Raw genomic sequence first — 53,383 nt, forward strand, 5'->3', positions numbered from 1 at the left:
CATGTCTCTGTCTAAATCTTGTGTGACCCAGTCCCACTGTCCACACCCACAACACCAGAGGGAGTGCAACAAACCATGTACAACCCAGATTCGGCACAAACAAGGGACTAAATTCTTGTCGCTCCTATGCCACCAAAATGTGGAACGCCCTACCAACAGTCATTAAGACATGTGAGATGTGAATCTCTTGACTCCTTCAAAACCGCTCTCAAAGGGCACCTACGGACGGCTGCGATTCGAAACTGGCCCCCGTAAAATCTGACTACTTTCTGGCCTTGACAACCCAATGAACCCATGCATCCAAACAGAAAAGTCCTGTCTGATTGCATTAAACAACGTTAAACAATGTTAAACTCACTTTGCATGTGGCTTTGCCACTCGATGTGCCACTCACTTTAAGCATGCACATATACCCTCTACTAAGACTTAACATCAACAGAGGGGAGTGGTAAAGACAGAGGAAGGATTATATGTACGTCAAAAGAAAGCGTTCGCCTTTGCCTCACCTTTAGCTCGTTGTCTCATCCTGTTAAACTGGAAATCGAAGAAAACCCCCCCCCTTTAAACAATGGATCAAGGAAGTTAGAAAAGGTCAGATACTCTGTTACCGGAGCCTGCGAGAAATGCGACACAACCTATAATTAAATAATTAAACAGACTCTTAAAACACATTAAGTTGGGTCACACTCTCCTGGCGGTGCCACACCTCCGTTGATTTACTCAACATTGGGGCTAATATTAGTCAGCCCCAGAGCCTATATAGAAGGCTCTGCTCAGACCTCTCTGGCCCTGTGAGTTGCACTGGCTTTTGACCAATGACAGCTCCTCTGCGGTGGATGAATTTTAAATTAATTAATGAAGTTTATTATTTACTTTCAGATCCGTTTTCTCCATGTCCGTTGACGAAAACATGAAGTTAAGAGATTGGGGCATATCATCCAATCGATTAAAATAACGAAAGGAAAGAGACAAATATACGTTTTGTGGGTTTGAAATTCTCTTTTCTTTTTGGGGCAGAGACAGACCGACACGGCTCGGACCCATAAAGATATAAGACACAAAGATACTTAAGATATAAGGTTGGTGAGGGGTGCGTTAAGACTACCGGATTAAGGTTAGGTTTAGGTGTGCTGTCCCCGGACATGCTTGACTGCGTGTGCGACTGTGCGTGCATTTGTTTTGATTTGGGAGATCTCTTGTCACAGTACTATGGGTACTGTGTACACATAACAAAACCATGATGCTTCTATGCAACGATTGGTACGAGATTGTCTACGAATTTTTCCACCTGTTTTCAGTAAGGTGCCCTACAGTAAGTAAACTGAAGGTGTGTCTATTCCTTAGTCAAAGTATAACCATGTGTGAACAACAGTCAATGGGTCTTTTTTCCCTACTCAGAAAAGAGGGTCCAAGGCAGCTCTGTCCAGTTCAAGTAGAAAAATGATGATGTAAAGTCATGTGATCTAACGAGATGCTGATTACTGGCACTACTTAATGACGTTTCAAACAGTCATCCTGTGTTCTTCTGAATACAATTAATGTTCTTCTGCCAGTGCCTTGTGTCTGAGGTACTCCTCCAGACATTGGATGGCAATGACATCTATGTCTACATCAAACTTATTGGCGAAAAGGTGGTGCTGCTCAATTAACCACTTCAGATCACCAGCACCATATATGCATATTTGCCTAACATGTATGCCATGGCACATTGGGTACACAGCCCCCTGTTGACCCTCTGACCCCTCATCGGGCTCCCACTTCACTAGCCGTGCAATAGCGCTGACATCGGTCATGTCGTACTTGGCGTTTGGCCAGACTGATCCAGGAACATTAGGGATGCGCTGAATGGTGGCCCAGAGAAACTCATCGGGACTGTAGGTGTCTTCAAACCATTTCTTCAGTTCCTGTACACGGATGTCCTCCAACACATTGTTTACATAGCCCCGGCTAACCACGATGTAGGCGCTTCCTGTGAAGATGGGCAGATTGAAGGGTGGTGGGTCCTTAGCCTGCGCCGTTTCTGCATATTGCTCCTCCAAAAGAGAATGAAAGGCAAAGAACCAATGTCAACAATAAAATCAAAAACACAATATGGAACACAACTTGAAAAACAAACAAGAAAATAAATAAAACAAACATGCACACGTGACATGAATGATTACCTCGATCTCTCCATTTACTATTTGATGAACTTTCTGCCACCTCTGCTTCTTCCAGTCAGGACCGTGAACAGACTCCAAGCTGTTTCTACCCTTCAGTGCCTGCAGGCTCCTCACAATTTCAAGGTTGGTTTTCAGGGGGAAGTCTTGACCACACAGGTTGATAAAATACTTCCAGGTTGTGCCAACGTTGTAGAGATCGGCCATGCAGTTGAGATCGGCCTGTACACGTGACCAGCCAGCGTAGACCACACTCACAGGCTGGCTGACCATGAAGACATTATGGAAACAAGAAGAGATACCCGAGACAGCAGCATGGACTGAAGCCTCTGCCTTCTTGTCCACATGGATGCAGTAAACATTCTGAGGGACGTAGATGGCTCGCAACAGGCGCTCAAAGTTCTGCACCTACAGTATATGAGAAAGGGGGAATTTAATTTAATTCTATTGGCTACCAATATTCACAATTTGTAAATAGGGTGACTATCATTTCAACTGAATTTAATTGATAGCAATATAGTCTTGAAAAGTGCACTCTTAGCCATTCGGAAATGGAACAAGACAAACCTGACACTGCACATCTTGATCACATGATTCCAGAGATCTGTACCAATTTGTGTGAGTATTAGCATAAACTATCAATTATTTTGACTCTGACGAAATGGAACTATAATCGTGTTTGCTGAATAAATCGATCTATAAATGCACCAAGTCTCTGTGTGTACAGTACGTACATACGTGTGTACGTCTGTATTCCACGTAACTCAAGAACCATTTGCCGCACCGACCTCTCTAGTATTTTAGGTCCCTGTGCTCCGGTAGCTTTCCCAGTGGCAATATAAATACATATTTCGAAAAATATACTGTAGATATTATATGTTTGGAAAGAGTATAATTTTGTATACCTGATGATGGACAACAATAGAAAAGGCTAGGGGGAAGTCCTCCTCTTCCTGGCTTAGAGGGAACGTCAAATACTTCCTTCTAAGCTTGAACATCCTGAAATGAACACATTAAATATCATTGGTGAAAGATGGGGGTTACATGGTACTTATTATCGATAATTAAAAATCCATAAATGCGGTTACATTTCAATGTTGTAATAGTAATCAAATATTGAAATATAGATAAGTTTGGTTTACAAAACGATACCTGCAGTCCTGGGTGGCATTAATATAATACTCATCAGGGATCTGGACAGTCCTCTTGAAGTCTTTAGTGATTAACAATAGCTCGGCCTTCTGCAGTGTCTCGGTGTCTCCTTCCAGGATTGAGGAGCATTTAACGTCATCTTCAGGGCTCCCATCAGCAGCTGTGTATTCCAACCAGTCAGACCTGCGTTTGCTAGCATTCCAGCTCATCTCTGAGACGTTATGCATTAAAAGCAGCCACGCCATCATCGGGATGACAGTCAAAAGCCCGCAGATATGCAGCAAAGAATAACGTGGCCTTCTAGTGTATGCCATCTATGGAAAGAATTTCACTTGCAACAATTAAAATGTTAAGACCTCAGATTTACACTGTTCAGTGAGTGAGTCATAATCAATAACATAACAATCCATGTGTTCTCTCGTCATATATGCCATATCTGTTGAGGATGTTTCATCTTAAGGTCCACAAATGCAGGTGGCTGGTCTCTTATGTCAGAAGTTTTAGTCCTGAAAGTAAGAAAGAAAATGCAATAAATACATTCAAATACAAATCCTTGCTACAGATAACATTGTCATTCATAGCTGGGTGATAGGTGAACTCGTAAGAAATCACCACAATTTGGTTTTTGGTGACTCGTTTTTGAATTTTGGCGGGTATACGGTTTTCAAAAAGCTGTGCAAATATTAGATACGTATAGCTATAGGTTGTAAACCAATATAGTTGATCAAATAGATTTTCAATGGATTGTTTTCAGAGTTTTCTGGTTGAAGCCATCCGAAGGGGCTAGTGACAGGGGTCTTAGGGGTAGAGTGACCGGATGGACACCGAAAGGTTCCCAGTTCGAACCCGGGCTCCCCCAGAGTTAGTGTCGAAGTGTCCTTGAGCAAGACACTGAACCCCTAATTGCTCCTGGTGTGCAGGTTGGTGCCTTGCATGGTTTCCCCCGGCATCGGTGTGAACGTGCGAATGAATGGGTGAATGTAATGCACAATCTATGTAAAGCACCTTGGATAAAGGCGCTATATAAATGCACCATTTACCATTTGTGACAGGCAGCACACAATGTCATTACTTGTGTTCGTCTAATGTCTTGTATTTTTTTAGTCCTACAAGCTGACAACAGGTATATATATATATATATATATATATATATATATATATATATTCACTCACTGAATATAACTGCTGAATATAAATGCAAACATTATTTCACAGCTCCTCTCACTACAGATACAGACTGCATTATAAATATATACTCCTTGAACATATAATATATATCTACACATCATGTACATTGAAATATATAAAGTAAACAGTGCAACAGTTTCTTTAACTGCTACTACAGCAGAGCTCAGCAGACTGGAAATATGTACATAAGTAAAGTATGTAGGCCTATGTATGTGCAAGTGAAGTATTTATATATGTGCGAATGCAGTATGTATAGCCTACGTACAAGTGAAGTATGTATTTATGTGCAAGTTAAGTACCTAAATGTATGTATGTGCATGTGAAGTATGCATGTATGTGTATGTGAGATATGCATGTATGTGCAAGTGAAGTACCAATATATATGTATGTGCAAGAGAAGTATACATGTATGTGCGAGTTGACTATGCATTTATGGCCTAAACGGCTTCCCATAATCGTGGCCTTTCTTTGTAAACAAATAAAGCCACTGGTTTGTCGGGGTGGTGTTGCAGTCTATTGTTGCTGTATTACTCGCGTCGCCTCTCTTCTTGATTCAAATACTCACGGAGACCGGCTTGTTTTGTCAGAACAAATCATATTTATTTCTCCTTCTCATAACATAAACGTTGTATTCAAATAAAACAAAAAGAGCCTGTGAGCGCGGTCAACAAACTGTGAGCTTCCCCGTCTGTCACATTCTCTCCCAGCAGGGAGTCACCTGTCTGTCATTGCGTGCCTAGCACCTACAAATCATTTCCCAAAAGGGGAGGGGAAACCTCCATTCAAGCCATCAAATTCATAGCGTGATTATAATAATTTAAATTACCACAAAATAAACAATACATATAGCAGGCAATAGATATCAGATTAAATGCAAATTATCATAAATAGAAAATGGCTCTAACAACTACAGTACCCAGAATGCATTGCACTCAAAATAACTGCGCAAATGCACACAGCTGACAGCACTGACACTCACTAACACTCGTGCCAGTCGGCGCGGTGCTTTAAACTATGGCACAGCCACAGAGTCCGTGTGTTAATATTGACTCTAGTCTTCATGGACGTATAAAACTCACAAAACATCACCATGCAACCTCATGGCCTACAGGACTCCTCCACCATTTACCACGCTACCGTCTGCTACGTTAGTTGACAGAGTATAACAGAGTACGGTAACTAGCTAGTAGCCAGGCTGCAGCAAATAATTAAAGCCCGGGGCGTTCTCACTGCACGCCACGCGTCGCTTAATAAGCATTCATTTCAGTATAAAATTCGGACACAACGTGATAAATGTTCACAATCACACTGACACAACTGCAAAAATACTTTTTACACTGCTAAACAGGCTGCATTAGTAACCAGTAGCTGCTGCTCATTGCAAACATTAAACATTTCCCAACAGATCTCCAAACCTGTTGTTTAGGGGAGTGGCTGGTTTGAGGTTTCAGTCCATTCAACCTCCTCTAGCCAGCCAGTTGGTGTGTGGGTGTGTGTGTGTGTGTGTGTATCCTTATTCTCATTTTACAGACAGACAGACAAGACAGAATGATGGAATGATGGGTGAAAAATGTATTGATTTAATTTAGCTTGTGTATTTCTTTTACTCATATCCATCATGTGTGTGATGACAGATTGTTCCACTGTGATATACGTACACAGTATACTCATACATACAGTAATTACAGTACATGCATCCCCAGAGGCTGAGGTCCTGTGAATACCAGTAATACCAGTAATGTACTGTCTCGATCGCAAGACAATCTTTTCATTCCTGCGACTCTTATACAATGGTGTGTGTGTGTGTGTGTGTGTGTGTGTGTGTGTGTGTGTGTGTGTGTGTGTGTGTGTGTTGAGATTGAGATTACAAGGAAAGACTGCATGTCTTCCTGCTGCGGACCATTCTGTCTCGCCATTGATGAGTGCATTGTTGTTTCTGCTAGACAGTAGAAAGTAGTAACTATCACTTATAGCTGTCAGCCTGTCACCAACACCCCTGTGACTGCACCCTTAAACCTTCTAGACTTGATCAACTGGACCTCAGTTGGTTCTGTACTTGGACTGATTAATTTTTTTACAGTCTACACTATAGGCCTGTCACAATGATTTGCTATTTTAACATGCATTATGTGCAAATTCAAAACAGGTGCTACGCAGGGCTGTTGAGTGATTAGTCAACGAGCGCTTCCAAACTGCCAATACTCCAATAGGTCCGAGAGTAAAAAGGTGTTCCCGTACTAAATTGGTTAAAACATCTTGGTTCAATAAATGTGGATGGCATACTACGAGTCTACGAGTCACATTTGAGAAGCACCGCACTGCACAGAAGAAAGTGGGAAAAAAAGACTCGATTGTCGCCGCAAGAGTGCCGAAATTTAGAAGCAAAGGCTATCGAAGGAGTGCCAAAACGCGCCGTTGAAGTGTCAGATTTCCTTGCTGCACCCGCCAACCCCCCCAGCCCCCCCCCCCCCCCCCCCCCCCCCCCACACGCCCCTCTGACAAAAACGGTCCCGGCCGGGAACTACACCAGAACGGGTCGTATATAGCACCGGGCACCACCACGAAGGGTTAATCGTCCCCTGCGCACACACACACACACACACACACACACACACACACACACACACACACACACACACACACACACACACACACACACACACAGAGCAACATGTTGTATTTGCATTGCATTTATTGTGTTCATGACTAGCAGCTGTTGTCTGATCTCACCCCTTCATTTGACTGGGAAATGTCATGTTGTATTTTATGTGCTGTGAATATAGTTACTGTACATGATGCACTTACTTGGTATTCCGTTTCTACTAATGCCATGTGAGTTAGCGTTACGGACGGTTAATGCTGAAATTCTCACCTTCCCTGCAGAGTTTCTGGGATGACAGTAAAGCCGCCTGTGAGGGTCAGGTCAGCGACCTAAAGGTGGCCCTTTTTTCGTTAAGTTTCGTTGAGAGAGGTGTGCATTCTCGAGGTCGGCTGTACCTTTGACTATAGCCTGGAAGAAGTATCAGCAGCTAGTGCAGACCATCTCACAGCTAGGCTACAGATATAAACTTTTAGTTTTTATCTTTGGCAGCCTAGGGCATGTGCATAAGTTGGTTGTGAGGGGCTTACAAATGGCCGGCCTTTCCAAAAGGAGAGCCAAGCAGTTAGTGAAGCCTTATAGGAAGCCGCTCAATTTGGAGGAGGCGTTGTTTCCTTTATCCATGATGTATGTCTGCTGCCCTGTGTCCGACATGTCAGCTGTACTGTATGTAACGATGCTTTGCCGTCCATGCACGTTGTAACTGGCTGCTCTCCCACTGTCAAACTGCACTGGCAGTGTTTATGTCCTTTGTACAAGGTATTCCTGTACTTCTCATTATGTGGACATAAATAAAGATTTCAAACGTGTGGCAGTCAGGCTATTCATCATGGTCATGGACAAATGGGGACTGCCCATAAGTTCGACCTCCCGTTAGTCCGACCTACGTGGACGGTTAAGAATGATGCGTGGCGGTTTAAGACTGAGGTTAGGGTTAGCGAACTACATGGCCGATTAAGACTGATTGTGTGGCCTTGCTCATTCTCTGATGGACTGATCGAGGGTAGCTACTGGGATGTAAATCGGGATTTGGCGCTCCCAATATGTTTGCACAGCTTTTTGAAATCATTATACCCATACCCAACACCACGCCAAAAATAAAAATAAAACTAGTCACCAAAAGCCAAATCTTTACAAGTGCGACCCCGGCTATCAATGATTAATTCTATGCATCGCACTGTGTCAATGTTTAAATATCGGCTACTTACTGTAAACTTCCAAGACCATTCTAGCGAAGCGACGTAATGTGCATGGTCCTGTTGGTTACAATATAGTAGATATAGGCATGTGCAGAAAGACACACACTGTAGGAGACAAGCAGTACCTGAGCATTTGCCTGCCGTAGGGGAATGGATGACAGAGACATTCCTTTATGCGAATAATATGTGGCTATTCCCACGCTGTCACGGCCCCATCCTCCACCCACTCATCAGTGGCTGATTGGTGGCAGTATAAGTTTCCTTTTCACGTACCGGTATGAGGTGCTAAGTTCATAGGCCCATCATATTTTTAACGATCATATCTCTCGCAAAAAACAGTTTCTTGCCAAACCAAAACAAAGCTTTTGTTTTACCCACAAATTAAGTCTAGTTGATGGCGAGAAACAAATAACAAGGAAACAAGTCTGCACCGTTTCTGAGACGTGGGTGTGAAGGTCATAGTTCCGGTCTAGTGAACAATCTATCATGCAGAATGACCTAAAATGATCAGAGCCGATTACTATGGGCGGATTAGGTTTAAGTATTTGAAAAGATAGATAAATTATTACTATAGAGGATTGGTTTAGCTCCCGTTTATGCATTTGAACTATTTAGTTCTTTAAACTGGATTTGCATCGTTTGTTTTGATGCCTGCTCCCTTGGCCAGGTCACTCTTGGAAAAGATATTTAGATTTTTAAAAGAGGGATATTGAAACAGACGAGAACAGTAAAATGTAGGCCCTACTGGTACTTTTGATTGGGTGGGCAGGATGAACGTTTACCCCCCCCCCCCCGCCCGTGATATTCTAAAAATCACACCCGTGTGAAGTGAGTGGTGCAACTCCGTATGGGTGTCCCCGGAAGTTCCAGATGTACTGTATGCTATGGGGATTAATGTGGTTGACACGCACTGTAGGAGGAGAAGATTAGGTCAGATATGTACCAGTACCACTGTCTGCTATTTGCCTGGACCGCTGAGCCACGGCCAAGGCCACCGCAAAGCATTTCTAATCAACATTTTATATCCAGTAATGAATTCAGATTGCAGACATTTCCACTGACTCACAATCCGAGGCTATGCGTTCTTTTGACCCATCTCGTTCAAGGCGCTTTGTACTTTGAAACCTAGGTCCAGCACTTGGGTATTGTTGCCTAGATAATGAAATGTTTGGTTAAGTCATTTCCAGTAAAATATTTTCAATGAAATACAATAATTACAATAGGACAGGAGTCTGCACAGGAGAGGTTTAACCACTTTTGTACTTTGCACGTCATAATTCCAATACTTTTGTAAAATGTGTACGTTTTCACCTATAATGATCTGCTCAAAATAAGGTTAAAATAAGTGGTTAATATGTAGCCTATGTTAAAGCTCACAAAGTAAGCTTGCTGTAGGCACAGCTTGACAGGTAGGTCATTCCATTGTCCTCAAACAGTGATATGTAGTCAAGAACGTTTCTCCATGAATGACTTAGATAAATAATAAAGCAGGCGTTGTCATGTTCTTTTGTTAGATTGTATAGTGATTCTATACTAACATTGCACAGTTAGTAGTTAGGTTTATAAGATACATTTTGTTAAGATAAATGATCAATATAGCAATGGAGTGTTTGTTCAGGGGTTTCAGATTTTCCTGCAAGACCTAAAGGGTCGAAAGGTTTGCATTTTTGCCATTAATAAAGTAAGTCTCTTTGGAGCTCTAGAAACTAGTGCGCGGATGTTTCTTCCTCTTCTGTGATGTCCTATAAACAGCTATAGAGTTTAATGTGTGTGTCGTCTACTCTGAACACACACATTAACCCATTCTGAGCTGAGATCAGATTCATACGAGGTTTCCACTGGACACACACTGGTCTGATTAACCTCATTCTGACCTGAGATCAGATTCTAAAAATGTCAGTCGTTCTTCGATTTTTCAAAAATGGCAGACCTACAAGCTCGTAAGCGCGCCACTCGGTGGCGCGCTATGAGCTTGTAGATCTGCTATTTTTCAATAGCTAAAGCATAACATGATGCTAACACGAAAATGGGTTCCCGTTCAGAATGGGTTAAATGTAGGGTTATCCCGATCGGATCAGGTGATCGGAAATCGGCTCAGATCTCATGGTTTTCAAAAGATCGGAGAGAAAATATCGGATTGTCTGATGTAAATCCAAAATGGCCAGTCTACAAGCTCACAACGTGTCAATGTAGATTGGCTCATTGAACTATTCAAAAATGTTTTTCAAAATATAAAAAAAGGCAAAGAAGTTTAGGGATGAGGGGTTTAGCGGTGACGAAAATGAAGCCCAAAATCTCATCAAATGGTGGTCCGTCCGTGGCTCAAATGCTGAAAAAATTATGGTTCTTGATATGAAAAAGGATTGGAAACCACTGCCGTAGAGAGAAGCAGCCTGTCAATGTCATTGCTACGGGTGCATTTGGTTCCATTTGTACTCAGAGTTATGGGGGGGTTCTTGAAATGTAAAGGTTTTGAGGATCACTAACCAAATACAGTATTTTTTTTGGGGGGGGGGGGGGGCTGATAAAAAGGCATTGTGATCTGATTCTGAATGACGTCACATCGTCAAAGAGTGAGTGTTTTTCTTGAGCTGAGACGTGACAGAAGCCCATGAGGCTTTGTGCCTGTAAAAGGCTGAGTCATACTGTATTCATACTGTATTACTATTCTGCATAATGACTCACAGACTGCTGTGACTGCCATGATTAATGCCCCTCTTGGATAGTTCTGACAAATTCACACCACAAATGCAGAGGTTTTCCAAAAATGCTTCCCCCCCCCCCAATAACAAAGTGCCTCCTGCTATCCACGGAAAGATTCCAGATTCAATGTGCAAGTGCAAGCAGGCCGGCTATATTAGCTCAAAGGTAAATGGTGCATTTACTGTATATAGCGCCTTAAACCATTCTGACCTGAGATCAGATTCATACGAGGTTTCCACTGGACACACACTGGTCTGATTAACCCATTCTGACCTGAGATCAGATTCTAAAAATGTCAGTCGTTCTTCGATTTTTCAAAAATAGCAGACCTACAAGCTCGTAGCGCGCCACTCGGTGGCGCGCTTTGAGCTTGTAGATCTGCTATTTTTCAATAGCTAAAGCATAACATGATGCTAACACGAAAATGGGTTCCCGTTCAGAATGGGTTAAATGTAGGGTTATCCCGATCGGATCAGGTGATCGGAAATCGGCTCAGATCTCATGGTTTTCAAAAGATCGGAGAGAAAATATCGGATTGTCTGATGTAAATCTCAAAGAAAGATGTATAAGCAACAGGAAATATGTCTACGTATTTTTCCACCTGTTTTCAGTAAGGCGCCCTACAGTAAGTAAACTAAAGGTGTGTAAAAGTATAACCATGTGTGAACAACAGTCAATGGGTCTTTGTTCCCTACTCAGAAAAGAGGGTCCAAGGCAGCTCTGTCCAGTTCAAGTAGAACAAATGTCATTAAAACTCTTTAGGTGCCACGGACGACAAGACGTCTTATTGCCGTCTTTGTAATGGATGCCACGGGCGTTAAGACGTCTCTCCCTTGGGATTTTTTTTTTTTTTCAACCATATTTTGAAAATTCCTCTAATCTGGTGTACAGGTGATGACATGCACATTACATGCATAATAGAATTACATTATTTCTTTCTTTATAATGGGAGAATTGGCACTCAGAGCCTAAACTGGTGACCACGACCAACGCGTTTGGGCCTACATGGGCCTTCATCAGGGTCAACTGAGGATGACTGTTTGACACATCATTAAGTAGTGCCAGTAATCAGCATCTCGTTAGATCACATGACTTCACATCATCATTTAGAATTATAGGAAAAACTTTTATAGGAAGGGAGAGAAGTTAATGATGACGTTGATTTCTCTCCCTTCCTGTAAAAGCTTTCATACTCACTACAGTGACTTCCCTCCATCCTCATACATAGTATAACATACCAACATTTATACTTTTTTTCTATTTATATACTGTATTACTTTATTTGATTATATTTATATATATATATATATATATATATATTTTTTTTTTTTTTGTGTATGTAAAGTTCACTATTGGTCTGTAATAGTCAGGTGTGCACACCCAGGTGTTTGTAGTATCTCTGCATCATTCTAAATGATGATGTAAAGTGTCAAACAGTCATCCTCAGTTGACCCTGATGAAGGCCCATGTAGGCCCTGTCTTCTTCTGAATACAATTAATGTTCTTCTGCCAGTGCCTTATATAAAATATAAATAACAATAATCATGCATTAGCATTACCAAAACTTAGAAAAGCCTAAATCTACTTCAAGCAACCAGCCTGGACCCTGGATTGCAGGCTACAACAAACCTGCTGTAAGTCACACACAGTTATATAGCTCTTTGCTGCCACCCAGTGGTCAATGTGATGGTCTAAATTACCCAACTCTTACCCTGCCAATCAACCCCCAATCCCTTCATCCTGCCCTATATACTGACACATCCTCTAGACCTACTTTTATTTACCACCTCTCATTCCATTTCCCTTCTTCCAGTCAACTTCTGAACTTCCGACACGCTATGGTTTCTTCCGAAAAGGCTTCCCAAGTTCCCAGCACTGGGGGTTGCTGCTTGCTGCAAGTCAGCAGTGTCCATGATTCTCTATGTTCATCATAGCGCAGTGATTCCAAATGTTTTTAGGTCGAGACCCAAAAGAGAAATTAGACGTTTGCCCGGGAAAATAGTAGTATCTACAAGCTCATCACCTGTTGATTTGCGCCACGTGAGCTTGTACATCTGGTATTTTCCGATTTGATTCAATTCATGAAATACTTTTGAATTTCTGGGGAATTGAATTGATGAAAAGTTGTGATTTTTTTTTAAGTCTTTTGAAATAAGATAATAAACAAACAAAAGGGAATATTTACTCGCAAACCCACAGAAATCACTCCGTGACCCACATGTGGGGCCCCACCCACTGCTTGGGAAACGGTGTCATGGCGTACCTCGAGGGCAGGGATCTCCACGGTGTCGTTGACAGCCAGCGAGCCCTGCAGGATGCAGGTTCCCGTCATCACCGTTCCCTGGCCACGGATGGAGAAGCAGTGGTCTACACTCTACAGCCATCAGCAAGGCACCCTTAGGGTCTCGCTGAGGAAGGTATGTCTGCCTCTTCAACAGCTGAGACGGACAGAAAAGTAGAAAGACGCATGCACGCCCACACACTGTTATCCACTGTCCTCACAATGCAAGGTCATTTGTCACTGCAGGCGTGAAAAGACATTTGAGGCATGCACAAATATACAACCTGGTGCTAAATGCTAATTATAACCATAATCTAGACAGCATTGAGTCAGCCTGTGCGTCCAGCGGCTCCATAAACACTGCCCGACTCCTATGGCCTCTAAATACTGCTCTGAACCTAGATGTCTAAGTCACACCACTGCTCTTCACACACCCAAGAAATAATTACTAACCACCACTGTTTTGAACAATATGTTTATTATATATTGTTTTTAGCTTACAATGACATACATAAGCTCCGACATACCTCTCCCTCCACCATCATCACCCCAACAGATTTGTAACATTATATTCAAGATTTGTAACATTCAAGAAGCTTGCAGTGTATGGCTGTAGGCTAGGGTAATGATCTCTGTTGCTGCACTACCTAAAGGTCAGTTGCCTGTCTGGGATATCTTAAGTTAAAGCTAAACTAGTTTTGTGTTTGTCAACGTAGCTTAAATAGTTGGTGACAGTTCATTAAGGTGTGTACTCTAGGTTGATGCAATGGAAACATACCTGAGATTCAAAACAGATAATTAAGTACTGTTTAAGGAATGTTTCACTGTTCTCTGTTTCACTGTGTTGTTGTGGAGCATTTGCTATAACAAAGTAGATAGACTAGACCCCATGCAGTAGTGTCATTGCTGTAACTTGGTATCTGTAATGTGTTCTGTTGCTGCAGGGTGAACTACTGTATGGGTAGCATTATAGTATAATCGATGCCTTACAGCCCCCGGCCACCGGAAAGCATTTCTAATCAACATTTTATATCCAGTAATGAATTCAGATTGCAGACATTTCCACTGACTCACAATCCGAGGCTATGCGTTCTTTTGACCCATCTCGTTCAAGGCGCTTTGTACTTTGAAACCATGGTAACAATAGCGTGACAGTCCAGCACTTGGGTATTGTTGCCTAGATGATGAAATGTTTGGTTAACAATAATTTCCAGAAAATATTTTCTGCACAGGTAAGGCACAGACGTTTAACCACTTTTGTACTTTGCACGTCATGTGATGTGATGTCATGTTTGTGGAAATAGGCTAATTCCAATACTTTTGTAAAATGTGTACGTTTTCACCTATAATGATCTGCTCAAAATAAGGTTAAAATAAGTGGTTAATATGTAGCCTATGTTAAAGCTCACAAAGTAAGCTTGCTGTAGGCGCAGCTTGACAGGTAGGTCATTCCATTGTCCTCAAACAGTGATATGTAGTCAAGAACGTTTCTCCATGAATGACTTAGATAAATAATAAAGCAGGCGTTGTCATGTTCTTTTGTTAGATTGTATAGTGATTCTATACTAACATTGCACAATAGTAGTTACAGTAGGTTTATAAGATACATTTTGTTAAAATAAATGATCAATATAGCAATGGAGTGTTTGTTCAGGGGTTTCAGATTTTCCTGTAAGACCTAAAGGGTCGAAACGTTTGCATTTTTGCCATTCATAAAGTAAGTCTCTTTGGAGGTCTACATCATCATTTAGAATTATAGGAAAAACGTTTATAGGAAGGGAGAGAAGTTAATGATGACGTCGATTTCTCTCCCTTCCTGTAAAAGTTTTCATACTCACTACAGTGACTTCTCTCCCTTTCCCTCCATCCTCATACATAGTATAACATACCAACATTTATACGTTTTTTCTATTTATATACTGTATTACTTTATTTGATTATATTTATATATATATATATATATATCTTTTGTGTATGTAAAGTTCACTATTGGTCTGTAATAGTCAGGTGTGCACACCCAGGTGTTTGTAGTATCTCTGCATCATTCTAAATGATGATGTAAAGTGTCAAACAGTCATCCTCAGTTGACCCTGACGAAGGCCCATGCAGGCCCTGTCTTCTTCTGAATACAATGAATGTTCTTCTGCCAGTGCCTTGTGTCTGAGGTACTCCTCCAGACATTGGATGGCAATGACATCCATGTCTACATCAAACTTATTGGCAAAAAGGTGGTGCTGCTCAATTAACCACTTCAGATCACCAGCAGCATATATGCATATTGTCCTAACATGTCTGCCATGGCACATTGGGTACACAGCCCCCAGTTGACCCTCTGATCCCTCATCGGACTCCCACTTGACTAGCCGTGCAATAGCGTTGACATCGGTCATGTCGTACTTGGCGTTTGGCCAGACTGATCCAGGAACATTAGGGATGCGCTGAATGGTGGCCCAGAGATGCTCATCGGGACTGTAGGTGTCTTCAAACCATTTCATCAGTTCCTGTACACGGTTGTCCTCCAACACACTGTTTACATAGCCCCGGCTAACCACGATGTAGGCGTTTCCTGAGAAGATGGTCAGATTGAAGGGTGGTGGGTCCTTAGCCTCCCCCGTCGCCTTAGATAAATGAGGGGATAAATTAATGACTATGGATCAATTTCTCCTCCAAAAGAGAATGAAAGGCAAAGAACCAATGTCAACGATAAAATCAAAAACACAATATGGAACACAACTTGAAAAACAAACAAGAAAATAAATAAAACAAACATCACACGTGACATGAATGATTACCTGGAGCTCTCCATCTACTATTTGATGAACTTTCTGCCACCTCCACTTCTTCCGGTCAGGAACGTGTTCAGACTCCAAGCTGTTTCTACCCTTCAGTACCTGCAGGCTCCTCACAATTTCTAGGTTGGTTTTCAGGGGGAAGTCTTGACCACACAGGTTGATAAAATACTTCCAGGTTGTGCTAACGTTGTAGAGATCGGCCATGCAGTTGAGATCGGCCTGTACACGTGACCAGCCAGCGTAGACCACACTCACAGGCTGGCTGACCATGAAGACATTATGGAAACAAGAAGAGATACCCGAGACAGCAGCATGGACTGAAGCCTCTGCCTTCTTGTCCACATGGATGCAGTAAACATTCTGAGGGACGTAGATGGCTCGCAACAGGCGCTCAAAGTTCTGCACCTACAGTATATGAGAAAGGGGGAATTTAATTTAATTCTATTGGCTACCAATATTCACAATTTGTAAATAGGGTGACTATCATTTCAACTGAATTTAATTGATAGCAATATAGTCTTGCAAAGTGCACTCTTAAGGTCATTACACACTGGTGAATTAGCGACGCGATGCGAATAAGCGTTCTGAAAATGCGAAATATTGCATGTTGCAGTTCGCCTGCGAATCTCTGCAAAATACGACACCAGAGCGAACAAATAAAGAGCGAAAACGGTCGCATTTTCGCACATTCGCCACTGATGTGGAAGCTTGCATGGACTTCAATTGGTTTTATTTTATTTATTTAACATATATGGGCATAAAAGGGACACAGGCATAATAATTGGGCGGGTCATTCATTTCCAACTTGCATCGTTCCAAGTAGGCCAGCGCCACCCTCTCTAGTATTTTAGGTCCCTGTGCTCCGGTAGCTTTCCCAGTGGCAATATAAATATAAATATATATAAATACATATTTCGAAAAATATTATACTGTAGATATTATAATATGTTTGGAAAGAGTATCATTTTGTATACCTTTTGATGGAGAACAATAGAAAAGGCTAGGGGGAAGTCCTCCTCTTCCTGGCTTAGAGGAAACGCCAAATACTTCCTTCTAAGCTTGAACATCCTGAAATGTGGTGAAAGATGGGGGTTACATGGTACGAACATGGTATATCAAATATTGAAATATAGATAAGTTTGGTTTACAAAACGATACCTGCAGTCCTGGGTGGCATTAATATAATACTCATCAGGGATCTGGACAGTCCTCTTGAAGTCTTTAGTGATTAACAATAGCTCGGCCTTCTGCAGTGTCTCCGTGTCTCCTTCCAGGATTGAGGAGCATTTAACGTCATCTTCAGGGCTCCCATCAGCAGCTGTGTATTCCAACCAGCTCATCTCTGAGACGTTATGCATTAAAAGCAGATACACCATCATCAGGATGACAGTGGAAATTAGCCCGCAGAGATACCTTCTAGTATATGCCATCTATGTGAAAGAATTTCACTTGCAACAATCAATATGTAAGACCTCGGATTTACACTGCTCAGTGAGTCATAATCAAGTTACAGTCCATCAAAATCAATAAAATAACAATCCATGTGTTCTCTCGTCATATATGCCATATCTGTTGAGGATGTTTCATCTTAAGGTCCACAAATACAGGTGGCTGGTCTCTTATGTCAGAAGTTATTAGTCCTGAAAGTAAGAAAGAAAATGCAATAAATACATTCATCCTTGCTACAGATAACATTGTCATTCATAGCTGGGGACGAACTCGTACGAAATCACCACGATTTGGCTTTTGGCGACTAGTTTTTGAATTTTGGCGTGGTGTTGGGTATGGGCATAAGGTTTTCAAAAAGCTGTGCAAATATTAGATACGTATAGCTATGGTTGTAAACCAATATAATTGATAAAATAGATATTCAATGGATTCTTTTCTGAGTTTTCTGGTTGAAACCATCCGAAGGGGCTAGTGACAGGGGGCTTAGGGGTAGAGTGACCGGATGGACACCGAAAGGTTCCCAGTTCGAACCCGGGCTCCCCCAGAGTTAGTGTCGAAGTGTCCTTGAGCAAGACACTGAACCCCTAATTGCTCCTGATGTGCAGGTTGGTGCCTTGCATGGTTTCCCCCGGCATCGGTGTGTGAACGTGCGAGTCAATGGGTGAATGTAATGCACAATCTATGTAAAGCACCTTGGATAAAGGCGCTATATAAATGCACCATTTACCATTTGTGACAGGCAGCACACAATGTCATTACTCGTGTTCGTCTAATGTCTTGTATTTTATTTAGTCCTACAAGCTACAAGACAACAGGTAATAAACCTGGAAACTAAGGAATAAACAGTATTGCAATTATTGCATTGTGTGTTCTTTTGAATACACAATGCAATAATTAACAGTACAATATGTTATTGCAATATACTTTTACAATATAACTGCTGAATATAAATGCAAACATTATTTCACAGCTCCTCTCACTACAGATACAGACTGCATGATAAATATATACTCCTTGAACATATAATATACATATATATATATATATATATATATATATCTACACATCATGTACATTGAATATATATAGAAAGTAAACAGTGCAACAGTTTCTTTAACTGCTACTACAGCAGAGCTCAGCAGACTGGAAATAACTAGCATTAACTACATTACCCAGAATGCATTGCACTCAAAATAACTAGCACTGTTTAACTACAGTGCCGGTTCTAGGAGTCAAGTGGCCTTATATGCAGGCACGGATTGGACGGTCTGCCAATTCTGCCCAGCCAGAAGGGGCGGGGCAGGGTGGGGCCGGCTGAGCGCCCAGAAATAAATAGATAAATAAAATCCCTCGCAAAAAACAAACAAACAAACAAACAAACAAACAAAAAACACATACCGGCCACCGGCTCTATCAGAGAATTGGGCCGGCCCGGTCCATAGGGGGGTTAAAGTGATTGTGCCATTGGTTGAAGGGAAGCTTTTTAGCAACAATTTTATTTTAATTACCGGTAAGTTTTTTTTTTTCTGTTCTTTTTTCAACTAAACGTCATCAGTGATGTTCATTGCAATGCCATTTCAATGCCATTGGTCATGATATTTGCATATAAACACCCCCCACAGAGGCTGAAATTCACACCAAAACCTAAGACTTTTGACCTTTACTCTAATAAAAGTAGGTAAAATAATTGTAATATATGTTTTTTTGTGATCATTAGAATGTCTAGAACATGTTTTATTCATTATTGTGAAAGATATCACCCAAATGTAAATTATTAATTTATTATATTATATAATTATTATAATTTTTTCATCAAACTTTATTTTTTTTATTCTTTTTAACATATTTTTTAGTCTTAGTCCTAGTACTACAAAGTAGTAGTAAGGTTGAAATCTATTTTTTTGCAAGTAGAAATTAATGCGGGTGTTAGAGGGTTAAGAATGATGCGTGGCGGTTTAAGACTGAGGTTAGGGTTAGCGAACTACATGGCCGGTTAAAGCCCACCACACACCGTCTGCGACCGTCTGCGGCGCGGCGCGTTGCTGTGCGGCGCCGCCTGGAAAATAGAACTGTGTTCTATCGGCGCGCCGGGCGGCGCGGCGCGACGGACGGAGCCGGTGTGCGTTAGGTTCATTGAAAACAATAGAGGCGGCCGTGTCCGCCGCGCGGCGCACGCAGCCGGTGTGTGGTGGGCTTAAGACTGATTGTGTGGCCTTGCTCATTCCCTGATGGACTGATCGAGGGTAGCTACTGGGATGTAAGTCGGGATGTGGCGCTCCTAATATGTTTTCACAGCTTTTTGAAATCATTATACCCATACCCAACACCACGCCAAAATAAAACAAAACTAGTCACCAAAAAGCCAAATCTTTACAAGTGCGACCCCGGCTATCAATGATTAATTTCAAATGCATCGCACTGTGTCAATGTTTAAATGTCGGCTATACTTACTGTAAACTTCCAAGACCATTCTTGCGAAGCGACGTAATGTGCATGGTCCTGTTCCAATATAGTAGATATAGGCATGTGCAGAAAGACACACACTGTAGGAGACAAGCAGTATGTGATGGAATGGATGGATGATAGAGACATTCCTTTATGCGAATAATATGTGGCAGGATGAGCCTGAGTTCCCACGCTGTCACGGCCCCATCCTCCGCCCACTCATCTGATTGGCTGATTGGTACTGGCAGTATAAGTTTCCTTTTCACGTACCTGAGGTGCCCAGTTCGGGGTCGTCCCTATGTTCCCTCAGCCCTATGTTGTCCCATTCCAAAACAGACCCTATGTTCCCTCAGCCCTATGTTGTCCCATTCCAAAACAGACCCTATGTTCCCTCAGCCCTATGTTGTCCCATTCCAAAACAGACCCTATGTTCCCTCAGCCCTATGTTGTCCCATTCCAAAACAGACCCTATGTTCCCTCAATCCTATAAGTGTAATAAATGTAATAGTGTAACTAGAAAATTGCCGTGTGGTTGCCGCAGTGGCTTACATAATCCCTCCCACTAATATTGCCAGCCTATTACAATTTCAAGTCACACCTTAGATCAGTGTTTCTCAACCTTTTTTGTCCCAGGGCACACTTTTCATAGCCTAAAAATCTCGGGGCACACCTAGATATACGGTGTGTGTATATACTGTATATATACACCGGTGTGTGTGTATATATATATATATATATGAACCCAATATACTTTTAAAAACACACATGACAGCACTCAAAAATAATTGATAAAAAGAAAAGTAAATATGTTTGACAAGTTCTGTCTTAGTGTGAACCTTGAGCTTGTTTTCCTGAACAAATAGTTTGTATCCTGGCTGGGATGCTGGACAAACAGACACGGAGCTCCTCATCAACTGCTCTCAGTCTCTCTCTGTGTTTGTTTTTTATGCAAGTCAGGCTTGAAAAGCTAAGCTCACACAGGTAGGTTGTGGAAAAGGGCAGCAGCACTGCCATTGCGCTGGCTGTGATGGCTGGATATTCTTTGCCAACAGCCAACCAAAACCTGTCCAGACTTAGTTAGTTCCTTGAATTTCTTTTTGCATTCATAGTCCCCCTGTATGTCCAATAACTGCTCTTGCTCCTGCATTGGGCTGTTCACGTTTTCCGCGTTCAATGGGTCACGGACCCAGTCAAAGTCTTCGGCGGAAACTGGGGGGAAATAAATTGCAAATTTGTCCTCAAGAGTTTCCAGATGCTCAGAAATGACCCCACACAATTCACGATTGTTTTTGTATCCAGCGTTGCTGCAAGGAAACATTTCTAGCTTGCCCGTGCCCACAGAACGCCGCCACATGGCGAGTTTGTTCCGAAATGTGTTCAGTTTTGCCGTGCTTGTAAGAATGTTCTCATTTCGGCCTTGCATTTTCCTGTTCAGTTCATTCAGATGGGTAAAAATATCCGCCATGTATGCTAGTCTTGCACACCAGTAGGCTACTCATTTGCAAACAGTTCGGCATATTTTGATTGCTCAGCGGACAGAAAGCACTTTAATTCCTGCCTCAGTTCATATACACGCGACAAAACTTTTCCTCTGGAAAGCCATCGAACCTCGGTGTGCAACAGCAGAGTTTTATGTTCCGCCTCCATTTCCCCGCACAGTGTGGCGAACATCCTGCTTTTCAGTGGTCTTGCTTTAATAAAGTTAACGACGCTTACTGCATTTTCCAACCCAACTAACGGGTCTTTTGGTAAAGTCTTTGCAACTAGCGCCTCACGGTGTAAAAAACAGTGTGTAGCCATGACGTCAGGATTAATCTCTAAAAACAGTGTGTAGCCATGACGTCAGGATTAATCTCTTTCACTCGGCTAACAAATCCCTTGTATCGCCCGGTCATATATCCCACACGGAAAGGACTTATATGTTACATATATGTTAGACATATATGTCTAACATATATGTAACATATATGTTAGACATATATGTTACATATATGTCTAACATATATGAAATTGGACCCCCTGAACATATATGTGCATATATGAACATATATGAACATATAAGTTTCATATAAGTCCTTTCCGTGTGGGATATAGCTGCTGCTCCATCAGTGCACACACTGACACAGTCTTCCCAGCTTAAATTCCATTTCTCCAAATATTCCGATGTCACCCGGAAAACTTCCTCTCCTGTTGTATTTCCAGGCAGTTGTTTGCAAAACAGGTAATTCTCTCTGATGAAGTCACCATCCGCGTCACACAATCAATGAATCTCACGTTTGCCAACAGCTGTGCGTGTCCACTTATATCTGTTGATTCATCCACTTGCAGTGCAAATTTACCACTCCTCATAATTTTGTGTATGACAAACACTCTCGATATCTGCAGACATGTCTTCAATGCGTCGGCCAATTGTGTCATTTGAGAGCGGCACATTTGCTAATTCCTTTACAATATCTGGTGGCAAAAAAGGCACGCTTGCTGTGCCGTCATCAGATGCAGGTGACACGGCGGCGCTTTCTGTGCTGCTGTCGGGTTCTGGTGGTGTCAAACTTGGGGTCCTTGAAATTAAAATGGTTGAGAATCACTGCTAGAGCCGTAACAATCTTCTCTTACGGGGGGTCCGCAGGCTCGTAAGTTTCAATGTGGGGGTCCTTGACTTGAGAACCACTGAGAAATACAGTGCGTTACAACAGTCATCCTTACCTGCTATAGCTATTGTGTGTGTCGTCTACTCTGAACACACACATTAAATGTAGGGTTGTCCCGATCGGATCGGGTGATCGGAAATCGGCTCAGATCTCATGATTTTCAAAAGATCGGAGAGAAAATATCGGATTGTCTGATGTAAATCTCAAAGAAAAGATGTATAAGCAACAGGAAATAATTTCTATACAAGACAATGACACAAGATTGTCTACGTATTTTTCCACCTGTTTTCAGTAAGGCGCCCTACAGTAAGTAAACTAAAGGTGTGTAAAAGTATAACCATGTGTGAACAACAGTCAATGGGTCTTTGTTCCCTACTCAGAAAAGAGGGTCCAAGGCAGCTCTGTCCAGTTCAAGTAGAACAAATGTCATTAAAACTCTTTAGGTGCCACGGACGACAAGACGTCTTATTGCCGTCTTTGTAATGGATGCCACGGGCGTTAAGACGTCTCTCCCTTGGGATTTTTTTTTTCCAACCATATTTTGAAAATTCCTCTAATCTGGTGTACAGGTGATGACATGCACATTACATGCATAATAGAATTACATTATTTCTTTCTTTATAATGGGAGAATTGGCACTCAGAGCCTAAACTGGTGACCACGACCAAGGCGTTTGGGCCTACATCAGGGTCAACTGAGGATGACTGTTTTACACTTCATTAAGTAGTGCCAGTAATCAGCATCTCGTTAGATCATGACTGTACATCATCATTTAGAATTATAGGAAAAACTTTTATAGTAAGGGAGAGAAGTTAATGATGACGTCGATTTCTCTCCCTTCCTGTAAAAGTTTTCATACTCACTACAGTGACTTCCCTCCATCCTCATACATAGTATAACATACCAACATTTATACTTTTTTTCTATTTATATACTGTATTACTTTATTTGATTATATATATATATATATATATATATATATATATATATATATATATATATATCTTTTGTGTATGTAAAGTTCACTATTGGTCTGTAATAGTCAGGTGTGCACACCCAGGTGTTTGTAGTATCTCTGCATCATTCTAAATGATGATGTATTGTAAAGTGTCGAACAGTCATCCTCAGTTGACCCTGATGAAGGCCCATGTAGGCCCTGTCTTCTTCTGAATACAATTAATGTTCTTCTGCCAGTGCCTTGTGTCTGAGGTACTCCTCCAGACATTGGACGGCAATGACATCCATGTCTACATCAAACTTATTGGCAAAAAGGTGGTGCTGCTCAATTAACCACTTCAGATCACCAGCACCATATATGCATATTTGCCTAACATGTTTGCCATGACACATTGGGTACACAGCCCCCTCATCGAACGCCCACTTCACTAGCCGTGCAATAGCGTTGACATCGGTCATGTCGTACTTGGCGTTTGGCCAGACTGATCCAGGAACATTAGGGATGCGCTGAATGGTGGCCCAGAGAAACTCATCAGGACTGTAGGTGTCTTCAAACCATTTCTTCAGTTCCTGTACACGGTTGTCCTCCAACACACTGTTTACATAGCCCCGGCTAACCACGATGTAGGCGCTTCCTGAGAAGATGGTCAGATTTAAGGGTGGTGGGTCCTTAGCCGGCGCAGATTCTGCATATTGCTCCTCCAAAAGAGAATGAAAAGCAAAGAACCAATGTCAACAATAAAATCAAAAACACAATATGGAACAACTTGAAAAACAAACAAGAAAATAAATAAAACAAACATGCACACGTGACATTAATGATTACCTGGATCTCTCCATTTACTATTTGATGAACTTTCTGCCACCTCAGCTTCTTCCAGTCAGGACTGTGATCAGACTCCAAGCTGTTTCTACCGTTCAGTGCCTGCAGGCTCCTCACAATTTCTAGGTTGGTTTTCAGGGGGAAGTCTTGACCACACAGGTTGATAAAATACTTCCAGGTTGTGCCAACGTTGTAGAGATCGGCCATGCAGTTGAGATCGGCCTGTACACGTGACCAGCTAGCGTAGACCACACTCACAGGCTGGCTGACCATGAAGACATTATCGAAACAAGAAGAGATACCCGAGACAGCAGCATGGACTGAAGCCTCTGCCTTCTTGTCCACATGGATGCAGTAAACATTCTGAGGGACGTAGATGGCTCGCAACAGGCGCTCAAAGTTCTGCACCTACAGTATATGAGAAAGGGGGAATTTAATGGAATTTAATTCAATTCTATTGGCTACCAATATTCACAATTTGTAAATAATGTGACTATCATTTCAACTGAATTTAATTGATAGCAATATAGTCTTGCAAAGTGCACTCTTAGCCATTCGGAAATGGAACAAGACAAACCTGCCACTGCACATCTTGATCACATGATTCCAAAGATCTGTACCAATTTGTGTGAGTATTAGCATAAACTATCAATTATTTTGACTCTGACTAAATGGAACTATAATCGTGTTTGCTGAATAAATCGATCTATAAATGCACCAAGTCTCTGTGTGTACAGTACGTACGTACGTACGTGTGTACGTCTGTATTCCACGTAACTCAAGAACCATTTGCCGCATCGACTTAAAATTCAAAAACATTTATGGGCATAAAAGGGACACAGGCATAATAATTGGGCGGGTCATTCATTTCCTAAATACATATTTCGAAAAATATTATACTGTAGATATTATAATATGTTTGGAAAGAGTATAATTTTGTATACCTTTTGATGGAGAACAATAGAAAAGGCTAGGGGGAAGTCCTCCTCTTCCTGGCTTAGAGGGAACGTCAAATACTTCCTTCTAAGCTTGAACATCCTGAAATGTGGTGAAAGATGGGGGTTACATGGTACAAACATGGTATATCAAATATTTAAATATAGATACGTTTGGTTCACAAAACGATACCTGCAGTCCTGGGTGGCATTAATATAATACTCATCAGGGATCTGGATAGTCCTCTTGAAGTCTTTAGTGATTAACAATAGCTTGGCCTTCTGCAGTGTCTCTGTGTCTCCTTCCAGGACTGAGGAGCATTTAACGTCATCTTCAGGGCTCCCATCAGCAGCTGTGTATTCCAACCAGTTAGAACTGCGGTTGCTAGCATTCCAGCTCTTCTCTGAGACGTTATGCATTAAAAGCAGATACACCATCATCAGGATGACAATGGAAATTAGCCCGCAGAGATACCTTCTAGTATATGCCATCTATGTGAAAGAATTTCACTTGCAACAATCAATATGTAAGACCTCAGATTTACACTGTTCAGTGAGTCATAATCAAGTTACAGTCCATCAAAATCAATAAAATAACAATCCATGTGTTCTCTCTTTCATTCAAGGTCCACAAATACAGGTGGCTGGTCTCTTGTGTCAGAAGTTATTAGTCCTGAAAGTAAGAAAGAAAATGCAATAAATACATTCATCCTTGCTACAGATAACATTGTCATTCATAGCTGGGGACGAACTCGTACGAAATCACCACGATTTGGCTTTTGGCGACTAGTTTTTGAATTTTGGCATGGTGTTGGGTATGGGTATAAGGTTTTCAAAAAGCTGTGCAAATATTAGATACGTATAGCTATGGTTGTAAACCAATAAAATTGATAAAATAGATATTCAGAGTTTTCTGGTTGAAACCATCCGAAGGGGCTAGTGACAGGGGGCTTAGGGGTAGAGTGACCGGATGGTCACCGAAAGGTTCCCAGTTCGAACCCGGGCTCCCCCAGAGTTAGTGTCGAAGTGTCCTTGAGCAAGACACTGAACCCCTAATTGCTCCTGATGTGCAGGTTGGTGCCTTGCATGGTTTCCCCCGGCATCGGTGTGTGAACGTGCGAGTCAATGGGTGAATGTAATGCACAATCTATGTAAAGCACCTTGGATAAAGGCGCTATATAAATGCACTATTTACCATTTGTGACAGGCAGCACACAATGTCATTACTCGTGTTCGTCTAATGTCTTGTATTTTATTTAGTCCTACAAGCTGACAACAGGTAATAAACCTGGAAACTAAGGAATAAACAGTATTGCAATTATTGCATTGTGTATTCTTTTGAATACACAATGCAATAATTAACAGTACATTATGTTATTGCAATATACTTTTACAATATAACTGCTGAATATAAATGCAAACATTATTTCACAGCTCCTCTCACTACAGATACAGACTGCATTATAAATATATACTCCTTGAACATGTAATATATATATCTACACATGATGTACATTGAAATATATATAAAGTAAACAGTGCAACAGTTTCTTTAACTGCTACTACAGCAGAGCTCAGCAGACTGGAAATAACTAGCATTAACTACATTACCCAGAATGCATTGCACTCAAAATAACTAGCACTGTTTAACTACAGTGCCGGTTCTAGGAGTCAAGTGGCCCTATGCAGGCACGGATTGGACGGTCTGCCAATTCTGCCCAGCCAGAAGGGGCGGGGCAGGGTGGGGCCGGCTGAGCGCCCAGAAATAAATAGATAAATAAAATCCCTCGCAAAAAACAAAACAAACAAAAAACACATACCGGCCACCGGCTCTATTATAGAATTGGGCCGGCCCGGTCCATAGGGGGGTTAAAGTGATTGTGCCATTGGTTGAAGGGAAGCAGACACCACCCCCCCCCCCCCCCCCCCGGCCGCTAATGTGGTAGTGGTTTGCTCCATCTGGGCCGTCTGACTGACGTAAGCCTTGTTCTAGTTCTACCAGTTCTACCGTATCAAACCAAAACTTTTTGGTTTGGTATGGTTACGGCAGGAAGCCGCTCAATTTGGAGGCGGCTTTGTTTCCTTTATCCATGATGTATGTCTGCTGGCCTGTGTCCAACATGTCAGCTGTACTGTATGTCAGTGATACTCAACCTCAGGCCCGCGGGCCACATCAGGCCCGCGGGACCATTATGACTGGCCCACCAATGAAAATCTAAAAAAAAGAAGAAAAGAAAATCTGGAAAATGAAATAAAAATAAATAAATCAGAATGAAGTTATCTTTAATTACATTATTATAAGTAATACTATTAGAGTTGTACTATTACTCGAACGAAAATAAAAGCTTGGGGGGGGGGGGGGGAGATGCAATGCAAATGAAAGACATATACTGTGTATCCCTATTCCCTGACATAATTTTATAGCTAAACGGACAGAATTCTATTTTATTTGAATGATGAAACCCAGCTGCCATTAATAGTTGGAAATGGAAATGGAAATTGCAATTGCGGAAATGCGGAAATGTAAATTGCGGAAATGGTGGAAATGGAAATTGCGGATATGGAAATTGAGGAAATTGCGGAAATGTAAATTGCGGAAATTGCGGAAATGGTAATTGCGGAAATTGCTCTTCACTTATAGCATCTATTTTCAGGTAGATTGTTTTATTTTACTCAGTCAGCCATATCACTACTCATTTTTTTTCATGAAAAAGGTCATAGCTGGGTAATCTATTTTCAGGCAAATTGTGTTTATTGTATTTTATTTTACTCAGCCATAACAATTTATTTTCTGTTAACCAACTTGCTGGCTGGCAGGCAGGCAGACAGCTACTCATAGACAGGCAGACAGACAGACAGCTACTCATGGAGAATTGGACAGGCAGGCAGTCAGACAGCTACTCATAGACAGGCAGACAGACAGCTACTCATGGAGAATTGGACAGGCAGGCAGACAGCTACTCATGGACAATTGGACAGGCAGGAAGGCAGACAGCTACTCATAGACAGACAGACAGCTACTCATGGACAATTGGACAGGCAGGAAGGCAGACAGCTACTCATAGACAGACAGACAGCTACTCATGGACAATTGGACAGGCAGGAAGGCAGACAGCTACTCATAGACAGACAGACAGCTACTCATGGACAATTGGACAGGCAGGAAGGCAGACAGCTACTCATAGACCGACAGACAGCTACTCATGGACAATTGGACAGGCAGGAAGGCAGACAGCTACTCATAGACAGGCAGACAGACAGCTACTCATGGACAATTAGGCAGGCAGGCAGACAGCTACTCATAGACAGGCAGACAGACAGCTACTCATGGACAATTGGACAGGCAGGCAGGCAGACAGACAGCTACTCATAGACAGGCAGGCAGACAGCTACTCATAGACAGGCAGACAGTAAGACAGCTACTCATTGACAGACAGACAAATAACTACTCATGGACGGACAGACAGGCAGGCAGGCAGGCAGGCAGGCAAAGAGCTACTCATGTTATGTTATTATGTTATTATAACAGCTACTCATGTTATGTGCAATAATTTGTGCAGTTATGGAAACAGCTCTTTGTGTTTATGCAAGAAAATGTAACACATTTATTTATTTACATATTGTGTGCATGCACATTGTACTTTGATACATTTTGCGAAAATAAAGCAATTGAAAGAGAGAAGTTATCAAGTATCATTAATGTCGTAATTTTATCTACTGGCCCCTGGCCCCTTGCCATTTTTGTAATGTGGCCCACAGGTAAATCTATTTGAGTATCCCTGCTGTATGTAACGATGCTTTGCCGTCCATGCACCGTCCTTGTAACTGGCTGCTCTCCCACTGTCAAACTGCACTGGCAGTGTTTATGTCCTTTGTACAAGGTATTCCTGTACTTCTCATTATGTGGACATAAATAAAGATTTCAAACGTGTGGCAGTCAGGCTATTCATCATGGTCATGGACAAATGGGCACTGCCCATAAGTTCGACCTGCCGTTAGTCCGACCTACGTGGACGGTTTTACCCTCTAAGACCCAGCGTTGCTTTTTAGAAACAATTTTATTTTAATTAATTATTTATTTATTTATTTTCTGTTCTTTTTTCAACTAAACGTCATCAGTGATGTTCATTGCAATGCCATTTCAATGCCATTGGTCATGATATTTGCATATAAACACCCCCCACAGAGGCTGAAATTCACACAAATAAAAAATGTTTGAACATTTTTTAACGTAAGACTTTTGACCTTTACCCTAATAAAAGTAAGTAAAATAATTGTAATATATGTTTTTTGTGATCATTAGAATGTCTAGAACATGTTTTATTCATTATTGTGAAAGATATCCCCCAAATGTAAATTATTAATTTATTATATTATTATATAATTATTATAATTCTTTCATCAAACTTTATTTTTTTTAACATCTTTTTTTAGTCTTAGTCCTAGTAGTACAAAGTAGTAGTAAGGTTGAAATCTATTTTTTTGCAAGTAGAAATTAATACGGGTGTTAGAGGGTTAAGAATGATGCGTGGCGGTTTAAGACTGAGGTTAGGGTCGGCTCATTCCCTGATGGACTGATCGAGGGTAGCTACTGGGATGTAAGTCGGGATTTGGCGCTCCCAATATGTTTGCACAGCTTTTTGAAATCATTATACCCATACCTAACACCACGCCAAAAAAAAAAAAAAAATAGTCACCAAAAGCCAAATCTTTACAAGTGCGACCCCGGCTATCAATGATTAATTTAAAATGCATCGCACTGTGTCAATGTTTAAATGTCGGCTATACTTACTGTAAACTTCCAAGACCATTCTAGCGAAGCGACGTAATGTGCATGGTCCTGTTCCAATATAGTAGATATAGGCATGTGCAGAAAGACACACACACTGTAGGAGACAAACAGTAGCTGAGCATTTGCCTGCCGTAGGGGAATGGATGATAGAGACATTCCTTTATGCGAATAATATGTGGCTATTCCCACGCTGTCACGGCCCCATCCTCCGCCCACTCATCTGATTGGCTGATTGGTGGCAGTATAAGTTTCCTTTTCACGTACCTGAGGTGCCCAGTTCGGGGTCGTCCCTATGTTCCCTCAGCCCTATGTTCCCTCAGCCCTATGTTGTCCCATTCCAAAACAGACCCTATGTTCCCTCAGCCCTATGTTGTCCCATTCCAAAACAGACCCTATGTTCCCTCAGCCCTATGTTGTCCCATTCCAAAACAGACCCTATGTTCCCTCAGCCCTATGTTGTCCCATTCCAAAACAGACCCTATGTTCCCTCAGCCCTATGTTGTCCCATTCCAAAACAGACCCTATGTTCCCTCAGCCCTATGTTGTCCCATTCCAAAACAGACCCTATGTTCCCTCAGCCCTATGTTGTCCCATTCCAAAACAGACCCTATGTTCCCTCAATCCGATAAGTGTAATAAATGTAATAGTGTAACTAGAAAATTCGCAATTTAAAAAGATTGCAGAGTGTGGTTGCCGCAGTGGCTTACATATACCCCTCCCACTAATATTGCCAGCCTATTACAATTTCAAGTCACACCTTAGATCATGTGTAAGTAATTGGGAGGGGATTTAACCCCCAAAATTCATGTTTTTGCGACAAACGGTTACATTTCTCGCATTTGCTTTTAGAACTTGGTTGATTGTTGAACCACCCCGGACATGTGATTCAAATGTGGGATGGATTGTACATTCCGTTTGTGATTTATGGCATTTTTTGTGATATAGGCCCCTTCTACTAACTTCGGAAGACGATTACGGCCGAAACGATACGCACTACCTTCATTCTATTCTGGTTTTCAATATTTGTACGTGTGGCCTTTAAGAGGCATGTGGGGGAGAGAGTGAAAGGGTGGGGGACCTAAAACACTTTCAGAGAGGTAACATCACAGAGGGGCAGTCAGAGAACAGTATCAATACCCAGTGGAGTTCCACTGAGCTGGGCTGAATGTCTGCGTTATGTCCAGGACGGAGGTTGCGTGTTTGCACGTGCGCACGTGCGTGTGATAGACAGTGGCGTAAAGAAACTACGTACATGGACTCAAGTACTGTACTTAAGTACAATTTTGAGGTATTTGTGTTTTACATGAGTATTTCCAAGGTACTAGTTACTTTGTAGATATGTTATTACAAAACATACATTAACCACTTCAGCCCTATATACATTTTGGCCATTTGAAAGCAGCCAATCTGCCAATAGTACATTTTGATACCGATACATTCGTACTTTTACTCAAGACTTAAAACATGTCAGTACTTTTACCCACCACTCACTGGTGTGTGTGTTTGTGTGTGCGCACGCGTGCGTGCGTGCGTGCGAGAGAGACGGGGAGAGAGAGAGAGAGAGGATTATGTGTGCATGTGTTAAGAGGATGTAGGGGAGGTTCTGTCTAAATGTTTTTGTTTTCTCTCGTCTCCCGGTGTGGAGGAGCCACGGCTTGGAGCGACAGAAGGTAAAAATAAACAGAGCATGCAGACTGACTTCCCCCGGAACGGAACACAGGCCCAATCCCCACAAGAACCCTGGGAATGCCTGCTACCGCTCTCACCACATCCTGGAAAACGCTCCGTCGACCGAACCCATACTATATATCCACAGGACTATGGCAAGAGAGAAAGAGTGTTTTTGGGGTGGAGAGAGGGAGCAACGGCAAGGTGAGAGAGGCGGACAATTATCCATGGCTTCATTTGTCACGGTACGAAGACATTACTAGGTGTCTGTCACGAATCAATTCTACCAGCGTTAAACCAAAGGATATGTTCATGTTCTTGTCTCTTATTATGATTTCTGTCCTGTAATGTCTATCGTTTTGCAATGTATTGTGTCTGTGTCTTGTCTGTATCTTGAATCGGTGATGTCATGGACACAAATCAAATTTCAGTACAAAGCTGACAATAAAAGACCATATTATCGTAACTCAGAGAGTTTACAAATGGAACCAGATTTTACAAAAAGAAGTGTGGGTCCCAGAGATAGAAATGTGGGGGTTCATAGCCTATTGCATGTCAAACTTGGGGTCCTTGAAATTAAAATGGTTGAGAATCACTGCTAGAGCCGTAACAATCTTCTCTTACGGGGGTCCGCAGGCTCGTAAGTCTCAATGTGGGGGTCCTTGACTTGAGAACCACTGAGTTATACAGTACGTTACAACAGTCTTCCTTACCTGATATTCGAATCTTGAACTTCCCGCTCTGGCCAAAGCCGCCCTCGATGACACCGGCCTCGCCCGTCGACAACGTGACCTTCAACCCAACGAACAGCTGCATGTTGGTCTCTTTCTTGAACAGGCTTCGACCAATGGCGGTGTAATCGTCAGTCAGTAAGTAGCCTTGCCGAGCCATCAGGCCCATAGGAGCAGGAGCCTATCTCCTGTTTCTGTAGCGTGAGGCAGCTTGATGTACAAGTACACCCCCTGGACATGACGCTAGTATGTCGCAGGGACTTACCCCCAATCCAACCCTTGATGCTGAGTGTCAAGCAGGGAGGCACTGGGTCCCATTTTTAGAGTCTTTGGTATGACCCGGCCGGGGATTGAACCCCAACCTCCCAGTCTCAGGGCGGACACTCTACCTACAAGGCCACAATCGTCAGTCACCTGAACGTAAAATGGAAGATATTTGTTTTTGTTAAACCTCATGAACTGTGCACACGTAAACACGGAAAACCCCCATTAATGCAAGCAATACAAGAAAATATGCGAGGGGTTCATCTCATTACAACAACAGTTCAAGGTTCCTTCAGCATAGAGGGCTCAACTCCGGCATCGTTAGCCCTGCATAATCTGTGCCATTTGGCTGATTTCGGATGATGCCTCCGGGGTATGGGGTTTTCCGAACAATGAAAGTTGTAACACAATTCAAAATAGAGCCATACGGTCATTTCTTGGAGTTCATAAGCTCACGCCTATCTTGGCTATTAGCGGCGATATGGGATGGATGCCCGCAAATATCAGACACAAAGGGGAGATGTTGAGAATTTGGAATAGACTTGTTAATATGTCCGATGACAGACTGACCAAAAATATTTTTAACTGGGACATTTCTAATGGTTACCCCTGGGCAAATGAAGTAAAGTCTTTGTTCTTTAAGAATAATTCATCATTTATTTATTTAAATAGACTACGCTGTAATATTCATGAAATACAGAACTGTATGTTCCTTGGGTATAAGGAGAGTTGAATTGGCCTGTTGAATTATGGTATAAACCAAAACTAAGAACATATCGTCTTATTAAAAATAATTATGGCCCTGATCCTTATGTTACACAAAATATATCCAAAAGTCAGAGATCTTTTTGTGCACAGCTGCATTCTGGGACCTTACCATTAGCTTTAGAAACGGGTAGATTCATTGGTACTCCTGAGGAGGACAGAGTCTGTCTAGTGTGTGATTTGAAAGAAATTGAAAATGAAATTCATTTTTTGTTTTACTGCCCATTATATGAAGAATTAAGACATGTATTATTTTTGTAAAATGACAACCATCTGTGCTGACTTTTTCTGGTTGGAGGACTATGAAAAACTGGAATTTTGTTTTAGGAAAGGTACTTTTGCTTTGGCAGACTTTTTATGCAGGGCGTGGGAAATAAGGCAGAATGTTTTGTTTGTGTAAAAGAAAAAAGGGAATAACAACAAAACAAACCTGTTTCTTGTACACAATGCAATAATTGAAGCAATGATATGATATGGTGTGTCCTGTAAGTCCATGTGGGCTGCCGGGCGCCCACATGGAAAGAAATCTACCTATCAATCTATACCCATGCTTCCTGCATTGTTCATGAGGCAGGGTGCCACATACTGTACGTGTGTGTGTGTGTGTGTGTGTGTGTGTGTGTGTGTGTGTGTGCTCAGTCAGAGAGGCACGCTCTGCTGCCACCGGCGATGACAAACATCCTAACAATTAAACATGGAGACTGAGAGAGAGTGCAAGAAGAGGGTGAACAAGGTGAGGGACGGGGTCAAAGGTCACCAGTCCCGCAGACAGTTGGCGGGTACTGGATGTGTCATCCTGATGCGATGGTTCTCACCCCAATAAATCACTTTTTCATCCCCTGTTATTTTATAGCACCTTTTGTCATATTAATGGTATATGAAACATATGTAAATCTTTCACCCTAATATGCAGTATGTCACGAGGAAAACTGGGGAGAATATGTGTTTCCATTAGGACACATTGAAAATAACTTTTATACTTGGCATTTAACCCCATAAACCCCCAGCATCTCTATTCTGGGGGGACATTCACCAAAAATAGCCGATCTACAAGACTCTACTCGTGTCGCGCGTTGTGAGCTGCTATTTTTGATGAAGAGACTTGGTGTACTGTAAGTCTGTTTTACCATGTATAAAAGGTAAGTGGTTAAACTGAAGTGACATTGATAAATTCCAACTATTATTATTGCTATTATTACTGCCCACAGGAAGAGCGACAGATGGAAAGATAGAGGACAGGTCTGAAGAACAGATAAACAGACAACACTGTAGTGTAAAACTCACCCGTTCCACCTGGCCCTCCTTGTGCTTGGTCTTGTAGATGCGCAGGCGCGGCAGGGCCGTCTCAACGTAGGCCTTGTCCTCGAAGCCCTCCAGGAGACGTCCCTGGAAGGCCAGCCGGGCACGTGTTGGCATGGACGTCCGTGTCCAGCTTGGAGCCAATCACCAGGCAGAGCGAGGGACAGGCGAGCGCCCACTGTTCGGGGTCGGGCCTCGCCGTCCCGTCCTCTCCCTGACCCCCCGTGACGTAGTCCTCCTGGTGGACGTACTCCCGCTCAAAGGTGAAGGGCGTGTCCAAGGGGTGAGGCTGGGCGTTCGAGGACTCCAGGCCGTCCGCGGGCGGCGGCAAGCCGAAGAAGCTCAGCCTGGCCATGACGGTCTCATGGCCCACGGTGATGTGGAACCATGACGGTCTCCTGGCCCACGGTGATGTGGAACGTGGCCCGCGTGGAGAGGGACCCTCGGTAATATCCCATCTTCCTCACAGAGATGAGCACCGCGTGGAGCGTCCGCAGCGAGCCTGGGCTGCACACCACGCCGCGCTCCAGCAGCTTGGGGTCAAACTGGGTCACACACACGCCCACACGGTCGCCCTGCATGGCGCCTGAACACAGGCTTCCGGAACATCTGCACCGACTTCACCTTCTTGGTCACCTGATGATGTCAGAGGGGACATAAAGGACAGTGATGTCATGTCAGGGGACATAAAGGACAGTGATGTCACGTCAGGGGACATGAAGGACAGTGATGTCATGTCAGGGGACATGAAGGACAGTGATGTCATGTCAGGGGACATGAAGGACAGTGATGTCATGTCAGGGGACATAAAGGACAGTGATGTCATGTCAGGGGACATGAAGGACAGTGATGTCAGAGGGGATTTTCTGTTCAATAAAGCGTTAGAGAGATGGGGTAACCCCTGTTACAGAGCAAACACGCTGTAGAAGTGATTACGGAATCACTGCTGTAATCCGTAATCACTGATTATACATCTATATATAAACTGTATATATATAAACTGACTGTAGACAACTTGACTGCGTGTACTGTACGTGCGTTTGATTTGTGAGTTCTCTTGGCACAGTACCATGAGGGTGTACGCATAACAAAACCATGATGCTTCTATGCTTCTAACGATTGGTATGAAAAACATAATTGAAGCTGAGAAATGTCGGCTATGTGGTTGACACGCACTGCGAGTTCATGAGTTCATTGAGTTCATTGATATGTACCAGTGCCACTGTCTGCTATTTTGTTTAAAGCTGCATTACACCTCAAGCAGACTGAAATTATGAACTTTAATTATGAAAGTGTTATTTTGTCCATAAAGTGATGCTATTCTTGTGTGATCCTCAAAACAGGATTTGATATATTCAGACTAAAATTATTAATATTGCCACCACCACCACCAATAACCATGATAATACAGCAGCTATCTGCACCCGGGGAAATCACTTTGCCAGCTTGTGATTGTGATGGACATTTCCATTAATATTTTATTTTTGCCACGGACATGCAAAACAAGTGATCAATGATATTACCAGAACACAAATGTATAGCCTATAGTACTAATTGACTCTTGACGTGTCATAGTGTCTACTCTATTCCACTGCGCTACACATTTTAAAATAAGTCATTTATCAAAACTTATTTTTGGGGAAAAGCCGATCTACAAGCTCACAACACATTACGGCATGTTGTGACCTTGTAGATCAGCAATTGTCCTTTCTTCTTAGCCTATAATGACAGGCCCAAAATTGAGATTTCAGGGTAAAAATAGCTATATAGTCACCCAACTTACCCAGAAAGACTGGGAAGTTACCAACTGTATACTGGCAGGTGGCCGTCCAGACAGGCATTATATGTGGCATAATATATATGGTCCAAGTATATTCCATGTTTGGGATTTCAATAAATGGGTCTTCCGTCTTATACAGTAAGTAGGCTACAGTTGCAGTCCGAGAAAGGGACACTTAGCTGCAAAGGTGAATGGGTGCGCAGTATACTTAATATTAGGTTATTGCAGATGGCCTTTCAGAGGACAGTGTTACTTGGGGACATGAGGAGACAGGATGTTCTACAAGCTAAACTAGTTTTGTGTTTGTCAACGTAGCTTAAATAGTTGGTGTCAGTTCATTAAGGTGTGTACTCTAGGTTGATGAGACAACTATGCAATGGAAACATACCTGAGATTCAAAACAGATAATTAAGTACTGTTTAATAATAATAATAATAATATATACGATTTATATAGCGCTTTTCTAGGTACCCAAAGTCGCTTTACAGAAAAAGTAAGGAATGTTTCACTGTTCACTGTTTCACTGTGTTGTTGTGGAGCATTTGCTATAACAAAGTAGATAGACTAGACCCCATGCAGTAGTGTCATTGCTGTAACTTGGTATCTGTAATGTGTTCTGTTGCTGCAGGGTGAACTACTGTATGGGTAGCATTATAGTATAATCGATGCCTTACATGACCTAAAATGATCATAGCCGATTACTATGGGCGGATTAGGTTTAAGTATTTTAAAAGATAGAGAAATTATTACTATAGAGGATTGGTTTAGCTCCCGTTTATGCATTTGAACTATTTAGTTCTTTAAACTGGATTTGCATCGTTTGTTTTGATGCCTGCTCCCTTGGCCAGGTCACGCTTGGAAAAGATATTTAGATTTTTAAAAGAGGGATATTGAAACAGACGAGAACAGTAAACTGTACTGGTACTTTTGATTGGGTGGGCAGGATGAACGTTTACCCCCCCCCCCCCCCCCCCCGCCCGTGATATTCTAAAAATCACACCCGTGTGAAGTGAGTGGTGCAACTCCGTATGGGTGTCCCCGGAAGTTCCAGACCCATAGGAACGTGCCCAGGGGGGTGGCCCGGTTCCGGTGAGCCGCCCCGCATCCAAAATGGTTGAGAAATGACAGAGTTACCGTGTGGGGGTCCCTCTACTGTACTGTCACACCCGAAATCATCATATACTGTATAGGTATTGTGTGTGTGTGTGTGTGTGTGTGTGTGTGTGTTCGGCTGCACATTGCACAACAGTGACACCTTGTGGTGAAAACTAGGGATGTCCCGTTACACTATTTTCATTCACACCGATACCAGAGAATCAATCAAACAGAAAACACATTTTCAGGTCGGGATACCAATGTCATTCACGATCAGGATGGAGTGTATATTTGTATATATATATATATAAAAAGAAGAAAACAGAGCGAACGAAATTGGAACTGGAACATTAAAATTGAACAATATAGAACCTTTTTATTTTTTTCCCAAAAGAAAAAATATAACTTACTGTACGTAATGTGCTGCCCACTTGCTATGCCCACTTATCTTTACATCTGCCATGGAGTACTATATTCACTGTATTGTGTACAGGGGGTGAGTGAAGCCAATAGTGTCTGAAGCCAGTAGGAAATCCTGACTTCCTGAAAGTTCATATAATGGCCTGTTGTGGCACTGTCATTGGGCCCAAAAAACTCTATAGCTCCATAGAGGTCCATGTATTTGGGCCCAACTTCACATAGACTGTATTACCTTAATAAACATGGCCATGAATACTTTCTGCTTCCAGTCACTAGTTTAAAGTCCATATCAGACCCGGAGAACGCTTTGTCCATATTATTTTACAGTCTATGATTGTGTAAGAAAAGCAGGAAATTATTTCTATACAAGACAATGACACAAGATTGTCTACGTATTTTTCCAAACATAGCCTGTTTTCAGTGAAGCCGCCCTACAGTAAGTAAACTAAAGGTGTGTCTATTCCTTAGTCAAAGTATAACCATGTGTGAACAACAGTCAAGGGTCTTTTTTCCCTACTCAGTCAAATACCTTGCACATGTTTAAAATAAAAATGTCATGTTTTATGTGTGCAAGACGTACGGTGTTTTAATTTGTATAAAGCACAGAGCTCATTTAAATATAACTGTAACCTGCAGTTGTTAGAAACAAGATTAAACTAATCAATGACTGGTCCCCAGACAGTGCTTGCCTTAAATAATACATTTGGTTTGGTTCTGTCTGTGTCTCTACATTTGAATGTTCTTCTGAATACAATTAATGTTCTTTTGCCAGTGCCTTGTGTCTGAGGTACTCCTCCAGACATTGGATGGCAATGACATCTATGTCTACATCAAACTTATTGGCAAAAAGGTGGTGCTGCTCAATTAACCACTTCAGATCACCAGCACCATATATGCATATTTGCCTAACATGTTTTCCATGGCACATTGGGTACACAGCCCCCAGTTGACCATCTGACCCCTCATCGGGCGCCCACTTCACTAGCCGTGCAATAGCGTTGACATCGGTCATGTCGTACTTGGCGCTTGGCCAGACTGATCCAGGAACATTAGGGATGCGCTGAATGGTGGCCCAGAGAAACTCATCAGGACTGTAGGTGTCTTCAAACCATTTCTTCAGTTCCTGTACACGGATGTCCTCCAACACACTGCTTACATAGCCCCGGCTAACCACGATGTAGGCGCTTCCTGTGAAGATGGTCAGATTGAAGGGTGGTGGGTCCTTAGCCTCCCCTGTCGCCTTAGATAAATGAGGGGATAAATTAATGACTATGGATCAATTTCTCCTCCAAAAGAGAATGAAAAGCAAAGAACCAATGTCAACGATAAAATCAAAAACACAATATGGAACACAACTTGAAAAACAAACAAGAAAATAAATAAAACAAACATCACACGTGTCATGAATGATTACCTTGAGCTTTCCATCTTCTATTTGATAAACTCTCTGCCACCATCGCTTCTTCCAGACAGGACTGTGAACAGACTCCAAGCTGTTTCTACCCTTCAGTACCTGCAGGCTCCTCACAATTTCTAGGTTGGTTTTCAGGGGGAAGTCTTGACCACACAGGTTGATAAAATACTTCCAGGTTGTGCTAACGTTATAGAGATCGGCCATGCAGTTGAGATCGGCCTGTACACGTGACCAGCTAGCGTAGACCACACTCACAGGCTGGCTGACCATGAAGACATTATCGAAACAAGAAGAGATACCCGAGACAGCAGCATGGACTGAAGCCTCTGCCTTCTTGTCCACATGGATGCAGTAAACATTCTGAGGGACGTAGATGGCTCGCAACAGGCGCTCAAAGTTCTGCACCTACAGTATATGAGAAAGGGGGAATTTAATTAAATTCTATTGGCTACCAATATTCACAATTTGTAAATAATGTGACTGTCATTTCAACTGGATTTAATTGATAGCAATATTGTCTTGCAAGGTGCACTCTTGTCTATCATTTTACCCGCACATTTGGAAGTAATTTATAGCCATTCGGAATCAATGGAACAAGACACATCTGACTGCACATCTTGATCACATGACTCCAGAGATGTGTACCGATTCGTGTCAGTTTTAGCATAAATGATCAATTATTTTGACTCTGACGAAATGGAACTATAATCGTATTTATAGTTCCATATAAATGCACCAAGTCTCTGTGTGTACAGTACATACGTACTTGTGTACGTCTGTATTCCACGTAACTCAAGAAGTGTTCGCCGCACCGACTTCAAATTCGACACGTGTGTTCCACACCCCCACAGAGTACTGTGGCTGGCTATCCGTCGGATAGCCAGTTGTCCAGAACCAGCACAAAAGCCTCTATACATACAGTATATGGAGCTGGCCTGTTCTGACATCACAGTGAAGTTCTGACATCTGCATAGACTATTTGGGCATGCCTGATAAAGAAGTCCATATATGGGCATAAATGGGACACGGACATAATTGGGCGGGTCATTCATTTCCAACTTGCATCGTTCCAAGTAGGCCAGTGCCACCACTCTAGTGTTTTAAAATAAGGTCCCTTTGCTCCAGAATCTTTCAGTGGGTTAGTCCTTCCCAGTGGCAATATAAATACATATTTAAAAATATATATATATATATATTTGTTTTATAATGTGTTGGAAAATCATACAGTATAATTAAGAGTATAAGTATAACCTTTTGATGGGCAACAATAGAAAAGGCTAGGGGGAAGTCCTCCTCTTCCTGGCTTAGAGGGAACGCCAAATACTTCCTTCTAAGCTTGAACATCCTGAAATGAACAAATTGAATATCATTGGTGAAAGATGGGGGTTACATGGTACGAACATGGTATATAAAATATTGAAATATAGATACGTTTGGTTTACAAAACGATACCTGCAGTCCTGGGTGGCATTAATATAATACTCATCAGGGATCTGGACAGTCCTCTTGAAGTCTTTAGTGATTAACAATAGCTCGGCCTTCTGCAGTGTCTCGGTGTCTCCTTCCAGGATTGCGGAGCATTTAACGTCATCTTCAGGGCTCCCATCAGAAGATGTGTATTCCAACCAGTCAGACCTGCGTTTGCTAGCATTCCAGCTCATCTCTGAGACGTTATGCATTAAAAGCAGCCACGCCATCATCGGGATGACAGTCAAAAGCCCGCAGATATGCAGCAAAGAATAACGTGGCCTTCTAGTGTATGCCATCTATGTGAAAGAATTTCACTTGCAACAATTAAAATGTTAAGACCTCAGATTTACACTGTTCAGTGAGTGAGTCATAATCAATAACATAACAATCCATGTGTTCTCTTGTCATATATGCCATATCTGTTGAGGATGTTTCATCTTAAGGTCCACAAATGCAGGTGGCTGGTCTCGTATGTCAGGAGTCCTGAAAGAAAGAAAGACAAATAAATACAATACATACATTCATCCTTGCTACAGATAACATTGTCATTCATAGCTGGGGACGAACTCGTAATAAATCACCACGATTTGGCTTTTGGTGACTAGTTTTTTTAATTTTGGCGTGGTGTTAGGTATGGGCATAAGGTTTTCAAAAAGCTGTGCAAACTAATTTGGCTCGCCCCCTAGTGGTCGGTTTGCAATGAAACCACTATTAGATATGTCAGTATATGGTTGGAATCCCAAATAATAATAACAAATATCTTACTATTGAATCAAGAAAAAAAAGTTATAAAGAAGGCACAAGTCATTAAATATTTGTAATATATTTTAAATATAGCACTTTATGTAGACGTGTTATTGCTTAATGTAAATCGCTCTGGATTAAGAGCGTCTGCTAAAAGCCTAAATTGTAAGTATGTAGAAATACAGGTTTTCTGAGGTCTGCAGGCTAGCCCACTCTGCTCAGATGCTAATTGGTGGACGGTGGTCTAACATCAGAATATACTTAAATTATCAAAGTAAAGTACATAAAATCTTGCTGAATTTGACAGCCTTCATACAAAAGAAGATGGTGTGTGTTGCTGGAGCTTATACCTGCCAACAACTGTAAAATATATAGCAATTAAACATCAGAAGACTTCCACTGAAACAGGCCTATTTTTTAAGACTTTGCAAAGTCTGTATTGTACTAGATTACATAAATGCTGACAAATTAAATTAATTGACTAGCCATTCAACTAGACTTTGATTGATTGATTGAATAATGTATTAGCAGTTTGCAAAAAAAAAGCACAGGAAAGTACAGTTCAATACAAGGCCTGCTAAGAGTATTTTAAAAACAAGAAGGCTCATGGCTTGTTTCCATTGGAGTCCTTAATGGACACAGTTATCAAAGAATATGACCTCATGTGTAGGTAAAGAAACACTAGCCTACAACTGATCAAACAGACTAGGGAAGTAAGGGAACTGATCAAAGTAAATACAATATACAGTATAATCTACAATAAGATAATGTAGCAGCTTACCATTTTCAAAGCAGTCAAAAAAATCAACAGGTCAGCAGGACTTCTTGTGTGAGAATGACCCTCACCCAACCTCCCAAAAAAAACAAATCTCTGTTAGGAATGTGATTGGATAGGCACACAAGTGACCCCACCCCTTAACAATTAGCATGTGAAATGTTGACTGGAGACTGGAGAGACTGCATGGAAATAAACCTATTTGCTTAATTGGTTTAGTTCGTTTTAACAGGTTAAAGGTTATACTTTGTAGATGTACTACAAGTTCTACAACCCATGCAAGTTAGCCCACATGTAGACCATGTTGGACCTACATGGGCTTGCTTACTTCCAACCCATGCCCAGTTAGCCCACATGTAGACCATGTTGGACCTACATGGGCTTGCCCACTTCCAACCCGATAAAAAACGCCACAGGCAGAATTTTGGTAGTCCGCATCATTCGGCCGTAATCGTCGTCCAAAGTTAGTGGGAGGGGCCTATTTTACAAAAAACGCCACAAATCAAATCACGAACGGAATGTCCAATCCATGCCAAATTTGAATCACGGGTGTCGCGGGTGGGTTAAGCAACCCAGAGCCAGAAGCAATTCTATTTTCATCCATAGGAGCAGCCGCAAATGCAAAGAATGTAACCATTATGTTGCAGAAAAAATATTTTTGGGGGTCCCCTACGATTTACTTACGCACGATCACAGGGCTGACGTGACACTTTGTGGTGAAAACTATGGATGTCCCGATACACTATTTTCATCCCCGATCCGATCCCGAAACCACAATTTCTGTTTTAGCCGATACCAGAGAATAATGCTCACTCAAATGTGCACTTGCAGTTTGGGGCAACTCCAAAGCAAACTCCACATGTCCCAACATTCTATTTACCTGCCATAGTGTCAACCCCTTACACCCCCGTGTCGGATCGGTGGTTAGACTGGCATATCCGCCGGCCCGATACCGATATGACCAAAAAGGGCCGATACTGATACTTTTCTGATACCAATGCTTTCGTTTGAAATGTACCCATTCTGCATACTATGAATACAATTTGAAATGTACCCATTCTGCATACTATGAATACAATTTGAAATGTACCCATTCTGCATACTATGAATACAATTTGAAATGTACCCATTCTGCATACTATGAATACAATTTGAAATGTACCCATTCTGCATACTATGAATACAATTTGAAATGTACCCATTCTGCATACTATGAATACAATTTGAAATGTACCCATTCTGCATATTATGAATACAATTCATAACATAAAAACCCATTTTCAGGTCGGGATACCAATGTCATTCACGATCAGGATCACAAGAGCTCATACAGGACACACAGGAAAAACAAATTAATTTGTAATTTAAAAATATATATATCGGCATACTATAGCATGCTGTTTTTCAAACAAATTGAGGATTTGAGAAAAGGACGACAATCACTCCGAGACCATGAACTATATAACCTATTGTCTTGTAGTGATTTTCGCCTTTTTTTCAAATCCTCATTTTTCATCATTTTTGACCAATAAGGATGAAAAACGGCATATAATAGCAAACCGATTTTCATCGTTTTTGAGGATTTGAAAAAAGACGAAAATCACTCCGAGACCATGAACTATAGCCCATGGTCTCGGAGTGATTTTCGCAGCAGAGACTGTACTTTCTGAGGTGCCTTAAAAATGTTGGCTTAAGTACAAAAGGACTAGTGAACTTTTATCGCTGTATAATTGAAAGTGTCTGTATCACAGTGTGGTACGGTAACACGACCGCTCAGGACTGCAACAGGTTGCAGAGGACCGTTAAAACATCAGCTAAAATCATCGGCAGCACAGAACTACCTAGTATCCACAACATCTACACCACTCGTTGTATGAAAAAAGCACACAACAACATTAAAGACACCAGTCATCCCACAAATACCCTGTTCAAACCACTCCCTTCCAAAAAACTCTACCAGAGCATCAAATCTCGCACCACCCGTCTCAGTAACAGTTTCTACCCCCAGGCAGTCAGGCTGCTGAACAGCTGACCATGAACTGTATTGCACCGTTTTGTCACTTCACTTGCACTTTCTTTTTCTGTTTTTTTGTCTTTTTCTTGCACTATAGATGTTTGTTTATGTCCTATGTATGTAAGACTGAGAGTGCTCTGAGCACATGACACATGACAAATAAACCTGAAACTGATAGCATGAAGTTTTTCCACATTTTTGAGGATTTGAGAAAAAGACGAAAATCACTCCAAGACCATGGGATATAGCCCAGGGTCTCGGACGGCATACTATAGCATGCAGTTTTTCATCATTTTTGAGGATTTAAATAAAAGATGAAAAAACATTCAAATGCTCTGTACAAGGCCCCATTTGAAAAGTGACACCAAGAAGAACAACTTAAAACTTTAAATCACAGAGAGCTCAGTGGCAACCTTTTTAAGACGACATCCATGTGAGCCAGAGGTTGTGAGTTCAAATCCAGCTGAGTTCCTACGTGTATATATATATATATATATATATATATATATATACATACAGGGCCAGCTGTAGCCTGGCCCACTAGGGTGGGCAGGACGAATATATGGGGGTGCATCCCGCACGCACCGCATAGCGTAATAATCCCCTGAAATGCATAGAAAACTATGCTATATCATCTCAGATTATCTATCTATCTATCTTCTCCTTCTTTGACCAATAGTAACCCAATTTCCATCCGCACCCTGTTGGCAGTGGCGTGCACAGACATTTTTTCGAGGGGCAGGTGCTCAAGTGAAGAAAAAAAAGGGCACCTTGTGGAGCACGTGGAACCACCGGTTGCCTTAATAGTGTGTGAGATTTATAGATTTTGGGGCATAAATAATATATTGGAAGCTTTTAATCCAGAATTGATCAATGTCACCATGGGCCACATACTGTACAAAACAAAAATAACAAAAAACGAACATTCAAAAGGGCACATTGCTGTCCAGAGGGAAAAAGGGCAGGTGCTCTAGTACCACCCAGTGTCTTATGTGCACGCCACTTCCTGTCGGTTAACAGCACTTGGCAAACAGTGTTCAGATGGGTTCAATTTATCTAAAAATGCTGCCCACCCAATCAGAACTGATAAATGGTACTGATATTTTGTGGTATGTTTTATATTGGCTACAAATAAATATTCTCCATAACTTTTGATTGGGTGGGCACCGCACATTTCGGTGGGGTCTGCACACCCCTGTCCCCTCCAGAACCAACCCTGGTGGAGAGACTGGGAGGCCCCTGCTACTGAAATAAACACACTATGGCAATGATTACCGGAATATTGGAATACAGAGATATTTAGCATTGATTAAAAGTAAGAAATCATAAATGAATGGAGAAAAAAGAAGAAAAAGGAAAGAATATACTGTGTATAAATTGAATTGATAGTCTGTCCAGCGCTTCAGTGAGGTGGAAGTTAAAATGCGAGGCCAAAACAAATGTATTATGGAATACTGTAATCAAGAAATTGTTCATTTTTATTGACTGTCCACGTCAAACGGTGAATATAAAAGGGCTTTTATTGCAGATGATTAAAGTACAGTGTCCTTTGTCTTTTTGATAATCATGCTTTTATATTGTTCATGCAGTATAAATTAATCTGTCCAACAGCAACACAGTTCCCTAAAAGATGATCGTCCGTGCCAACTCCATTCACTGCAATAAAAGTCTTGCTTCACTGCCGTCCTTTGACCATGCACTGATATTCACAGTTTGACGTAGGACAGTTAAAAAAATTAACAATTATTTCATTACAGTAGTTTGCACACACACACAGTCACACACACACACACAGTCACACACACACACACACACACACACACACACACACACACACACACACACACACACACACACACACACACACACACACACACACACACACACACACACACACACACTCCATAATCTTTGATTGGGTGGGCAGGATGCACGTTTGGGTGGGCTATGCCCACCCTTGCCCCCCCTTAGAACCGGCCTTGTATATATATATAAAAAAAAACAGAGAGCGAACTAAATTGGAACTGGAACATTAAAATGTAACAATATAGAGCCTTTTTCTTTTTTTCCCAACCAAAAAATATAACTTATTGTAAATAAGGAGCTACAGTATACACTTGCCCACTTGCTATGCACTTATTCTCAATTTCTCTTATCTTTGCATCTGCCATGGAGTACTTATTATGTTCACTGTATTGTGTAAGAAAAGCAGGAAATGATCAGTTAAGGCGCCCTACAGTAAGTAAACTAAAGGTGTGTCTATTCCTTGTGTGTCTGTTTTACGTGTTTGAATTTGTATAAAGCACAGAGCTCATTTAAATACAACTGTAACCTGCAGTTGTTAGAAACAAGATTAAACTAATCAATGACTGGTCCCCAGACAGTGCTTGCCTTAGAAATAATACATTTGGTTTGGTTCTGTCTGTGTCTCTACATTTGAATGTTCTTCTGAATACAATTAATGTTCTTCTGCCAGTGCCTTGTTTCTGAGGTACTTCTCCAGACATTGGATGGCAATGACATCTGAGTCTACATCAAACTTATTGGCAAAAAGGTGGTGCTGCTCAATTAACCACTTCAGATCACCAGCACCATATATGCATATTTGCCTAACATGTTTTCCATGGCACATTGGGTACACAGCCCCCAGTTGACCCTCTGACCCCTCATCGAACGCCCACTTCACTAGCCGTGCAATAGCGTTGACATCGGTCATGTCGTACTTGGCGTTTGGCCAGACTGATCCAGGAACATTAGGGATGCGCTGAATGGTGGCCCAGAGAAACTCATCAGGACTGTAGGTGTCTTCAAACCATTTCTTCAGTTCCTGTACACGGTTGTCCTCCAACACACTGTTTACATAGCCCCGGCTAACCACGATGTAGGCGCTTCCTGTGAAGATGGGCAGATTGAAGGGTGGTGGGTCCTTAGCCGGCGCAGCTTCTGCATATTGCTGTTCCAAAAGAGAATGAAAAGCAAAGAACCAATGTCAACAATAAAATCAAAAACACAATATGGAACACAACTTGAAAAACAAACAAGAAAATAAATAAAACAAACATGCACACGTGACATTAATGATTACCTGGAGCTCTCCATCTACTATTTGATGAACTTTCTGCCACCTCTGCTTCTTCCAGTCAGGACCGTGTTCAGACTCCAAGCCGTTTCTACCCTTCAGTACCTGCAGGCTCCTCACAATTTCTAGGTTGGTTTTCAGGGGGAAGTCTTGACCACACAGGTTGATAAAATACTTCCAGGTTGTGCTAACGTTGTAGAGATCGGCCATGCAGTTGAGATCGGCCTGTACACGTGACCAGCCAGCGTAGACCACACTCACAGACTGGCTGACCATGAAGACATTATCGAAACAAGAAGAGATACCCGAGACAGCAGCATGGACTGAAGCCTCTGCCTTCTTGTCCACATGGATGCAGTAAACATTCTGAGGGACGTAGATGGCACGCAACAGGCGCTCAAAGTTCTGTACCTACAGTATATGAGAAAGGGGGAATTTAATTAAATTCTATTGGCTACCAATATTCACAATTTGTAAATACTGAGTTTAATTGATAGCAATATAGTCTTGCAAAGTGCACTCTTGTCTATCCAGGACCAGCACATGTGGAAGTCAGTTATAGCCATTCGGAAATGGAACGACAAATCTGACACTGCACATCTTGATCACAAAAATATTATACTGTATGTAACTGTTCGTGACACTGGTAATCCTAACTTCAATCATTTTCTTAAATCTGAAGTTAATTTGTTATTTACCTTGCCTATTTTGTTTATCTTATTTTTGAAACTTATTTCGGGCTATTTACTTTTAAACTTCCTGTTACCACACCATACTTAGCTGAGGCCTGCTAGCCACACACCACACACACACCACACACCACACACACACACACACACACACACACACACACACACCCCGAGTCAGAGAGGAAGAGACGCACACTAGCATTTGTTTGCACAGCGTGCCTTTGTTACACTACACAGCAAGGTATGAAATGAAACATTTGATCGCTTATATGCAAAGTGTACTGTAGGCCTACTCAATTAAGTAAATGTTGCCTGTAGGCCTAAGACACAGCTTAAAGGACAACTTTTCAACCAAGGTTCATGTTTTAGGTTGTTATTAGATAAAGTGAAAGATGAGTGTTAATCTTTTTTCATTTGCTGCTTTCTTTCATTTTAGGGATTTTAGCTGTTTTTGACAGGGGGGCGGGGTCATTAGAGCATGGGGCTAAATATGTATTTGTAGGACTATAGCAGGGGTGTCCAAAGTGTGGCCCACGGGCCAAATGCGGCCCTGGGATAAATGTCATGCGGCCCGCAGCTTCATACCTCAATTGTATTATGAACGGCCCCGCCCAACAGTACAGTATATATATTTTTTTATCTCGTGATTTTGTAACCCATTTTTCACCCGTGTGTCAATTATTTAATGTGATCCTTTGCTCTACACAGCCTCCACCAACCTAGTCCCCATATATGTGGGACAAGGGGAGAGCAACGGACTTGAACTCATGCTTCCTTCATGCCTGAGTGTCCAAGTTGCTCCTTTACACCTGACAGGGGGGAGTTTCCCTGGTTGGACGTAGTGCGTGGAAGGAACCAGTTCCTTTCCCCTCCATCAGGCGCCCCGGCTGGCTAGGGGGAGGCATTCAAGTTTTTTAACCTGGGCATTTCCCAGAATATAATTTTCAAGTGTTCCTTGTTCCTTGTTCCTTGTATTATTATTTTCTCATCCATGATTTGTTTGGGACTTAATTAATTGTATTTGTTTATGGTATGTTTTGGTGTATAAAATATTTGATTACTGTGCATTTTCCCTTTGGTATTTTATTGGTCATGTATTGAAGTGGACTGATTTATTGTATCACTGTATTATAATTGGCTATGAATTAACCATTTTATTGTTGGTTGTAATATGGAAGTGATGAACTTAATGCACAGCTGTCGAGTGAAGCTTTTATTGCTGAGTGAAAACTATGAAATAGTTGATATGATCATAACAGTGCTTCTTTCTTTCGTTTTCACGGTTGCAGAAATAAATGCACCCGTTGAGACCACCACTTTGTCATCATTTCAACTGCAGAGGGCCGCTTATACTGTATATATATGTTTTATAATATGTTTGGAAAGAGTATAATTTTTGTATAGCCTACCTTATGATGGACAACAATAGAAAAGGCTAGGGGGAAGTCCTCCTCTTCCTGGCTTAGAGGGAACGTCAAATACTTCCTTCTAAGCTTGAACATCCTGAAATGAACAAATTAAATATACCTAATCATTGGCGAAATATGGGGGTACTCCTTATCGATAATTAAAAATCCACAAATGCGGTTACATTTCAATGTTGTAATAGTAATCAAATATTGAAATATAGATAAGTTTGGTTCACAAAACGATACCTGCAGTCCTGGGTGGCATTAATATAATACTCATCAGGGATCTGGACAGTCCTCTTGAAGTCTTTAGTGATTAACAATAGCTCGGCCTTCTGCAGTGTCTCTGTGTCTCCTTCCAGGATTGCGGAGCATTTAACGTCATCTTCAGGGCTCCCATCAGCAGCTGTGTATTCCAACCAGTTAGAACTGCGTTTGCTAGCATTCCAGCTCATCTCTGAGACGTTATGCATTAAAAGCAGATACACCATCGTCGGGATGACAGTGGAAATTAGCCCGCAGAGATACCTTCTAGTATATGCCATCTATGGATAGAATCAATATGTAAGACCTCGGATTTACACTGTTACACTGAGTCAAAATAAAGTTACAGTCCATCCAATAATAAATTAATTAATTAATGTCCAAGGTCCACAAATGCAGGTGGCTGGTATATTTTACCTACATCCTAAAGCAATAAATACATTCATCCTTGCTAATGTACAGATAACATTGTCGTTCAATGATTCATTTAAAATGAATCACACTGTGTGAATGTTTAAATATCAGCTACTTACTGTAATCTTCCAAGACCATCTAGCGAAGAGACGCTATAGTCACTGCCAACCGTAACGCCCAGAAATAGCAAATGAAGTCATCAGGAAGTTACAGTCTATCTTATTCTTATCTTATTAATCCTAAAGCAATAAATCAGGAAGTTACAAAGAAGGAAGTTAAACTTTAGATAACGAGAAGGAAAAAGGCCCAGACCTTTTGTCAGCATTTCTGAGACATGGGTGTGAGGGTTGTATATCATTGTGTACTTACTGTACTTAATAGTCTTGACCACTTGCCCTGGCGGCAGTGACATATTCACAATAAGGTGAGGACAGGCCACCGTCTGGCCAAATCAAACATTCGATGTTGCTGTTAACCCTCTAGCACCCAGAGTTGCTTTTTAGCAACAAATTTAATTAAATGAATTACTAAATTATTTATTATTTTTTTCTGTTCTTTTTTCACCTAAACGTCATCAGTGATGTTCATCGCAATGCCATTTCAATGCCATTGGTCATGATATTTGCATATAAACACCCCCCACAGAGGCTGAAATTCACACAAATAAAAAATGTCTGGACTCTGTGCGATTTTGAACATTTAACCTAAGACTTTTGACCTTTACCCTAATTAAAAGTAGGTAAAATAATTGTAATATATGTTTTTTTGTGATCATTAGAATGTCTAGAACATGTTTTATTCATTATTGTGAAAGATATCCCCCAAATGTAAATTATTAATTTATTATATTATTATATAATTATTATAAAATTTTCATCAAACTTTATTTTTTTATTTTTTTTAACATATTTTTTTGTGTCAGTCCTAGTAGTACAAAGTAGTAGTAAGGTTGAAATCAATTTTTTGCAAGTAGAAATTAATGCGGGTGTTAGAGGGTTAATGCTGTCAATGAGTCACTAATTTGTGCTGGCGTCATGTTCGCCCCATCTGTAATGCCATAGATGAGATAGATAGATTCTTTATTTTTGTGTCATGCACACAAGGCGCCCAGCCCACATGGACTTATAGGACACACCACCATACAAATCATTGCTTCAATATTGCATTGTGTTTTGTGTACAAGAAACAGGTTTTTGGGTTGTTTTCTTTTTTCTTTTACACAAACAAAACATTCTGCCTTTTTTCCCCACGCTTTGCATAAAAAGTCTGCTAAAGCAAAAATACCTTTCCCAAAACAAAATTCCAGTTTTTCGTAGTCCTCTAACCAGAAAAAGTTAGCACAGGTTTTACAAAATAATGTCTTAATTATTCATATAATGGGCAGTAAAACAAAAAAATTATTTCATTTTCAATTTCTACACTGATAACCTGAACTGACTTCCTGTTTTATTGTTTTATGTGTACCCCATGTGTGTTTACTGTATTTTATGTGATTCATGTTCATGTCTGCCTGTTACGATGCTTTTCTGTACAACAAATCACCCCTCTGGGACAAACAAATAAATGAACCTGAACCTGATATCATTAATACAGTGATTGCATTGTATTTTCTTTTTAACCACTTACAGATCGATCTCAAACCAGTTCACTTTCTTCCTTAATATAATTTAAAAAGTTAAACTTTCATATACCGGTATTCTAGATTCATTGCACATAAAAGATTTCAAACCTTTTTTTTTTAAATTTCGACAATTATGTCATAATCCATATCTCAAAATGACCACGAAAAAGGGGGGCTTATAATATAGAAATGTCAACCAAGTGAAAAGTGAAGCAAATAGGATTTTCTTTTAAACAACTCCAGTCAAAATGAACTAATGAGCTTGTTTTATACGACACAGAGAGTTAAGGATCAAATGATTAGTTTATCAAGTAAGATTATGTGGAGATGTATAGAGCAAGTGGGGACCCAGAAGGCAGATGGAGTGGAGATAGATCAAGTGATACATACAGTAGATATTGAGATATACATTATTGTACATGTTCAAGATAAGTTTGAAGTCCAGGCCATTTTTTGCCTGAAAATCTGAAAATCCTCCAATCAATCAATCAATCAATCAATATGTGGCTAAAGGACGTGGGAGGTGTGTTGCATCTGGAAATAACTTGATTTACCCTGTCAAATAGGAAGCACCTGCATCCTCCTATTCCAGAAACTCTGGTCACCATTTATGAGTGAGCAGACTAAGTGATGTGCTGCCCTCTAGTGTCAACTGTCAATTGTCTATACCTGTTTGTCTGTGACGTGATTGCTTGTGGTATCGTTTGTGTAAACCTCATTTGTCTATTGTCTGGTTTCGTTATGTTCTATGTCATTTTGTTTTGTTTTTGTCCCTTTCTCTTTCATTTACGTTTTGTGGTATCTGTTAAATCATGTTTCTTTTTATTCTATAAAATGCCTTTGTTTGAGGGAAAACTTGCCATAAACATATATTGAAAAAAGAAAGTAGAGCAGGACAGCACATATATGCAGGTGTGTAAATGTTCCTTTAGGAATATTAGCATATCATAATGCAGATGTGTACATAACATAACGGTCGCAAACCCTACACCTATAGCCTTTTTATATTATTTATGAAGTCACACATCGCTCCAGCATACTTAAATAAAGTGAAGATCTGACATGCACCAGTGGTAATGGGGCTGTCTAATGGCAACAAATAATGACATTAAATACATAGCTACTGTACGTACAAAAGAATCAGACTTCTTCCATGTTGGCATCCATATACAGTAGTTTCACTTCACAGACCATCAGGAGCTAAAGCCATTCTACTTGGTCCCGAGCCACAGTATGACGTTGTGTTATTCTCATGATGTGCTCTGCAACATTATCTGTGCCATGATGTCATGGAACCGTTATCTGCATAGTCACATACTCAAGTGTGGATATTAAGAAAGAAAGAA

General features: G+C 41.4%; 4 protein-coding genes across 5 annotated transcripts; all 4 read right to left on the reverse strand.

The window, feature by feature from the left end:
- Window positions 1–1,528: 1,528 nt before the first annotated feature.
- LOC308328551 (beta-1,3-galactosyl-O-glycosyl-glycoprotein beta-1,6-N-acetylglucosaminyltransferase-like) lies at window positions 1,529–30,233 on the reverse strand. Of its 2 annotated transcripts, none has more exons than XM_080782457.1 (6): window positions 30,123–30,233; window positions 17,487–17,713; window positions 3,312–3,608; window positions 3,065–3,158; window positions 2,163–2,567; window positions 1,529–2,033 (listed from the first exon to the last, which is right to left on the reverse strand). In XM_080782457.1, the coding sequence occupies exons 2-6, from the start codon at window positions 17,501–17,503 to the stop codon at window positions 1,536–1,538; spliced, it is 1,311 nt and encodes a 436-aa protein (XP_080638583.1). In that variant the 5' UTR covers window positions 17,504–17,713; window positions 30,123–30,233; the 3' UTR covers window positions 1,529–1,535. The 2 variants fall into 2 exon arrangements, with proteins under 2 accessions (XP_080638583.1, XP_080638584.1); XM_080782458.1 differs by lacking the exon at window positions 30,123–30,233 and adding an exon at window positions 19,974–20,066.
- LOC308328267 (beta-1,3-galactosyl-O-glycosyl-glycoprotein beta-1,6-N-acetylglucosaminyltransferase-like) lies at window positions 15,348–17,413 on the reverse strand (the record flags this gene model as incomplete). Its single annotated transcript, XM_080782038.1, has 4 exons — window positions 15,348–15,899; window positions 16,074–16,478; window positions 17,048–17,141; window positions 17,232–17,413. The coding sequence occupies 4 exons, from the start codon at window positions 17,411–17,413 to the stop codon at window positions 15,348–15,350; spliced, it is 1,233 nt and encodes a 410-aa protein (XP_080638164.1).
- On the reverse strand, window positions 23,728–32,681 carry LOC308328268 (beta-1,3-galactosyl-O-glycosyl-glycoprotein beta-1,6-N-acetylglucosaminyltransferase-like; the record flags this gene model as incomplete). The annotated part of the gene is made up of 5 exons (XM_080782039.1): window positions 23,728–24,271; window positions 24,399–24,803; window positions 25,340–25,433; window positions 25,524–25,734; window positions 32,504–32,681. The coding sequence occupies 5 exons, from the start codon at window positions 32,679–32,681 to the stop codon at window positions 23,792–23,794; spliced, it is 1,368 nt and encodes a 455-aa protein (XP_080638165.1). The 3' UTR covers window positions 23,728–23,791.
- A 6,208-nt stretch (window positions 32,682–38,889) lies between these two features.
- LOC308328269 (uncharacterized protein) lies at window positions 38,890–50,242 on the reverse strand. The gene is made up of 8 exons (XM_080782040.1): window positions 49,985–50,242; window positions 49,739–49,832; window positions 47,647–48,051; window positions 47,041–47,514; window positions 41,011–41,324; window positions 40,810–40,903; window positions 39,559–39,963; window positions 38,890–39,384 (listed from the first exon to the last, which is right to left on the reverse strand). The coding sequence occupies exons 1-8, from the start codon at window positions 50,227–50,229 to the stop codon at window positions 38,899–38,901; spliced, it is 2,517 nt and encodes an 838-aa protein (XP_080638166.1). The 5' UTR covers window positions 50,230–50,242; the 3' UTR covers window positions 38,890–38,898.
- Window positions 50,243–53,383: the final 3,141 nt, after the last annotated feature.

This window comes from Protomyctophum bolini (genome assembly GCF_963924005.1).
Source record: "Protomyctophum bolini genome assembly, chromosome: 14".
In the NCBI taxonomy this organism is placed as follows: Eukaryota; Metazoa; Chordata; class Actinopteri; order Myctophiformes; family Myctophidae; genus Protomyctophum; species Protomyctophum bolini.

Coding starts and splice junctions, on each gene's coding strand:
- LOC308328269 (XM_080782040.1), bottom strand. CDS start 50,229: ATGGTGTATCTGCTTTTAATGCATAACGTCTCAGAGATGAGCTGGAAT. Junction 49,833..49,984: donor AATGCCACCCAGGACTGCAG/GTATCGTTTTGT, acceptor TGTTCATTTCAG/GATGTTCAAGCTTAGAAGGA. Junction 41,325..47,040: donor AGAAGTACCTCAGAAACAAG/GCACTGGCAGAA, acceptor TCTTTCACATAG/ATGGCATACACTAGAAGGCC.
- LOC308328551 (XM_080782457.1), bottom strand. Junction 3,159..3,311: donor AATGCCACCCAGGACTGCAG/GTATCGTTTTGT, acceptor TGTTCATTTCAG/GATGTTCAAGCTTAGAAGGA. Junction 2,034..2,162: donor TAGTAAATGGAGAGATCGAG/GTAATCATTCAT, acceptor TCTCTTTTGGAG/GAGCAATATGCAGAAACGGC.